Source organism: Dromaius novaehollandiae, chromosome 5 (assembly GCF_036370855.1).
Source record: "Dromaius novaehollandiae isolate bDroNov1 chromosome 5, bDroNov1.hap1, whole genome shotgun sequence".
NCBI classification, from domain to species: domain Eukaryota; kingdom Metazoa; phylum Chordata; class Aves; order Casuariiformes; family Dromaiidae; genus Dromaius; species Dromaius novaehollandiae.
In genome coordinates this window covers 25801015-25869992 of record NC_088102.1, presented here as the reverse complement: position 1 = coordinate 25869992, position 68978 = coordinate 25801015, and the positions used below count along the sequence as shown (strand labels likewise).

General features: G+C 53.0%; 2 protein-coding genes across 4 annotated transcripts; one reads left to right on the top strand and one right to left on the bottom strand.

Annotated features, from left to right (window-relative positions):
* The first annotated feature begins 9142 nt into the window (after positions 1 to 9142).
* On the top strand, positions 9143 to 52674 carry TMEM63C (transmembrane protein 63C). Of its 3 annotated transcripts, none has more exons than XM_026120392.2 (23): positions 9143 to 9411; positions 33527 to 33747; positions 34769 to 34848; positions 36487 to 36574; positions 39157 to 39194; positions 39697 to 39839; positions 40229 to 40280; positions 40711 to 40819; positions 41384 to 41457; positions 41759 to 41839; positions 42200 to 42320; positions 42908 to 43041; positions 43366 to 43488; positions 43980 to 44133; positions 44762 to 44868; positions 45781 to 45867; positions 46448 to 46513; positions 46669 to 46831; positions 47322 to 47427; positions 47652 to 47819; positions 48123 to 48238; positions 48807 to 48878; positions 49014 to 52674. In XM_026120392.2, the coding sequence occupies exons 2-23, from the start codon at positions 33550 to 33552 to the stop codon at positions 49224 to 49226; spliced, it is 2493 nt and encodes an 830-aa protein (XP_025976177.1). In that variant the 5' UTR covers positions 9143 to 9411; positions 33527 to 33549; the 3' UTR covers positions 49227 to 52674. The 3 variants fall into 3 exon arrangements, with proteins under 3 accessions (XP_025976177.1, XP_064368334.1, XP_025976178.1); XM_026120393.2 differs by lacking the exon at positions 9143 to 9411 and adding an exon at positions 18173 to 18190; XM_064512264.1 differs by lacking the exons at positions 45781 to 45867; positions 46448 to 46513.
* Positions 52675 to 55646: 2972 nt separating this feature from the next.
* Positions 55647 to 62675, bottom strand: NGB (neuroglobin). Its single transcript, XM_026120395.2, has 4 exons — positions 62322 to 62675; positions 60760 to 60871; positions 58871 to 58990; positions 55647 to 57559 (listed from the first exon to the last, which is right to left on the bottom strand). Exons 1-4 carry the CDS (start codon positions 62423 to 62425, stop codon positions 57413 to 57415), a joined length of 483 nt encoding a protein of 160 aa, XP_025976180.1. The 5' UTR covers positions 62426 to 62675; the 3' UTR covers positions 55647 to 57412.
* Positions 62676 to 68978: the final 6303 nt, after the last annotated feature.

The window sequence follows — 68978 nt, the reverse complement described above, 5'->3', positions numbered from 1 at the left end:
GCAGTGGGGCCTGGACAGCTGGAAGTGGGGGCCCATCTGCTGTGGGGCCTCTGAGGGAGACAGAGGTCATGGGGGCACAAGGGGTGGTCGTGGCAAACAGAAATCCTGGGGGATGGCTCGGGCAAGAAGGGCCTCGGCATGGTGTGGGTGGCAGGACTGAACAGAGTTGGGAAAGAGAAGTGGAAGAGATGGAGGTGCAGGGATAGATGGAATTCAGTGAGAGATGTGAGGGCTGGGAAAGAAAAAGGAAAGCTGGGGTCAGAAACGGCCAGCGAAGGGGTTGGGTGAGTTCCCAGATGAGAAAGGCTCTGTGCAGGAGGCAGTGGGTTCCCAGTACACCCCCAATCCCAGCTCTTCCAATTGGGACCTCATCAGAAGCCCAGCTCTTCCCCACGTTCGTTTTTTTCAGGGCTGCTGGCTGTCCCCACTCCAGCGTCTTTACTGCTGAGGAAGATAGCACAGATCCTAGTGTGATAAAAGAAACTGTAATTTCCTAAGGGGCTGTCCCCAGAGGAAGTAGGAGGCTAGTCTGGGACTATGGTGAATGAAGACCCTCCCTCACCTCTGTGTACTCCCACTCAGCTCTTTGGAGATCCCTGGAGAAGCCAATAGATGGTGCTGGGTGCCTGTCAGGAGAGAAGCTCATTCCTCCCATCAGGCATTTTCAGACTGAAAAGCTCCACTGAGCTGGTTTCAAAAGCAAGTTCTTGCCCACTGAACAGACAGGGCTATATGGCAGTACATCTACACAGCATCCAAAACTCCCAGGTGGGATCTGCACAGCATCAAAACACTCCTGCAGTGGACAGAGGCCAGGTTTTTAGCTTTTACCAGGTGACTGTCATTGGCAAATACAGAAGGGCCTTCTTCACAATGGGCTCAACATACACAGGTTTTTCTTAAGAGAAATGTAACAGCTTCCTACACTCTTATTAGAGAGGCATACAAAGGCAGTGGAGCCATAACCAAGGTGAAAGGAAGTAGCAGTCCCTCCTCCCCCACTTGCGTTAGAATGAAGTCACCTCCCCCCAAATCCCTCATCATTTCATAGATGGGGAAGAAGTAGCAAATGAAAGGGAAGTACATGCAGAAAAGTGGTGTGGAGCACTGAACTTTCCCCAGAACAAATGAGTTTTCCTACAATACCTGCCTGTGGGTTCACAGAAAGGAGACAGACAACCCCAAGGCTGGCTCCAACTTGCCCTTAAGGATGTGCTGCTGGGGAGCACCACATCTGTCTCTCAACAAAGTGCCATCTTGTCAGATGCTAATATAAGGCTGAGCAAAGTGCTAGGAACTGTATAGCAGAGAAAAAAACTAGCTGAGAAATGGATTTAGGTCAGCGGATACAAGAAACACCTGTGCTGCATGTGGAATGTGATGTTGTATTCTTGTCCTACTATACTGCAGAATTTAGGGAGCTTGCTTGGCTCACAACTCTTGTGCTCACCTCAGCAGATTTCTGAAATGCTGCCTGGTCTGGGATGGTTCAAAGGCACCAGCCAGTGATGACAGTGGAGTGTATATCCTGCGCAGGCAGCTGGATGGGCTGGGACACCAGCTCTTCTTGGCCACCAGTTGTGCTCTCAGCAGTCCGCCTGGTCCTAGAGGGCACAGCCAGCAGCCAAGAACAGCCCAGCTCTCATTTCCTTGTGGCACAACAAAAGGGAGTTGGAAGGCAGAGGATGTGGGGCAGAGAGAGTTTGGGGTGAAGGCTGAAGAGATGGCAGGGGATAGGAGACTGCAGCAGGACAGGAAGGCAAGCCTGAGGGCAGTGCAATGTGTAGGGCTACAGCAGGTAAAGGCTATGGGGCACAAGTGGCCAGGTTATCCATCCATCCCCCAGTATGCTGTGGTGTGTCATAACTGCTGCATGGGGCTGCTATCACTGTGATTTGGGGGGGCAAGTGGCTTCAGGAGGTTTGAGATGACAGGCAGGCACTGTTGCAGCTCTGAAGAGATCTCTCCCCTGCCCTCCACCCATCGCAGTCCCACTCTGGCTCTGCTGGGGAGCTCCCAGCCCCAGAGCTGGGAGGGCAGCACCTCTTCCCCTGGAGGACCCACCTGCAGAGCAGTCTTCCCCACTCAAACCTCCCTAACTGGCTGCTGATGAGGACTCCGCAGTCCTCACCGCAGGTGGATTAAAGCTCCCTGAAAGGAGGTTGTTTAAGTCCAAATTCAACTCTGCTGTATCAGATGTGAATCTTACCCTCTGCAGTGATTCACACTCTGTTTCAACATGGCTGAATGTGCCAAGTTTGACACTTCCCAAAGGGCTTGAGCTGATGGACCTCTCCCCGGGGCCCTTGGAGATCTGGTGAAGCAGTGGCAAAACTATTGTTTGTTGAGCTACCTGGAAGGGTGGATGAAGGTCCAGAACCGGGGCTGCGATCATCTACGATAATGTCTCAGGCATCTGCTTTTATCATGGGGTATTACTGGATATTAATAACATGTCATCTACCCACATTCCCCTTCTACTTTCAGCTCAATAGGGAGCTCTTCTTCCCTCCCTGATCCCAACTCTCTCCTCGTGCAACCGCAGCCTGATAAACACTGTATTTCCTCTGCTTGAATGATGGCTTTGTTTCAGTGCCTGTGGGAAGGAGGGGAGGGAGAAAGGAAGTGCAAAGATCATTATGAATGAAGTTTAATTATACACACAGTAAAACCAGAGGTAAAACCAGCAGTGTGAGTATGAAAATTAATAAATAATTATTAATTAATAAAAAGGGCTCAAACATTCATGGCATGTTCCAGGCTGAGAAGCAGGTGAAAGTATCTGGTGGCTGGGTCAGAGCAACCAAAAGAAGATACTTCAAACAACATGTAGCTTGCTTGGAGAACACCTTGCTGCAGGGTGTTGTGGATGCTCACATTTCATAGCGCTTCCAAACCTCTTTCAAGGGCTATGTATTTCCTGGACCATGAAGCCTGTGAGCCACAATGTGCTGGCAACTGGGAGAGGATGCTGCGGGAGTATTGTATTTCTGCTCTGTTCCTACATCCTTCTCAAGGCATTTGCTGTCAGCCGCTGCCAGAAAAAGAATGCTAGTCTACACAGATCCTTTTTCTGGTCAAGGATGTCCCCTTATATATGTATATATCCTTTTGTCCTTTGGTCCCTTTACCATTCTGGTGCTATTCTGTACCTAGAGGAAAGACAAGCAAGATAATTAGCAAAGACATTTCTGCCGAATATTTTGAATATGAAACTGAGTATTTTGTATATGAGACATCCCATTTAGAGTTAATGACTTTCATAAAGGACCATGCCACTAGCTCATGAGCTAGCTATGCTGCTAGCAACTTGTTTTAGCCCGGGAGAACATCAGTGCATGGAGTGTTTGCCACATGCTCCCGGGAAGGCCAGGCATGTGTGCTGAGACACATCCTGAATGCAGAGCTCTGCGTTTGGCCTGAATAGTAATGTGGTTCATTACATGATGTGCATCTTCCTCACTGGCTCTCCCTGCTCAGACTGTCAGCTCACATCTTTCCCCCATAATCTATTGACATTCTCATTAAAACTACCATCACTTTTCCCTGCTATCTTTGCAATCAATCTTTCACTGCTTGAAGCATCATCACAAATGCCATTTCCTGATTCAGAAGGTCAAGCGCTCAGCCTGGATCTTCTTCTTGTCTGTCAGGAATTACCAGTTGCACCTTCTGACACAGAAAGGTCATTTCCTTTAGATTTGCAGGAAAGATTTGACTCTAATCTATGTCCTCCATTTCAGGAAATGCTACTGACCTCTCTGCAAGCTCTGTATAGCCAAGCATATGATTTGTTTCTCTCACACACATGCATAGGAGAGGGAGATGTATTTTCTACAGAGTGAATAGACCATCTGCACACATCTCTGGGCCTGCAAACAAGGAGCTTGCTTGCCCTGGGCTTTCAGAGTGACCCTGGGCCAGCTTAGACATATGTCACTGAAAGGGTAGGTGGGCAGTGGGCCTGACCACCAGGAAAGCACTTACTAGCTACTTGCAGAGTTATGCAAGGATGTTTGGTGCACAAAAGCTGGCAGGGAGATATCAGGTGGAAGCCTCCAGGTCTAGATGAAGATCTCCAATGGGTTCTTCTTGGAGGGGGTTAGCCAAGTGCTCAGTTTGCAAAAGGCAGGATCTGGGGAGGGAAAAGTGGAGAAACATTTAGTTAATGGCAGGGCACAGGCTGGACACTGGGATGAAGTGGGGAGAGCCCTGAGCCAAAAGCTACAGCTACTTTCTTGCTGTGAGGCTGATGAAAGAGACTGTGGGAGCACCCACAGAGGGACCACTGGAGGCAGTAGCTCCTGAAAGCAGGGGTTGGTTTGGCTGATACACTTTGAGATGAGCAGTTGTGGTTAAACTGTCTCAGTGGCCTATACAATTTGAGCTATTTGTGCTGAGCCACAAGCAGGACCCAGCCATTGTGCGTTCTGGAGCAGGCTGATGGTAGCAGAACAGGACCTCAGGAATATCCTGCTTCCCTGGGCCAGCCAAAAAAATGAGATTTGCGACCGCAGAGAAATCCCATGCTTGTCAGCGCTGAGCCGCACTGTCCCGCCTGACTGGCAATTGTGAAGAGCCAATTAGCATACTTTAATATAACTGATTAGTGCCTGGTCATGCAGTCTGGGTGGTGGGTGATGTCTGAAGCAGATTTGAAATTACAAGCATGCACACACCAAACCATGAGGGATCTGGCAGGGGAAGAGATGATTTCCCAGCTTAGCAGCTGTGGCCTCTGTTTTCCTGCTATTACACAAGGAAAACTGCCTTGAAGACCCTTGCAAAGGTCCAAGGTGAGCACTTGAAAATTAAGAAATTAACTTTTGTAATTAGCAGAATTAAGGTGCCTGGTGTGATCTCAGCTCAGCCTCTGCTGCAGCTCTGGAATTCTTCCTTTTGCAAAGTGGGAGTCTTGTGGCCTGTCATGCGAAGGGGGTTATGTCTTGCCAGGGACCCCAGTGTCCCCATGCCAGGCCCAGCCAAGGCATGGGGCTGCTTTGGGTGCAGAGCCCCACTGAAGGGCTGGTGCCCCCAGAGCAGCTCAGCTCTGTGGCCTCTGCCTTCCTGTGGGGAATTTGGGTCTAGTATAGCTGGCTGGCAGGCCATGGTGCTCTTCTCCTGCATGGGCCAGGAGGGAGATTTCAGGGGGTATATGTGGGAGGTGCCATGCTGCATTGAGGCTGTGGGTACAGGCCTGGCTGGGGAAGCAGGAGGGGCTGTGTGTGCCTTAACACACCTGCCCCAGGGTGCACATCAGGATGGTGCTCCCCTCGGGCCCAGGATGGCACCCAGCATGGTGCGCCACAACTCCCTTGTGTCCTTCAGTCTGGATGCGCTCAGGGGACCCAGCAATGTTACACAATAAAAGAAGCTGCTGTCGACAAGAGCCTTGTTTCCTTAGTTACCGAAGTCAGGAGGTGTTTCGGGAATGAGGCAGGCAATTCTAGGAAGAGAAAGGAGTCTCAGGAGAAGGCAGCTGATGCTACCCTGGGGAGCAGCTTCTCTCCTGCCTCTGCCTCAGTCATTGCAGGAGGTGAGGTGTATCACCAAAACTTTTCTTATGTGGCTACTAAATTGCCTGGACTTCATTTTCTGGGTGTCCACTCAATACCCCGGAGTCCAATTTGAAGAAGTGCTGAGCCCTCATGGCTGTGACAAAAGTTAGCTGAAGCTGTGCACTGAGAGCTGCAGTGCTATATAGTGCCAGCCACACAGGAAAATCACTCAGCATCGCTGGGTAATTGCAAGTTTAATCTCTTCAGGTGTCAGCTTCCCATCTCTAAAGGGGGAGGTAATCCCCCACATTTCACAGGGATGCTATGAAAATAAATTCATTCCTGCTTTTGAAGCATGAACATAATGTAATGATGAGAAAAAATCCTCTGAGGAAACAAATAATTCTGTCCTCAAAGCAGTTTTCAGGTAAGAAAGCCTGGGGCCACATCCAGCCCTGAGCACAGACAGCAATACAGCACAGCTGCTTGTTAAGCCAGCACCAGGCATTTCGTGCAGCGGCTGAGGCAGAGCTGCCCTGTCTAACGCATCATGTGGTCAGGGACGGCGCGGGCTCGCACCGGCGCCCTGTGCGCTCTCAGGGCACTGGGTGAAGGTTGCACAGGTAACAGCCAGCTCTGCCTCCGTTGCCCCACTCCTTCCTTCCAGCTCAGGACTCCCAGCTCAGTCTTGTCTCCACATCCAAACTCGGTTTTCTCCCTTTCCACCCCCCGGCCCTCCCCAGCTCCAGCCCCACTGCAGCCGCCTCCTGCACTTCCCACACCCTGTCCCCTTGCCCAGCCTTGTCCCTTTCCAGCTGCCCCTGCCCAGGCCTGGGCTCTGGGGCTGTTCACGCCACTTTGCACCGCAAAGCCCTACGCTGGCTCCTGCCCCCGTGCTGCAGCGGTGACCGCTCTCCTCACCAGGCTGCCGGTGTGCAGGCCACGGCTGACCGGCGGGATTTGCCAGGTCCCACTCTCTGCTGGGTCGCTCCTGGTGGGAGCAGCTGGCGCGGGGACACCCTGGTTGCGCTGTGCGGCTTCGGGCCGGGCTGCTGTGAGGGCACACACGCAGGCTCCTCGGCTCTGGGAGCAGGGAGGGGGGAACCAGAGGGCCTTTTCCTTCCTGCACCCTTCAAGCCTGCTCTCGGCCTGGGCACACTAGTTTTTCAGAAACATATAATGGCTCCATAGGGGGATTTAAAGGCACCTCCTTGACTAACAGCCATACCTTTGCCAGTGTTTGGCTCCAAAGCTCAGAGACACTGGAGCTTTCCAAAGAAAAACTGTCCATGTTTTTTTAAACACAGGCAAAACGGTTTTTTTCCCCCAGCCCTCATTCTTAGCAACAGTTGCACCATCTTGGCTGAAATTTGTCTAGGCAAACTCAGCCAGGATCCCTGAGCCTGCCTGGAGAAGTCCAGCTCAAATAAAAAGTCATAAATGACTGAAAAGAGGAACTTACAATAGGGAGCAACAGGCAGACAGCAGAGTAGGCAGCACTACCAGCTCTGACTGTAAGTCAGCTCCCTGTGCCTCACCCTCGCAGCCGGTCTCTCTGGGCTGCAGATCCACAGCTCTCCCACACTGCTGCACAGCTATAAGCAGTGCAGAAGGGAGGTGGAGGGCTCCTCCGCTTATAGTGCTGGAGGCTGAGCCACACAGTACGTGTGCTTCCTGGGCTTCTGGAGAGACTTTAAAAATCATGGGATGGCCAAGCTCTCATGAGACCATATCTGTGATGTTCTTCTGGTGCCAAAGTCACAGCCCACTGAAGCTTTACACACAACAGAAAGTGAAGGAATTTTTTCTTGCTCGGACTCCTCTGTATTTTCATTTGGTTTATAGCTAGGCACAACATGGGCCAGAGTCAGGAAGGAACAATTATCTTGCATACTGAGGGAAGTGTTCACACACGGGATAGGTTTTTCCAGCTTTGTGTGATTGCAGCTGTCTTGGCTGGGCAAGGGAGGAGGACCTGGCATTTGTGCGTTTAGGCCTGGGGCAGCCCACCAGCAGCGAGTTTGCCAGCTCTGCTCGGGAGACAAGATTTCACACCATACCTGCCAGTTTAAGTGATGGTGCACACTGGTTTCCACTTCAGAGGGCAATGGCTCAGAGAAGCCGTGGCTTGTGTAAAATGCACCCCACACTTGCTGAAAATCATGGTATCTAATGTTGGGGACCAAAAAGCAAAGGCAACCCACAAACACAAGTCATTTTAGAAAACTGCCATACATTTGTTTCTCCTACAAACCCCTGTTGCTTGCCTCTTGCAGAACACATGTCATACTAAGCCAGCACAGCCCTCTCTGCTCTGTCCTGATCTAGATGATGTCATCTGCTGCAACACAGAGAAAGTCAAGGTCTCAAGGTCTTGGTGAGGCTGCGGGACTGATGCCGTCTCAATCGAAGTGAGCAGGCAAGCTGAGTGACTTCCCATGCATTGTACATATCACTGGAGCTGAAGGAAATGGCAGTGAGAGAGATTGGGAAACCCTTGTTTATTCTACTGTTCTCTAAAGTTTAGTCATGTGTCAGTTGGGCTATGGTAGCTCCTAGAAGTCATCAGTTGGAGATACAGGTCTCGTTTGCAGTAAAGTCTTGTCAAATGTGGCCCACCTGTGCTCTATGCCTTGTTTCAGCAGAACAGAAATCAGCTGAGCAGGGTTTCAGCCTTGGAGAGCTTGTAAAAGAGGGGAAGACACTGCTCAGGGTGTTGGAGGGGCTTTCCTGCAGTCTCATTCTGGTTGCTGTTCCCTGCTAGACTGGCTGTAAGAGGGCCTCTGATCATTAGATGGGAACAGTGGTGGCCAGATGAGGTGCTTAGTACTGCATTCCCAGTGTGCTGCTGCCTGCATCCTTGTGGCTTGGAGAGCTAGGGAGGGGGACAAACAGGCTCAGAGCCTCTTTGCATCTTGGTAGTGCAGGTCCATGTCCCAGCTGCTGACTTTACCTGATGGCAAGAAGGGGTGGCTGCTCTGCAGAAAAAAGGCCCTGAAGAAGTTTCTTAGGTGCCACACCTGCTATTCAACTGAGTGAGGCTGCATTGACAGAAGAGGTTTTGGAAATGCTGCCAAGGTCTTAAATGCACTCATCCACTTGAGCCCTGCTGCCCTTGTGAGGGGGGCAGCCCCCTATGTATTCCCACTCTGGTGGCTGATTGCTGCAGAGCACCATTCACCTCTTCACCCTATGGTACAAGGCCAGGCAGCCATCCCCAGGTGCCTGAACAGCGCAGAAGCTGCTTGGAGACCGTGATGAGCCTGGGCACAGCCTCAGACCCAGAAATAGCCTGAGATGCACAGACCCTGCATCAGTGCGCTCTGCTGGAAACTCCTTGGCTGTTCCTACTAACGCAAGGCAGAGCAGCCGGGGCTGTCAAGGAGCCACCGACCGCTCCGTCGCCTCCCTCTCCGCGCCTTGGCGCACGGATGCTGCAGGCTCGCCCGGCGGGGGACATCCGCCAGCCGCGCCGCCGGGAAGGGGCCGCTCGCGGGGTAGGTCCGGCTGCCGCGCCGGCTCCGGGGGGCCCGGCCGGCAGCTCCCCCGCGGGGCCTTGCAGCGCCGGCAGCCGCCAGGCCGCGGGGCCTTGCGCAGCGGCGCGGCCGCGCAGCCTGGGGCCGGAGCCTCTCCGCCGCATCGGGGCGGGCGGCGGCCGCGGCACCGCCTCCCGGCCGGGGCCGGGCCGGGCAGTGCGGGCAGCTCGCTCCCCCTCCGGCCGGAGCGGCGGGCGCGGCTCGGGGGGGGGGGCGGCGCGGCGCGGCGCGGCCGCGGGGAGGGAGGCGCCCGGGGCGCGGCGCGGAGCCTGCGGAGCCGGGTGCGGCGCGGAGCCCGCAGCGTGGAGCCCGGGCGGGCGGCGCCGGCGCTGGAGCGGGCGCGGGGCCCCCGCAGGCGGGACCGGGACCCCCGGCAGGTGAGTGCGGGGCGCGGAGGTGGGAGCGCGCGCGCAGGCGGAGACCCGCGGGACGGGCGCTGGTGCGGCTGCGGAGGGACCCGGCACCTCGCGGCGGGGGAGCTGCGGGGTGGCCGGGAGCGAAGGCTCGAGGGCTAAAATGGGCGAGAAGGTGCGTGTCGGGAGGGCCAGGGCTGGCTGGAGGAGCCTGGCGGCGGGACCGGCCTCAGGGGGCTCCTGGGGGCAGGGGAGGGTGAGGCATCCTGGTAGTGGGGTGGGCAAAGGGGAAATCCTGCCGAGCGTGGGGCTAGTCACAGCCCCGGTGGCTGCGTTTTCTAGCAGGGCTCATCTTTGGGACCTCACTGGGAGACGCTCACGGCGACTCGTGTGACTCACTGGGAATGCCGGTGTCGCACACGGGTACAGTTCATGAGAGGGGCTGTGTGGGTGTGGGCTGCAGAGTTGGGTTTGTTTTGTTGTAGGTGATTTCTGGATACGTATCTCCATTTAGAAAGAGTTCTTCTGGCCTCATTCTGGAGTGTGCACCAAAGAGGCTTTAAGTAATGTTTGTGTCCACCTGACTGATGGGCACACTGAGGCCCCGTGCGGCGCAGGGGCTCTCCTGAGCTTGTGCAGTAAGTTAGTGGCAGAAGCAGAGAGCAAGCCACAGCCTCCTGGTGATCTTCGCAAGGGCTCCTATGCTGCTGTCCTCTGATGCAAGATAAAATTTCATGCCACCGCTGTGTCATGCCATGGCTTGTGCTCAGTCCCCACAGCATCCTGGCCGCATAATCCTCCTTCCGGGAACCATGCCTGACAATGTTAGAAATGCTTCGCGCTAGCAGGGAAGAAGGTGGGAGAAATCTCTTCTCCCTCTCTCCCCCGTTCTCCTTCCAGTTTCTGAGAGATTGATGACTCCAGCTGAAAGGGTTATAGTGTCAGGATGATCTAATGCTCTGGCTGAGCTGCTCTCTCACAGTTTACAACTTCATCCAGATTTGTCCTGATCAAGGCCCTGCCTTCTCTGTTTCTTGCTTCTACATCCTCCGTAGCAGGCAGCCGTGCTGCACGGTGTGTCTGCGGTTCAGAAACCTCCCTAACAGAATGGGTGTTATCCAGGAGAAGAGAGACCTTTGTCTGGCTGAGGGATTTTTCTTCTGCATGAACATCTCTTTCCTTTTTACTGTTTGACCGCCATCTATGGGAATGATCTGCTCTCCCACCTTCTAGAGACTTCCAGTGGGGAGCGGACAGAGAGGCAGGAGGTGTGGGGAAAGCTGGGAGGGCAAGGAAGGTTCAGGAAGGCACCTTCCCTGGTGGCCCTGGCTGTGGAAATCCTGCCCTGCCGCATGCTGGGGTTTTATGGTGCTGCGTGACAGGCCAGGCTGCCTGCCTTGTCGAAGGCAACACGTACTGCTTGTGATAAAAGGTACTGTTGAAGTGGTTTGGAGTGTATTTGTTTAGAGGAGAGACAGGGAAAGAAGGTGGGAAGGCAGACCCTTAGGCAAGGCTGGTGCATGGAGGGGGAGGCATCTCCTCTGGCCTGCATCGCAGCTGATGGTGGCCTTGCTGTCCTTCCCTGCTTGCCTGGGGAGTGGTGGTCAGGGCTGGGCAGCAGATGGGAGATGGAGGCAGGGGCAGCTCTTTCGGGAAGGATTTGTCTTAAGTAGGCCTGGCAAACAGCCACTTGCAAATAAATAAGTAATAAATAAAATTATGGAAGCCTTTTGCACCCCTGCAGCCTCTTGGTCTCTAATGTATACAGGCTTTTCTGGCTTCCCTGTAAATTTAAACCTCTGCCTTCTTTCCAGAGCAGCATCTCAGTTTCTGTCTGCCTGCAACTGTGTCTGAATTCCTTTCAGCTCTTCGTTAGCATGATAACTTAAATCCCTCTGTGGCTGCTCTCCTCTTCAAAGCACTCCACAAGGATAACCAGTTCATTCCTGGTTCGGCTACTGCTGACAGCCGTAAGCATTGAGTGGTCCTGCAAATGGTAACAGAAACAGCACTGCTATCTGAGGGTGCTAGTGAGCACGGGCAGAGCACCAAAGGCGTGCGCAGTCCTTCACAGGTAAACGCAGTCTTTCTTCCGTGCAGACTTCTGGCCCAAGGTAGACTAAGCAGATGTCAATACAGCTCCAAAGCCTAAATCTGATTGTCACTACTTTAAAATATTGCTTGTAGGAAATATTCTCATCTTAACAGACTGTGATAGCTTTACCAAAGCAGCACTGAGAGGGAGAAATGTTTCCAACACCCACAAGTGAATTCAATTGATACTAAGCTAATCAGTCACCTAAACTCTTATGAAAACATCAGTATGCTTGCTATACAAATGCTGACTCCTCCATATGAGTCCTATAAACACTAGAGCCTTCTACAATCATCAGTTCTGGGTTGGTTAAACAGCTTTTCTTACCTAGTTTAATTGCTGTGAACATATTTAATGTATCTCAAGGTTAAATCTGAAGAAAATGTTGCATTGCTTATGTACTGTGCTCAGAGGAAAAGCAGTTTTGCTTTGAGATTGTTTCAGGAGAAGCAGTGGAGCAGATTTGTTCATTAGGGGTTGGTCTCCGTGCCGCAGATTGGAGCTCGAGCCTTGGTCTCCTTCAATTAAGGCATGTGAGGAAGCTGTTTTGGGACTGAATGCAGTAAAGGTCTGTGAGGTCTTTCAGTGATGAGGCGTCCCACAGTTTTTGAAGATCCTACCTGGAGTCAACCTGCTCTTTAAAATGCCTAAATATCTTTAAAAAAACTGGTTTGAAGGTATCGCTTCAAATGTAGCTCTGACTGGTAATTTGATTGTGATCTCATATTGTTACTAGGTGGCAACAGTAGTATTAGTTTGCTCATACCATTACAACAACAATGAGAAAGACCTGAGCCAGCTACCTGGGAACAGGCATTCGTGGTGCTATTGTTACTGGTTAACGGGTGAGACAGGGCAGGGCCCTTCCTTGCACCCCTCCGTGAGGGCGAGGGACCGGCCTTCCCTGCCAAGCGAGGCATGGCTTCCTGCACCCAGCCCTGTTCCCGCTTCACCTTCAGCGCCAGCCGCTCACTCTTGCACGCCCTCGCCAGGTTCAGGTTTTTTGACTCGTCTTGGTTACCCAAGATGCATTTGAGGTTGCCCAAGTCCCAGCGTTGTCCTGCTTTGCCCGTCCTGGTATAGCCCTCTCTCAGCAGAGTGCTCTGTCAGCCTAAGAACTGCATCCGCGCTAAGGGCTGCAGAGCAAACCTCTTTGGCTGAGAAATCGCATTCGTAATTGAAATTACTGTAATGCTGCAGAGCCTCTGGGGAGCTTAAACGCCACTGTACGGAAGCATTTCCACCTAAGGATCATTTGTACAGCTCCTAGCACAGTCCCCATGAGAGGCTGTGATACCATTTTGACCAAGCCGGCGTTTCAAGAGCTGCTGTAGTCTTTGCTACCCACAGATGGGTATGATCTGAGCCATTGGTGCTGGTGCCTGGTGGAAATACTTACTCAAAAAACTTTAGTCTTGGGTTATTTTTGTATGTTACTGGCTTTAGTGGGATTAGGGTGCTCCGAAGAGCTAGGATCAGAGGGACTACAGCTTCCTCTCCTCTGTAGTATATGCCCAGCAGTAACCACCAGATTATTTGTCATTATCTTCTGACAATTTCAGTCACTGTGGCATGATCCCCAAGGTACCAGTAGGAAGAATGACACAAGTTTGGTTGTTCAGCCAGTTCCCCCGAGCCTGCAAACAGCAGTCTGGAGGTCTCGTAAGTCAGTGGGAGGCTTCTGGGGCTCGCGGGTTCCAGGTTAGGAACGTAGGCAGTTCCCTGTGTATACGGGCTGCTTTTCTCAGTAAAAAGTCAGAGGTGCAGGACCGCATGGAAGGGAAATACAATGGCAAAAATGGAGGAAAAGCTAACCAAAGTTCTTAGGCTTTTCAGAACAAGTTTGGTCTGTGCCTTGGATGTCTCTTAACCTACTGCTGAATAGGATGGATGGATTAAAATTACAATTTAAATTAGTGATCAGAAAGCCATGATTGAAATAACTAGCTTCAACCTTGTTTCATGTTTGTATTTTTCTGTTGTTTTCCTAAGGACAAGTTGATTCTCATTGATCAGTATATTGTGGTATTTATTGCTAAGCAGAATGCTGCACCATGCTGGAGTGAGTTTGTAGTGTAATGTACATTTATTTAGATTCTTAATGTTTGTATTAATTAGAAAATGGTGACACACTTCTTTATTAGATATTTCTTCATTATTTATTATAATTTTAGCCAAGCTGTATTTCAGTGGAAAATGAAAATCAATTTAAAATGCAGAAAACAACCATTTAAAAATTTTTTCTAGTTGGCTAAATAGACTTAATACTTAATTAAATACTTAAAGTGTATGGATCCACACAAAAGAAGTTTATGAAAGCATTATTTGTATTTGCAATGAATTTGGAAAACAATTTTATTATAGGAAATGTGAAATATAACCAGTCATATGAACTGATTATTTCTGGCTTTTAAGAAATTAGAACTAGTAGAGATCATCCTCTCACACTTAATTTTTATCTGGATTGGAAAGGGAACCAGGCTCTCTTGCTTTAACTCTCAGTAATTTTCTGACCTTTGAATAAACTAATCACTAAATTAATTCCTCTGCTTTCAAAAAGGTACTGCGATCAGAGCTGCTTTAAAGTTCAGATTTTAGTTCTAGATGCTTAGCCAGTGAGCATATCTCTGGCAGCAAGGATATACCGCTTGAATTTCTACTTACTCATTTTTTACAGATTAGAGAGAGATAAAGTCTTAATGTGTAGATTATTAAATTGGTTATTTCTTAATTTTAAAAGTTTTTAGTTCAGACAAAATGTGATCACTTTTAAGTCAGGTGTATGTTCCAAAAAGTCATAATTCTTTATTTGTTTTGTTTCCAAGTGCTCTCTATTGCTTTTTCCTTTCATATTACACTGCTACTAATCTTCTGATCAGGCAGTTTCATTGGATTTTTCTTTTGGGAGGTTTTCATCCAAGTTCAATTTTTTTTCATCCATGTTTTTAATTTCTTGTGTTTTCTTCCATGTAATTTCATCAAATTCCATATTTGCAGGAAGAAAAACCCAACAAAGTGAATAAAAGCTCTATTGGTTGTGCTTCCTCTTGAGAATGTTGAGTTTTAAAGACTTGAAGTTAGTTCAAGGACTGCAGAAAAGTCAGGGGCTGGATTTTTTTCACCAACATACTCCTCAATGCTCTGTGTTGTTGCACACGGAGCTGTTCAAACCAAATAAGACAGAGCTCTACTAATTGGTCTTATAAAAAAATATTACCATGCCACAAGCCTTGCCTTGTGCTTTTATTTACAATATCACAGCTACAACATTACGTGCGTTCCGGGGTAATCACTAGGTTTCGGGACTAATTTGTCACTGCAGTGATGTCTGAGAAGAGTTGTCCTGACTTTGTTGGGTTTTTCTTCCTGAAAATATGTCTATATAGACAACCCCTACACAAAGTTAGATTTCGGAGGTTTCTTTCCATGCGAAAGGATGAGATGAGTTTCTGGTCCTAAGGAAAGAAGTGTGGCTGTTGGTTTCAGCAGAGACAGGATTTCACTGTGTACTTTTTTTTTGAGTTTGGTAATTTTTGTGGCAGGAATGCGGAGGGGCCCGGACTGTGAGCGAGCCAGCTAGCCTGCAGCCTGTGCGGCGTGGGCCACGTGCCTCTCCATGGGGATGGGACAGGGAAGGAGGGACATGGAGGAGAGCTAGAGAGGTGGACATGTCATGGAGGCACGGATCAGAGTATGTTTATGCCCGTAAGCTGCAGTCTTTAAAAGCTCCCCTGGCATCTGTGTTTGGGGATTTCCATCTGCCTTACTGGCTGTCCATGATGGTCTGTTACTTTGGTGATGTTATTTCAGTTATTTCCTCCTGCCCAATGCCTGAGGTGGAGGAGCCGGTGGTTTACAGAAGGAGAAGGAGTACACAGACGTGTGATGGGACCTGCCAGCGGAGCCACAAGCTTGGAAATACCTGGGTCCCAGACCCACGAGGGCGGCTCCTTCAGAAAAGAGAGCACAAGACACTTTTATTTTTAGCTTTGTGTTTATTTGGTTTAGGGTTCCCAGTAACTCCTTGAATTTATGCAGAGCCAACAAATTAAACATTTATTTTAAGAGACGGTAGTTGAAGATTGTTGCTCCCTTCTCTTGCCTGAGATCTGATATGATCTATGTCAATTTTGCTAAAATGTGGACTGTGTAAGCAAAGAAGCAATGGCAGCACAGCCTTTGTTCAGTGCTTGGGCTGCTGTTGTGCCTCTTGGACCTTTGGACTTTTTGCGGTGCTTGAGGGCAGTGGGAGTTGTATGTCAGATTTGGAGTTTGATCCTGCTCTTGTTGCTGCAGGGTCAGTGCGTACTCCTGCACAAGAGTCCAGTTGCATGGGAGAGCTTTTTCTGTTTGGTTTGTCTGATCTTGATCGAGAGATGGGATGCAGAGAGAACGGTTGTGTCAGCAAGATGGTATCTCATGCCCTCATTTAATAGAGGCAACCTGTGTAACTGGATTTTGTCAACATGTCCATGAGTGTGGTCAGCCTGCAGCCCGCTGGGCTCTGGTGGGTGCATGTGTGTTTACACGTCACTGACGGGGAGGTGCTCTGCCCACCCCCAGTGGCATCGCTGGAGACCAGTCTCAGGTTTGCTCTGTTACTTTAGCTCATCTAGTGCAGGACTTCTTGGTGCCCTGCAGGGGACCTTGCCAGTGCCCTACCCTAGGACCTCACTCTGGGTTATGGTCCTGGCCCTCAGGAAAGCCACAACATCTGCACAATGCTCAGCTCCCCGGTGGCAGAGCTGTGCTGCTGGGACGAAGCGTGAAAAGCCATGCAGTATTTGGAGACCTGTTTATCCTGTAGGTTGCTCTACTTCCAGGGAAGAGGCAAGAGCATGGGATTCAGCATCACCTAAATATTGATCCCTGCTGCTCTGGAGGGTTCTGGTACCTGCGCAGAGCTTTGCTTGCAGTCCCTGGGCTATGGTTAGTGTGGTATGTCCAGATGAGCTGTAGTCCCCAAAGCATGTGCTTTGTGTCTCTGATAGGTGTGAGTGCAGCCTTGGTGAAGCACAGGGGATATTTTGAGACAGGAAGTGCCCCCAGTGCACTGAAACTGGTGGGTTGCAGTGGGAGTGAAGTGCAAAAGGAGAACGGCATATCCAAAACCAGCTGGAAAGTAGGAACCTCAGCTGGGATTGGACCATGACACCCCAGCCACTGTTAAAACTGCTATGTGTCAGTGTCGCATCCCCAAGCATCCCTCCCAAAATGGAGACAGACCTGTCTGATCCCTGGTAACTGTGGCAGTGTCTCAGATAGCTGCTGGGTTGGGGAGCAGCTTGCAGTGACTGTTCGTGGCGCACTGTTCTCTGCCCAGGCCCCCAAGTCTCCTTGACTGGTCGTATTCGTGTCACAGGCACTGCTGCGGCGCTGAGCCGGGCTCAGGGCTGCTGAACCCCGCTGCGCCCAAAGCACGCTGGATGGACTGGATGGGGAAGCTCCTTTTGCAACCATCTGCTGCAGCATCTCATATATAATTTCATTTCCTTTTCTCTTCCACTTCAGCGGCAATGCTGTGGAGTGCAGGCGGGCGGCTACCCAGGGACGCGGCTCTGCCAGCTGGGCTGGCTGAGTAGGCATGAAGGGCTGGCTGGCCTTTCTGAGTGCCTGCCTGGCAATGCGGCCAGGCGTGCTGAGAGAGGCAGGCTTGTGCGGAGAGGCCGTGGGGGAATCTCTCCTTGCCCCTAAAACTTGCCATCCTGATCCTTTGCCCATTTTGCCCCTGGTCCCAGGTAGCCTTTTTCTACGGCTGACTTATCCATGGAGGACCTCTGATGCTGGCTGTTGAACTTGGCGTGTTTGAAAGGATGCAAACCCTCCCAAACCTGCCAGGCAAGGGTGGGCTGGCTTGACAGCTCCCACTGTGAGCCGTTACTTAGTGTTGTATCCCCTACCCTTGCAGGGGGATTAGCGTGCAGGTTGCTTTGCGGCTGCCCTGCTGCCGAATCTGCCATCTGTCTCACCACATCCTTTGCGACATGCTGTCTGTCCCAGCCCCCTGCTTTCTCTCCTCCTGATGCCTCATTCCATTCCCAGCCTGGCCTTTGTACATGCCCAGATTTGACACTTCCTTCTCTGCCTTAAGGGAAATAAACCATTTCTTGTGTGTTTCTCAGTCACGTCCATCACTTCTGATGGCTCTTCCAGTAGCTGTGAGCAGCTGCTAGTTGATGGGGATGGCAGAGGCAGAGCAGGAAGGAAGCGCAGGGTGGATGCGGGGGCAGTGCCAGCTCTGAGACAGCTGGCACAGAGCAGAAATGTGTGCTGCCTCTCTCTCTCTCTCTCTCTCTCTCTCTCTCTCTCTCTCTCTCTCTCTCTCACCTGCCTTATGCTTGGGCACCGCGCTGTGGTACGCGTGTGTCGGGGAGAGATCCCACACTCTGGACATTGCCGTGTGACTTGTCCACCCTCCCCTGGCTTCTGCTGCGTTGACGTTCCCATCCCAACAGCCTTGTGATACCCCTCTGCTCTCTGATGCTCCAGACCCTTTCGACTCTCCCCCCGAAGGGGATTTGGAGAAGAAAGCTGCCTGATCCATGTGAGGGGCTGTCTGCTTTGCTCTCCAGTGGGTACGCGGTTGACGATCTGCTCGGCTGTGTCATGGGCAAAGGAAATTCCCCTGGAGGCAGGCAGCAGCGATGGGGACAAGCTGTCTTCTCAGCACTTGCCGAGCGTTCAGCGTGCTGAGAAGAGGCTGGAACAGTAAGTGCTTTCCAGATCCACATAGCTGCAGCTTTGCATGTGCCTGTGAGAGCTGCCTCCCTCTGCAGCAGAAGCTTGCTTCTGATTTCCACCCTGAAGTCTGCATGTGTTGAAGAAGGTTGGTGGACATGTGACCTAGCAAGCAGGGGTAGACCCATTGCATGCTTCATCTACTGCTTTAGGAAAAAGCAGAATTGTGCTCTCCAAGCCAGCTGTGCTGTGGTGGCAGGGTTTGCTGGGAGGGCAGCCTGATGCCCCAGGTGAAGGCAGTGCAATTTGATGAGCCTCTGAGACTGGTTCAGTTTCTTCCTTCCTCCTATTCAAGCCAGATCAAATTTGCTTACATATCTTCCCCCAAAGCCAGAGGAGAGGTGGCTCCTTCTGAATGCTCAAATACCCCTCTGTGCAGTACAGGATCCCCTCACCCTGCAGGAGTGCTGTCAACTCGCTGCAGGCATGCAGGCTTTCTGACCTGGACGGCAGGGTACAGGGCACGCTGGGTGTCAGGCACAGCACAGCAAGCTCACGGTGTGCATCCAACCCGGGACACAGGTACAGCAGAGCTCCCACAGTGTGTGCCGGGTGGCAGAGTCCACGCCGATTTGGTGGGTCCCACACCCTTGCCTCTGGATGGGTACCCTGGGGACAGAGGTGGTGGAGACAGGCCTTTGGGAGCACATTTTTTTGTTGCCCTCCCTTTCCAGGCTGCTGCATTCACCATGAAAGGCTTTCCCTTCCCTTTGATGCTCTGTTAACTCAAACTGATAGACTGAGAGCTAATCCCTCCATCTCGGGGCGAGGAGGCTGAATGCGACTAGCACAGCAACCGCCAAGGCGATCTCTGGTTGTGTAACCTGTTGGTGCCGAAGTGTTAGCTGAACTGCCAGCTCCCACGCTCCCAGGGTGCTGTGATTCATCCTGGGCATCTGGTATTGCCCAAATCTGCTTGGAAGTTGTGCAGAGATGGGAGGAGAGCCTCCTCAGGGCTGGGTTTGGCAAGTGGTGTACCTGTGGGCTCCTGCTGCAGCCCAGACCTCACCCTTTGTTCCCGGTGCTTAGCTTGGGAGGCACCAAGTGCGTGTAATTAGGACAGTGTTCTAGCTCTGCAAACATTCCAAAATCATATTTTTTGTAAAAATAGATGTATATATAGTGTTATAATCCATTGCCTCCAAGAAGAAGTTTTTGTGCTTGAAAGGAGATGAGCTAAGAAGAGCAGAATTAACTGCAGGGAGCATTGTGAAGGTTTGAACCTCAGCAGAGAAGCTGGCAGAGCAGCTTGGGGGAGGAGGTCTCCCCAGAGAGCGGTGTGGAGGGAAATACGCAGGTGGCCCAAGGATAGGTGGGCAAAACGGGACAAGTGTGCTGTTACCCACTTTGTCCTGGCCCTTGGATGGGTGTGGATGAGGCTGCTCAGTGGCAGGATGCTCCCGGGCCTTTCTGGTGATGTCTGTTAAGTGAGGAGCAGGTCTGAAGCCAGTGTAAGCTTGCGCAGTACCAGAGGTGCTGTGACAGCCATGCCTGAGGCCAGAAAATCCCCCAGGACCGGGTGGGAAGCTCCTTGCTGCTGGCTCTGCTCAGCCACAGCATGCCTGCTAGTCAGGTGCATGGACATCTGTGCTGTGGTACCTGCGCTAGGTTAGGAGGAATCGAGCTCTGCACCCTGGGCTGAGAAATACCTCACAGCCCCCCTCTACCCTGGACATGAAGCGCTTGTAGGAGTGGTTGCTCTGCCTTCAGGACGTCTGCTGCCAGATGGGCCTCGGGCAGAGGCTGCCAGGCGGGGTCTGCTCTTGAGGTCGTGTGATTTTTGGGTTCCGATGTCCTGGCAAGCGTGGCAGCAGCATGGCTGGCTTTGAGAGTGTACTTAGATCTGTGGCTTGTCGATGTGATGGGGCAGAGAGGAGAGGGGAAGGAAGGGAAGGTGTCCTAGTGCATCGGGCAGTCTGGGCCACTGCAGCCATGCTGTGCGCTGGAGCGGAGTGGGACCAGCAGTGTGGTCTGCCTGACACGTGCCAGGGCTGCTGCATGCCCGTGCTTGCCCCCCATCACACCCCCCCATCACCCCTCAGCCAGGCACCCTGGTGGCAGGTGCGCTGCACATACGTGGCTGCGGGCGGGTTTGTGCCCTTCTGCCTCCCCCTCGAGTCCTGCCTGCCCAAGGGGACGCCAGTGTCCTGGCTGGCAGTTCCCGAGCAATCAGATCCCATGTGGGGCACTGACTGACAGACTGGGTGGTGAGCTTCAATAAGGAACTGGGGTTGGGAGACGGGCCTGTGGAGCCCAGTGCTGTCCTCCTTAATAGGACAAGGCCCGGCTCTCAAAGGCCTGTGTCTGGGCTCCTGGCCAGTTTCCCAGTGGAGTGGGCTGTGCTGTGGTAGGATTTGGGCATCGGGGGCTCAGCTGGCTCAGTGCCCTTTCTTGGCTGCGGTGTGCTCCTTGCCAGCCCTGCTCAGCAGGACACAGGGCACGAAGCTACTGGAGTAGCCCAGTTGAGCAGTGCAGTAGTGGGCTTTCCTCCTCATGCATGGGCTGAGTGTGTTTGTGTGCACACGTGCAAAGTGCTCCCCTCGTCTTGCCTCTGCCCTGGGGTAAGTTTTCCCCTGCTCTCCTGAGAACCAGCGATGCCCGCAGCTCTGCTGGAAAGGGCTGTGCTGGCAGTTCCCAGATGGATTGAAGTCTCTCTGCAGCAGGTGGTTTATAAAAGGCAGCACATAAAACTCCCACTCTCCTCTCCACCTCCCACAGCTCCCAGCTCCCCAAACAGCAAAAGGGGCTTGGAGAGCAAGGAGCTGCTCTTCTGTCTTTTCCCATATCTTCAGAGACCACAGTACTCCTGGTACCCTTTTGGCATTTGTGAAAAATATCTTGCCACCTGCAATGACAGCCACAGTCTGTCCCTGGACTATGACATGGCTGCTCTTGGTTTACATATGGTTTTCCATGACGGAGTGTTTTCCCCAGAGGAGATGGCCCTTTTATTCACACAGGCCTTAAAATCCTCATCTGTTTGAGCACATTTATTTCACTGGAGGAAGAAGCAATCTGCCTCTAAATGGCAGGTGTCCTACCACCCTCCCAGCCTTGCTGAGAGAGGCCTGCCTTGGCCTTTGATGCCAAACAAAAGCTGCTCTTGCTGGTTTGGGTCTGTTTGAACATTATATGCTATGGTGATAGAGTTGGTAGATGATAAGTAATTGAGAAGTTCTTCAAGGAGCAGTGGGGAAGCCCAAGCTGCCCCCTTCACTGGGGACAGCTGCCTTAATGGCCCTCAATCATATGTTTAGCAGGGGGTGGGAGCTCTCTTCAGCTGCACATATTACTAATTAATTGCAAGTATTGGGACTGCTCTGGGGGCCAAAAGCAGCCTTCAGCCTCCCAGCTGCAGAGTGGGGCCTAGTGATGGTGTTAGGTCTGTGGTGCTGGAGGGCAGGTGGAGCTCCCTGCCTCCCCCGTCCAGAACTGACCTGTGCTTGGAGGGACGTAGTCCAGAGGACCCAACCAGGAAAACAAACTCATGATGGTCATTTACTCAGAAATATGTTTTCCTGAATACATGTGTGTGTGTGTAGTAAGCAGATGAACATGCCTCTACATTGTTTGCAATTTGGATGCTATGTTTAAAATTGCACACTTTTCTAAAATTCACCTTCACCTACCAGTGCCTTTTTTGAGGGTTAGGAAGAGCTGAGCACCTTGGTGCTACTCCTGGCGGGGAGGAGGCACAGTGCAAAGCTGGGTAGTTGCTCCCTTTAGGCTGAGGAGAAGATGCTGTGATCCTAGTTCTGCTCTTGAGGTCCCAGGTGACCTGGACAATCTGTGGCATATGCCTATGCTTTTGGGAGACTGAGGAGGTGGTATTTATTGGGGAGCAAAGGGGATGCCACTCTCTTGCTTACTGCTGCACAGAGCAGAGCAGCCTGCCCAGTGGCATAGCTAAAAGGGGAGAGGAGGCAGTTTAGAAACCGCTTTGAGTAAGAAATCGAAGACTTCACTCTGTCTTTCTTCCCTCACTGTTACCCTGACCCCACGAGGTCCCTGAGCTAGTCTCTGCAACCTCAGTGACCCGGGGGTAACTCCCTGCCCCTTTGCCACGTGTGAGCTACCTGGGCCATCCATCCCCCTCAGTCAGCCCTAGGTCCTGGGTGTCTGTGCTGCCGACCCTGACCCAAATGCATCCCTACAGCTCTGCAGCCTGCGTCTCCCTGCCCTGTGGTTGTATCTGGGCTGTGCCCGACCCAGGTAATCCTTTGCGATGAACAGCGTTGATTTAAGCATTATCAAAGTACAAGGGTGAACAATGCAGAATGAGTGACGGGCCCCTGCCATAGGGAGCTTGCAGCCTAATTAGCTAATGTTTGCTCAGTGCTTTGCACATACAAAGTGCAGTGTAAGGGGCTAAGCATTATTACTGTGAAAGCACAATGTGTGCACAGCAGGATATTGAAATATAAAACAAACACAGGTTAAAGCCAGACTGCAGTGGCAGCTTAGTCAAATGTGGGGGAAAAGGGCTAGCATGAAAACGAATAAGCTCAGCTATGGTTATTCCTTCCTAATTGCTGTGTGCTCACTCCAGCATCTGCTTGCTCACATATGCATGGAGGAGGAGCTGGAGAATAGCTGCTCTGTGCACAGAATTTTCCCTGTGCTGGCCCAAACAGACCTCTCTGCCTGTAGATCCAATCATAAACAGTGTGTGTTCTCGGTTGCCTGTGGACCTCTAGGATTTGGCCGTATTCTCATGCAGAGAAGTGCTGCACAGAGCGAGTGCTGACCTGCCTGGTCCACAGCTTTCCTCCAGTAGACATTGATTTGTGCAGGCAGCTGCCAGATTGCAGAGGAAGCCCACAAATGTAGTCATGCTGAGGCCCCTGCTAGAAGGCTAGGTGCTGGGAACAGCTCTCGGATCTTGCTATCAAGATAACTCATACACGGAGCTTAGTCTGTCCTACTGCCGAAACCAGTCACATCTGGATCCGCATGGTGATGCTGAAAGAGGAGGGAAGGGCAGGGAGCTGGGAGCCATTTAGCAGCCACTGCTAGGGGGATGTGGCAAGGGAGGATTTTGCCCTGAAGTGCTGTGTTGGCTTAAAGTGAGTCTCAGGCCTCTTCTCCTGGGGCAGAGTGACCCTGCACAGGTTTTCCTAAATGTGGCAGCACCCTGCCACTCCTGAGAGCAGAAAAAAAATGCTTGGCTCCCCAAAACAGGGATGCAATCTCTCCCTCCTGATGGGTCAGGTAGTTTAGATGATTCATGTTGGCAGAGTGCATTGGGAGAGGGGGGTGAGGAGACAAGGGCAGGGAGGGAATGCAGTTTGTCCCAGAAACAGGCTCCTCCTGACCACGTCGGTTCCTCGCTGGGGCTCCTCAGTTCTGCTTTCCCCTTTTTTGGCAGAAAGGCCCTGGAGAGCTGGCGGGAGGACTTAGCAACTAGGGATGTGGAGTGGTGGTGCCGGAGGAGGGCTCGCCACTGAGGGGAGGGAGCTCACACGCGGTATTTCCGTCTGCAGGGTCTGTGCAGGCTCAGAGGGCCAACAGCTCCCATGCCTGCAATTGGCTGTCACCAGCAGTGAGCCTGGCAGACATTCATGCCCCTTGTAGGGAAATCAGTGTAGAAAAACTCACTATGAGATCTTATGGAAGGGGAAGGTGATGTTTATTTACAAAATCTTTAAGCAGGTTGATTTATCCATGCACGCTCTGACCCTTGTTCTCTCAGACATGCCGTTGGCTCCCACACTTGCAAGCATACCCTCATGCACACTTTGATGTGTGTGCCCACGCACTCCAGCCAGGATCACTTGTGGGAGATACAGAGGACAAGGGACGCCAACTGTCAAGTCTTTGTCACCTCTCTGGGATTTGCCTCTTGATTGGTGATACTGAATTCGTCTTTGAACATGTCTTTTGTACCCCTTTGGAGTCATCAGCTGCTGCGGGGTGTCCCTTGCCTCCAAATCTTGTCGACTTCAGCCACCATAGGCCAGGTTGTTGCCCATGGTGTGTTTTTCCGTGTTTGGATATATCTGTTTTGAGGTGGGCTAAGAGGGATAGGACTGGTATATGTGCTGTGTGAATCTGGTTGCTGTCCTGCTGGTGGTAGGATGCAGTCTTCTGCTGATGAGTTGTCTGTGCTATGAGCTTAGCAGAGTGCAGTGCTTTGAATCCTGGCATAAATAACATGTACCTCAATTTTACTGCTGGGGACAATGTCCCGGGAATGGTGTCTCTAATACAGATCATGCTTTTAACCCTTTATTGTACTTTCCTTATGGTGCTTCTCCTCACATTTCCATTCATGCACACCACATTCGTGCCAATGTTAATATTTCTGTTACAAATCTCTGCACATCCAGTGTGTCAGCTCCCCTTTGGTCTGGCTCAGCTCTCAGTGGGTCAATGGGGTCACAGCCACCAAAGACCTGGGAGCTGTTGCTCCAGGCTGATCTGCCTTTCCCAAGTGGATTGTATGACAGTACCAGTCTCTTAGCATCTTCAGGGAATGAGTTTGCCTAAAGCTGTTGGAAAGAGCCCTGCCCCAGGCAGTAATGCTGCCCAGTCCTGGCGGACTCCTGGCCTGGCCGCTTCCTCCTAGTGTCCCCCAAGGAAGCAGGGCCAGGCAGGGCACCCTCTCCTCCCCGCTCGCAGCCATCCCTGCAGCAGGAGCGACTGACCAGTGAGCCCTGAGCCACAGGAATTTGATGAATGACTGCAGTGATGACAGGGTGTGGAGGAAGTTTATCGGGACATGCTGGGGAACCTAGGGAGCCAGCAAGATCCTTTGCTCTCCAGGCCCGCACCTTTGCCCAGCCAAGCAGCAGCCTCTCCTCCTTCCCTTCCTGCGGCCTCTCCTGGGGAGAGCCCTGCAGCCAGCAAGACTCGGGAGGTAGACGGCCATTGCAGGAGGCATTTGCTGTTGCTGTGGCTTGTCATTGTAGGATGGCCCATTGTGGGCTTTTTCCCCTGTGCTAAAGTCAACTCCACAGTAGGATCCCTAGTCCAGGTCCTGGCCTGCCGCTTCAGAACAGAAAAATGTGGCTCTTTGTGCACCTATGCAAAGAGGGGGTGCGTGCCTGTGGTGGGAGTGTGGGGCTGGGAGCTCTGGGTGCTCAGACTGTGACTGCCTCCTCCTTGCTGGCTTGTGTCAGGCTGCATCCAGGGGGTCCAGATGAGGAGCTAGGAGCAGAGTCTGTGCTTGGCCTGGGACTATCAGCGTTGTGTGCTGTAAGGGTCCTGGCTGCCTTTCAGCTCAGGCTGTCAGTGCCGGGCTCCCCGGTCAGGAGAAAGGTAAGAGATGCCTCAGCCCCAGTCCTGCACCTCTGCACAGCTGTCAGCTGGCTGTCCCTCCTGGGCGGGCTGTGGGGGCTGGCCAGGATGCCTTGGCGATGGGCTTGGTGGGAAGACACTGCCTTCTGCAAGATGAGGAGCACCTGGATTTCCTCAGGGGCCTTGAGAATTTCTGAGTGCTTGTTTGTATCAGATGGGGTGTCAGGGAGGAGAGTGGCTGGTTTTGATACGTGCTGGTTTCAGTTTCTGATATGACACAAGCAGGTCTCATCTCCTGTTTTAAGCTGTGGCAGGTTAAAGTGCCAGCCCTGAGGCGGTGATGATGAGACAACTGAGGCTTATGCCCTTTTACTGTGCGCACTTCAGTCCTTCCCTTGCCAGCTTCAGAAACAAAATCTGAAGTGTCTGTGCCCCCAGGGCAGTCTCAGCCTGTCTGGGCAGCCCTGTGCTCACTGCCTTCTCTCTGCTCCTTTCCCTGGAGGGGCCCCTCTGTCTCAGCCTTGGTGAGAGCTGTCTGTGCAACTGTAGCTACTACTGCTGTTGGAGGAGAGCGGCATTTATGTCACCTCATTCCAGGTGACTTGTCCAACCCACTGGAAAAAAAGAAAAGCAACAAAGCAATCCCATATCCTTCTGTAGCACTGAGCTTCCTGAGTTGAGTGAATTACAGAAGTGAGAGAGACACTTTTAGTTTGTTCTCAGTAAAATTGCTGCTGAGTTTTGCCAGGTCTTCAGCAGCAAAGGAAATACTCCTTTCTTCTAGTCCTCCAGAATGATCATGGAGCCCTTTGCTACCCCTTTTCCCTGAGAAGAGGGAGAAGTGTGATCTTGTAGAGTGGTCTCTGTTGAAGTTGCTTGGCTAGACAGCAACTCTAGTATTTCCTTTTGCTTGCACTCAAAAGGAGCAACCATCTAGCTCAGAGAAGCTGGTCTGGTGAGGTTTCAGTCATCAGAAAAGGCTATTAGAGGAGAAGGTGGTCATGACATGTCATACATTCCTCTTGCATGCCTCATTAGATCAGTGAAGTAGCAGCAATAAAAAGAGAGACCTCTTCTCCCACCAAGAGTCCGTGGAAGTCCTCAAGTGACTCATAGGCATAATGGCTGGAATATGGCTGCAGGTATTGATATCCTCTTTTCTGAGGTCTCAGCCTGATGGAAGACTTGCACATGTTGGCACAATCAAGTACCAGGGTCAGGGAGGGGATGTGGAAGAGAAATATTAAATAGATTTATTTGAGTAAGGTGAGGCATTGACTTTGAGGTGGTTTTCCTGAACATCTTTGGGGCCTGATGTGGCTGGAGGCCGCTGCAACTGTTGGGAGGAGAGGAGAGAAGAGGAACGGATAATCTCTTAGCAGTTCCCAAAGAGATTCCACAAGGGACAACTGAGGTAGGGTGGGACCCTGGCTAATGGATATCTAGCTGCTGCCCACTTAAACAGATTTCTATAGGAACTGTGGGCTGTGGGAGCCTGGTGACAGGGCTTGACAAGGCAGTGCAGGAGGATACACAGGAAACTTCTCTGCATCAGTGAGTTAAAGCTTGTCAACCAAATGTTTCTGGGTAGAAGCTGTCCCTGGTGGGTTCCCCGCTGAGCAGTGCTGGGAATTAGGAAAAGTTTGTCCTGCAGGGATCTCTCTTGGTGCAGCCTGCTCTCTGGCCCATGTTCCCGGTGCTGGAGGGAAGGATCAGCTCGCAGCATGCCAGCTAATGCTACCCAAATTGATGTTACTTGTGGCAAAGAGGCAGTGGGCACCTGCGTAGCAGCCTGCTTTGGGAGGAGCATTGTCAAAGGGCTGGTGCCAGCCTGTGCCACCATGGCAGCTGTGCTCAGTGGGTTTCCGAAGGGAAGAGATGTGGCATGCTGAGGCAAGCTGTGGCCTGCCAGCAGCATCCTTGGCTCAGCAGAGTGAGACGAGCCACAGCCGGAGGCCTACCCTGCAGAACAGCTCTGCGGAGGAGCGGAGCGGGGCAGAGCAGCACGCTCAGAGGTACTCCCAAGAGAAATCAGTTTTCAAGCATGGTTCCTGACAGCCTCCAGGCAGAGATCAGCTTTTAAGATTGCCAGAAAAGATTGTGCAGAAATCGTAGGTCCCAGCAAATAGGAGTGATGGTTTCTGTCAGCCCCATGCTCCTGGCATGGATTTGTGCTGAGCAGGGGGCTGCCATGAGGCTGGGTGGTGTGAGGCTTGGAGATATCTGCATCAGTATACTACTTCTTGGGAAAAGCCAGTTTGAGTAGGAAACTGTGTGTGGTGGTGGTAGGAGGAGAGCGAGTTCCCACTAAGACCAGGAGAAAGGACCAAGGAAGCACCAGATGGTTCTGCTCCCACTGGAGGCAGAGGCATGGCCTGAGAGGAGGGTAACCAAGGATGGGGGAACACACAGGGCAAAGGTCCTATGATTTGGGCTGTATGGTGGAAATGTAGGGAGCAGAGCAGATCCAGGGTCTGCCCCCTCCCACACTCCCATACACATGTTGCAGGCAGGGTTGGACCAACAGGGTCATCCTACCCCACACAGTCTCTATGTCTTTTGGACCTAGAGGCCGTTACTCTAAGAGGGAAGGGCAAAGGGAGAGCTCGTGAGGAAGACCTTGGACACGCATGGGGTTTTGGAGGGCCATATTTGTGTTCCTGCCCCTCTGTGCTTATCCCTGTGGGAGCTGGCTGCAGCCTGTGGTAGGCCTGTTATCCCCATGCACGGAGCTACCGTGTCAGAGAGGTCACTGTGCCCTTTGGCGCCAAAACTGCCTCTGTCACGCTTTCGCTGAGCTCAGTGCAGGGTACTGATGTGCCTTTTCCCAGGCCAAGGTCATTACTGCCTTCTGGCTGTGGTGCTCTGTGGTGCTGAGTCAGTGACAGTGGCTCGGATTTCCTAACCTCCCCCACTGGTCACCACAGTCACCCAAGGTCGGATGCTGGAGAGTTGCCTCCTCATCACAGGCCTCAGCACATCAAGGTATTAACCTGATCTCCTCATTACATCTGTCCTCACTTTGCTCTCCTGCAGCCTGGGCATAGCTCACTTGAAAAGGAAGAAAGGTGGAGAAGGTTGTCAGGTAGCAGGGAGGCTTGGTTTCTAACAGACATTGGGAATCCGACACCAACTTTCTAACCCTGAATTTTCTTCTGGCTTTTCGTGACCATGGGCAGCTCCTTCAATAGACCCGTGTCTCAGCTGTCTGATCTGCAAACAGAAATGAGCAATCCTCATTCTGCCAGGGAGGGATGGCCAAGGCTGAGTGAGTACAGGCATGCAAGAAAGCCTGGGTTAGTCATCTGAGTACTCCCAAGACTTTGTTTTGGTGTTTTGCTACTCCAGCTTTCCGTGAATATCTTAGCAAATGAGTTTGCTGGCAGGGTGCTTAAGGGAAAGACAATTTTTAAAAATTGCATTCACATAAAAGAAATGTCTTATTTTTAATTGGAAATCTGATTCTCTGGATTAGTGCCCACCCAACCAGAGAGGAGAAGCATATGCTGGTATATAAACAAAACAAACAGGGCACTGAATATTGAAGACAAACCTGTCACACTGGAAATGGTTCATAGAAATTATCCAGCAAATCACTTTGAATGGCAAACCTCATAAATTCACTGTCCGTTCACAGCCGTTGCAAACAAGAGAAACAAAGATAGCCTTTCTCTATTACTCTGCACATTTCCTGATCCTAATTTAGCATCTTTCCTCTAAGACAGACCTTGACTGGGTAGGCCATATGTTGTGATTTCTGCCGGTACATTATTGTTTCATTTTCCTAGATGTAATCCTGCCCCTTCCTGTGTTTCTTCAGTTGACTGTCACTGCTATTACTTCAGGGCAGCATCTGGCACAAAAAGACTCCTATCTTTGATTGGCAGGTGGCAGTACCATCTCCTATACAACTAATGGGAAGTATTTGCAACATCTTCTGGATGAGAATGCACCCACCCAGCTCTGTTATTCACATCATTATTCCCTTTCCACTTCTTAAAGATAGGGAAAAGCACAATGAGGGGAAGGGTTTCACCCAAAATGACACCATCAGTGATGTAACACAAAATAGAAACTGGTCTAGGGTTTCTATCTTTTTCTTGCTTGGACCTTTAAGATATGGTTGCAGAGTGCTGTTACCAGAGTATTTCAAAATGCTGAATTACCTCATAAGCTTGATGTGAAAATTTAGCTTAAGGGTTTTAACAGTAACCTTGACTCTGACCTACAGTGTCCATGTGATTCTCTCACTATATGTATCACTACAAAGTGCTATTCTTTAATATATCTCCTCCAGTTGGAGGGAGATTGAACATGTCCTACAGGTCTGAGATCAAGCTGTTACTGGCGTGCATGAGCAGAAATTTCTTTTTGCCATTTTTGCTGCATGAGCTGTTCCTAGAACATTTACATGATTTACTTATTTGGTTGTTCCCAGTGGTTATTTTAATGGTAACACGGCAATTATGTAATTTGCATAAGCTTCTATATGATCAGCACCATAAAAGGTGAAATAGCACCATAAAAGGTGAAATTAGCTGCAACAAATGATCTAGAAAGGTGCTGCTTGGATATCTGGAGATGGGTATTCTATCCTATCACCCCGGGGTATCTGGAGGTGAAGGGACCTGGACAAAGGCAGGAAAATGAGCTTGAGGTCAGCTTCGGAGGAGCTGCGAATTGCTGCAGGGGCTGCGCTATGGGACTGAGCACTGCATAACAGCTCCTTTGGGCAGTGGTGTTGGAATTGCATGGGAGAGAGGGGAAGAAGATGGACCTGTGGCTTCAGGGCTCTTCTGCCCCTAAAATTTCTTTGTGCAGTGAGACTGTCATTGAAAAAGTGATGTTTGGTGTGGTGGGGAAGAGCCAGGAGCTGGCTGGACTGGGTGGGTAAAGGGTTTGCACTGGAGAGGAAACATTGGACAGGCTTGCATGTGGACAGGAGAGCGGGATGACTAGCAGTGTCTGCAGGAGGAACCCATTGCTTTTTGTCCACTGGGAGCAAAACACAATCTGCTACTGGGGAAAGCGGGCAGCAACAAGGACTTGACAGGAGAAAACAGCCTTTACTGATCCCCATGGTGCTCGCTCCTTGCCATGCTGTGTTGCTCCTCCTAGTAGCATGAACACTGTGCCTAGAAACAAGTTTCAGGATCTTAACCCTGGGCAATGGAGTGGTGGCAAAGAAGGGACTTAGAGGTTGCTAAGAGTCCCCTTGTTTATTTGCTAAAGGTCCAACAGCTCCCTTGGTCACAGACACACACTCCTTGTTAACAAAAAGGCGATTTATTATTTAGCAGCTGAAAATGCCAGATGGTGATGGCTCTGCTGTTTACATGAGGATGGGAGGGAGAAAGACGTGCACACGAGGAAGAACAGATTGAGAGCATCCCTATACGAGAGGGCTGCCCCCGGCCAGAGGCCCTCGAGATTTCACAGCGAGCGGGAGGCAGCTGGGCTGGGGGAGATGGCTGCAGCTTGTCACAGCGGTCCACTTATTTCCCACAGGACTCCCCTTGCTAGAGTTCCCTTTTCAGAGGTTGTTATCTCGTCCAGGCCACACTGGGCCTCAAAGCTTGGGATTTCCCTATATTGTTTGGGATGCAAGCTGTGACTAGTGGGCACTACAGGGAAGCTTTACCAGTCCATGCCTCACTTCACACATGACACCAGGGATAGTACTGCAACCTTGACCCTACTGACATGCCCTCCAGGAGCAGGTATCAGCCCATCCCAGAGAGTGACCTGGCAGTTCTCCCAGCTTGGGCTAGGATGTCTCCAGACCCCATAGACTGGTCAGATCAAGGTATACATGTCTGGAGAACTTCCAAGGAGAAGTGAAGATATTGCAGGGAGCAGCATGGGCAGATCTTGTAGCAGAGGCTGAATCCAGTGCCCTGGGTGACAACGTACCACATATACAGAAAGAGTGACTGCTATGGGTCTGTGTGTCCTAGGGATCCTGATGCCTGTAGTTCAGCAGCTTCTGACATCTCTTTGAGGCACCTGTGCAGGTAACCAGATATCAGCCTAACCCTGGAGTAGGGAGAGCCTCAGGCTTTGCTGAGCTATAGCCTTCGTCCAAGCTCCCCTGCCAACCCTGTGGCTTCCAGTGAAGATTTTGTCTAGGATGGAATTTAGGCTTCAGAAGAAACAGCAAGTCACTTTCTTTAATTTGGAAATAGCAGGCACCAAGACTAGTTCTTTAGCTCTTCAAGCCTAAACTGTCAAGATACCCTTGGGAATCCATGATGTCCCCATGACTGCGTTTGTCAGACAATCAAAGCCCATTTTTGTCAACCTTCTGTTTGAAAACCTCCCTCTTTCCTTCCCCTGTCTTTTCCCTCCCTATCTTTCCTTTCCCTGGATGTGGAGGGCAGAGACAGTCAGTGTTTCAGGCCTGAAATGTGTCTCACTTCTACCCCAGCACCTCCTTCCTACCTGCTCTGCTCAACAGTGGAGGGGCATGTCTGGTCTTCTCAAGAACTTTAGGTCAGCACGATAATCTCCTCAAGCAAGAGACTGCCTATTCAAAGAGAGAGAGCCTGAGGCTATAATAGTGCACATAAAACCACGTGCTAATGCAGTCTCTCATCTGTCACACTGACACAGCAGAAGTAAATGTTTTCCAACAAAAGCAAATCCATGTAGATCTGAAGAAGATCCCCTTTCTAAGCTGAGATGTTTTGTGTGCATTCTTTCTGTGTTCCCCAAGGGCCCCTCAGTCAGGTTTCCTTTGGTGTTAAAGCAGAATTGATCCAGTTTGGTCTTGATGGGGAAAAACACCATGTATGCTTGGCATGTTCAGGCCACTGAGGTCTTTGCATCCTCCTTCCCTGCTGAATAAGGCTGTGGCTCCTGTTTCTCTTTGCCTGTCCTGTCTGTGTGGACTATGAGCATCCTGCAACAGGGATCAACTTTTGCTGGGTGACTGCAGGGGTCACAGTGGGGTCCTGATTGTGCCTGGAATATAGATAAAAAGGAGGGAGATGAATGAATGCCCAGTGGCTGGAATACAACACTCACAGGAGTCATTGTTAATGGACACAGATGTTTCATGTGGTTCTTGCACAGGCTGTGGTCACAATAGCATGTCTGCGGTGCATGGCACTTGTGTAAGAGGCTTTAGACAAGGTCTCAAAACAGCAGGGGTGTCTAGTGCATGAGGGAGAATTGAAAATACTTATTTTGTGTCAGTGTGGAAAGCTGCCACCTTGAGGGGAGTCACAGCAGCAAGGTAGAAACCCCAGGGCAAAAAGGGAAGCATTCAAGGGCACCATGGAGAAAGGGATGAAATTATAGAAAGTGAAAAGCAGAAAAGCATTTCCTTTCAATGAGAACTGTAGCCCACACTGTCAGCGCTCAGGCAAAGTGGGGGAAACCTTGACATTTAGGATGTTGAGAAGCTGATTTTTCTAAAGACTTCAACGTGCCCTGGAAGTAGCGGTCCTGTTCTGTCAGGAAGATAGAAGGGAGGTCCCCTGACTCTCCAGTCACACCAGCCGTGGTGCTAGAGGATAAGAGAGAGGGCTGGGGGAAGGCCCACAAACAGCAGTTTTCTGGATGCAGGGAGCAAAGCAAGTGCAGCCCCAGCAGCCCACCTGCTAATGTCATTGTTGCTCTTATTAACAGAAGTTCAAGCAAATATTCCTTGCTCATGTCTGCTGACTATGCCAGGGTGGCTGTGATTCAACCGAGCTTCCGGGAATGGGAGGGAGAGGTGGTGAGGGACCTGTCTCAGGTATGATGGAAACAACCAAATAGTGTGGGGTTTAAGGGAGTGGGGAAAGCGAATGAGGTAGCTGTGAAATTTCTTCAGCACACCCTCCTGCTCTGTGTCCCACAGCCCTTCCCTGGGAGAAGGGGAACTGGAGAACATGAGAGTATGGGGTGTGCTCAGTCAGTTCTGTTCTGATTGCTCTAGCGTTTCTGCTCCAAGGCCACAAGCCAGCTCCATCCCTCCTTACCCTTAGTGAGCTCCTCAGACCTCTGTGGGGGACCTGGAGGAACCACAGCCCCTTTTCCAGCAAAAGCTCTCCCATCCTCACCCCAGTCTCTGTGTTGCAGGGTGAGGCCCCATTGCAGCACCGATGGACAGTGCGTACTCAGTGGAGCCAGTGCCGCATGGTGCCGGCCCCACCTCGCTGGATGTGCTCAGCTTCCTGGACACCCTGGCAAACAGCACAGAGGAGCAATGCTTCAGTGCCCGCTCCCGCAGCACTGTCCTGCAAGGCCTGCCTTTCGGTGGCGTGCCCACTGTGCTCGCCATCAACTTCATCCTCTGGCTGGTGAGTGGGGCTGGAAGGGCACCATGTCTGTGGGCACCACTCCCCCATGCCCACGGAGTTCCTAGGGGAAAATGAAGCACCAGGGCTGGAAATGGCCTCCTTGGCCAGCAAGCTCACTCCCCATATCCCAAACTCTAAGAGGAGGCATCCCTGAGAAACCAGTAGTGGCTGTGTCCTGAATGAAACCCTCTTGGCACTTCTCTTCCATGCGTTAATTGGAGAGTGCTACAGGAAGAAGGTGGGCCAAAAGGTGTTGTGGTCCCTTTATATCCTGCTACCAAGTTCTGTGTGCTCTGAGTAGCCTTCTAGCCCTGTCCTCTGAATCTGTAGGACAGCCCTTGCTATGGTGGGATTTGGTAGCTACAATTACGCCAGAGTCTGGTAAATCCCTCTCACTAGTGCTGTGGGATGGTGCAGTGGAGCAACGCTGTAGGTTGCCTGCTCAGGACACTGTGACATGGTGCAGTGGGAAAGGGGCTGAGCCACCCGTGCACATGGGAGCGTCTGCTACTCATCCCACCAGCAATGCTTGACCAGGAGGGGAAGAGTGGACCTAGTTTGGGGGCTGTAAGTAAGGTTGTGTGTGGACGTAGAGTCCCCAAGGAGAGGATGTCTGTGAGCATTCGTGCCGTGTGTGTGTCAGTGTGGCCATTGTTTGGGACAGTGTGGGTGAGTCGTACAGCATGGGGGGAGCAAGAGCTTTGCCCACACTGTGGTAGGCGGTAGGTGACCACTTGGGCTGCCACAGAAGTGGTGGTTGCTGTAACCTCAGGGATAGCTGCCTCCCACTTGCAGGGGTCTGTCATGGTACAGGTGCATTTGAGATGTGTGGGGTCACCTGCGCTGTGTCAGTGTCTGTGTTTCCATCTTCCAGCACCTGTGGTGAGATCGTGGAGCAGGAGGAGGTTGGCTTGAGAGGCAAATTTTGCGTGCACTTGGGCCCATCAGCAGGAAAACAAAAAAGAGGGATACGAGACCCCGCAGCAAGACCCTTCACCTTTCCTCTTCCCTCTTGTTGCAGCTTCTCCTTCTGGTCTTCTCCTGCCTTCGGAAAGCAGCTTGGGACTATGGGCGCCTGGCGCTGCTGATGGACAATGATAGGTGAGAAGGTCATAAGGCCACTTGTGAGTGACAGGCCCCAGCCAGGCAGGTGTCTCCCACCTCAGGAGCAGGCCAGCCCCACAGCCCTCAGCTCCAGCCTCTTGGCTGAGAGGAGGCAGCAGAGGGGCTGGGACTGCAGCATGACCCACATAGGAGCTGAGCAGGTGCTTCTGGTCCTCCTTTCCTCTGGGAATAGCCTGGCTGTCCTTGCACCATTGGGGCCAGCTCTCCTGGCTGGGAACAGACGAGCATGGTCCACTGCAGGGAGAGGGAAAGCCCCGGCAAGCTTTGATTCCTTCTTGCAGGTTCAGAGCTGAGGCTTTGCTTGGGGGCAGCATGTTATGGGAAATGAAAAGGCAGTAGAGACCATTACCCAAACAGGTTAAACAACGTGTCCCTCGGCAAGGACTGAGTGGTGGTCTGCCGGGGTGGCAGCACTTCTGATAGTCGCCTTTTCCTCTCCACACCAAAAACAGCTGAATCTCTCCAAGCACGTGGAGCTCCTATGAGTAACAGCACTGGGCATCTGGTGATGGTGCTCTTGATAACAGGGAGTACACCATCCTGGGAAAGAAGGAGGCCCAAGAGCTGCTTTCTGGTGAGGACTGAGCCACCTTTCACTCCTTGCTGCGCTCTGAGGACTGAACAAGGCTGGCCAGAGAGGGAGATGGGGGGAGATAGACAGCAGTAACACTTTTGTTCACGTCACCAAGGCAGGCTAGGGGCCCGCCTTCCCTTTCCTACCCTCTCTGCAGGGCTAAGCACAGACTGCCACAAAAAATGTCACTGTCACAGTTAAAGCAGAGCCTTGGCCAGAGCTGGGCCAGATTTCCTGACAGGTTGCACTGCCCACAGCTGCCAGCAGCTGCTTGCACCCAGAGTGCTGCTTGCCCCAGGCCAGCCACGACGCATCTTTCTTTCTACAGGCTGGTACATGCAGGAGGGGTCTCTGCAAGGCCTGGGCTGCCCACAAGAACAAACTTTCTAAAAGCCTATTTCCCATCTTTTCTCCTCTCTGGATTCTCCTGGACTTGGGCTCTGGATCTAAGCCTGGAAATGGATGGGCAATGTTTTCTTTCACTGGAAAGATCAAAGGGGCAGTGAAGATTTAAAATGCAAGATCTGGTTAAGAGTCATTTATTGTAATGTCATTTAAGAGGGCTGAAACCAGTGGAATATAAAAATCCAGTTCACCAGGCCCTTGTCCTCGAACTAAGGCAATTCTCCACAAGCAGCCGCACTGTGGGCCCCGGCTGTATGGCAGCCTGGGGTGGCCTCCCTCCAGGCACTGTGCACATCCAGGCTCCAACGCAGGACATGTGTGGGGAAGGGCAGGCATTTCCCAGAGGGCCTGGGGGGCTCAGAGTACTGCTCTTGTATGCTCCAAACAGTCCTGCCTCCCAAGGGCTCCCTTCTGAGCAGCCTGTGTATTCACTCGTCCAACCTGATAATTTCAAACCCAAACGTGTCTTCCACCCACTGAGCCTGGTGTGCACGAACCCTGTATCAGCCTGGCTGATTTCCCAGGAAAAGCTCAAGGAGGGCAGGGTGCAAGTCACTTTTCCAAGGGTGCTCTTTCTCTCCTTTCCATTTCTTCTCTCATGCCTCACCCCTTCCTTTCTCCCTCTCCCTTCAAAGTTTGACGTCGCTTTTCTATGGCGAGCAGAGTGAGAAAGAGAAGTCCCCGTCCGAGACCAGCCCCCTGGACGTGGACAACAAAGACGTGGTGAGTACCCGCAGGATGTGGTGAGGCAGCCAGCTCTATCCTGTCCAAGGGGACACTGTTGTTCAGAGGAACCTCAGGTCAGAAGTTAACAGCGAGAGGTTAAACTCTCAAATGTAGTGTTTCCTGTTTAACACCCATTAACAGCAGGCCTGGGAGCTGCTTTTTGTGTGCCAGGAAAAGCTGAAGGGTTTCCTTGACCTGGTTTTCTTGGTTCTCCGGGCACTTACCATGAGGGGTGGCTCGGAGGGGACGCACCCCGCCGGGGTCTCCATCCCTAGCTGCGCTGCTGTTGGTGCTGGCTGCAGGGACCCAGTTGGAGCACGCTGCCTTCGTGCGCCCGCCAGGACCCTCGCTCTGTGCTCCTGCAGGGACGTTTCTTCCCCTGGTGGGACGGTCCTCCCCAGGATCGCATAGCCTTGTTGCAGGGCACAGGCCACTTGTACTTGCTTTAAGAGAGCTGCCCCACAGCCCTGCCCTTGGGGAAAGGGAGTTTCTCTCTATGGCTCCTGAAAGGCACCCTGCTCCCCCCGTGGCATAGGGGACACGAAGCAGTCAAGCTCTTCTCCAGAGGAGGAGCGGCAAGGCCAGGCGAGTCCCTTGGCCTGTAGTTTTCCCTCCTTGCCTCCCTTGCCAGCCCCTGGGAGCACTGCTAGCTCCCTTGGCCCGCATGCCCACCTCTGGGGTATTGGTGGGCTGCAAGTGCATGCTTTTGAAGTTGTCTTTTTTTTCCTATGTGGCATCAGACACAAAACAGGCTTCGCTAGCAACAAACACAGACTGACATGTTTCACTGTCTGTTTCTCTTCCTTTTCTGGCAATAAAAGCTGAAAAGTCAGTCAATGCTGTATAAAAAAAAGTATATTAAAAAAATACAACTAGGCAGAAAAGCTAAAGAAGTAAAAATTTTGCAGCTGGCAGGAGGACTATTTAAAGATGCTGTACTGGATGCTCTGGGCAAGTGTATACTACTCATCAAAAGTAATTGAGAAAGACCAAAAGGAAAGCCAGCATGGCTTAAACAGCAGGTTAAGAGAGATTACTAGATATAAGAAGACAGTCTTTAAAAAGTTAAGCTGTTTCAAAATGAGGAAAATCTAAACTCTGCCAGGTTAGATGTAAAATACAGTAAGACAGGAGGGGGAAGAAGGGATTTTGAGGAGAAATTTGTAGAAGATATAAAAACAAATACTATTTTTTTCTTCAAACACATCAGAAACAGAAAACCTGCAAGGGAGTTGGTAGGATCAATACATGTTCAAGATAGAAAATGGTTGCTTGAGAAGGTAAGACTATAGCAGGAAATCTAAACTAAGTTTGTGTCTGTATTCAGTGTAGAAGGGATTGAAGAAATTCCCACATGGGAACCCTTCTCTGTTTGTGCGGATGTACTGGAGGATCTGTCTGAAAGTGGGGTTGGAGGATAAGGTTGTAGAAAAAACAATCTACTGAATTATTATTATTGTTACAAATTCCCAAGAGCAGTATTCACCCAAGGGTTCTTACTGACCTCTGAGGTGAATAGCTGAATTATTAACTGCATAATCTCTCTCTTGAAACTGGAAGTTCTAGAGAGCTGGAAATTGGCTAATGCAGTGCTGGTTTTTTCAAGAAGGTTTCTGGTAAAATTCAGGAAATTACAGACTAGTGAGCTTGGCATCCGTATGGACAAATTCTTAGAAACTGTTTTGCAGGGAACTACTGAGTGTGACATATGAGGAGAGTCAGCCTGGCTTCTTGACAGGCAGTCGGGCCTCTGAGCTACAGGGAGTCCTTGGAGCCAGCCAGGCACATGGGACAGGGGGAGATTTGGTGGAGTCTGCTTGGGTTTCCAAATCCTCCCACTGCAGTTGTTCAAAGCTCAGCTGTGGGGTAGGAGAGGTCATGGCATGGATAAAGCCAGGGAATGGAGAGGAGGAATAAGCCATTGGCTTTCACATGGGAAATGGGTAAAGGCAATCTCCCAGGGATCTGCCTGGGGCCTTCCTTTTCAGAGTCTGCATAAACTGGCTGGAAAGGGGGCAGAGTGGTGGACAGAGTGTACTGATATACAGCTGTGATGGGTAGGACTGCAGAAGGACCTTGAACTCAAATGAGATTTAGTGTAGGTAAATGTGAAATAATGTATATGGGAGAAAAATCCGAAATATTACATGCAGTGACAGGTTCCGAGCTGTTACTAGTAGAGAACAAGATCTTGGCGTTGTCCTGTATTGTTCTATGGCAGTGCTGGTTCAGTGGTCAGCCATGGTCAAAAAAACATGTTGCATGTTTGGCACTATGAGCAAAGGTACGGAGGATTTATGGAAACCAGGAGACTCTTTGACAGAAATATCACTGTGTTTCCTGCTCTTTTCTAGCATCTGCTTTTGGCCACTATTGCAGCTGAGGCCCTGGGCTAGGTGTACCTGCAGACAGCCCTGTGCTCTCTCTCTGCTTGCTTGGCCAAGAGCAGAGCATGGCTCAGCCCCTGGGGGCCTGCATCACCTCTGCAGCGTCTCACATGAGCCATGCCCCAAGCCCAGTGCCACGTGGGGAGGTTGGGGTGGTCGCCCCCAGCTCATCCTGACTCTCTTCCTTTCCAGGGATTCTGCTCATGGCTCATTTCTATCTACCAAATGAAGTAAGTGCATGCCTCTGGCGTTGCCTTCGCTGGCAGCCCCCTGCCACTGCCCAGCTCCAGGGAGCTGGTGCCCTCAGGTGGTCACTAGCTCTGGAGCCACCCAACAGTCAGCACCGCCAAGTGAGCTCCCACGGGGACCAGAGGTGGAGGAGAGTGGAGGGAGCCCTGCTAAAACACCCCGCCAGCGAGAAGGAGTAGAAGACTTCTCTCTGCATACCCTCCGTGGCTCTGCTGTGCCCAGGCTCGTGTCCCAGAAGAAAGGGCTTTAAGCTCTTCTAGTAGGAGCAAGTCCCATGATGGGCTGGCAGCCTGAAGGCTCTTTGCTTCCCCTATTTCTTCTGTGCCTGAATCCCCTGTGCCACAGGCAGGACACCATGAGTTTCCTGTGGGTTTTGTGAAGCTGGAGCAGCCAGTGTCCCTGGAGTGGGGAGGGGGTGGGGGTGCTGGCAGAGGAGGGGAGGCAGCATCACTAGCACTAACCTGCACCACCTCTCTTCCTCAGGGATGAGGAGATTCAGAGTAAATGTGGGATCGATGCCACCACATACCTCTCCTTCCAGCGGCATCTCCTGGTCCTGCTCATGCTGGTCTGTGTGCTCTCTGTGGCTGTCATCCTGCCTGTCAACTTCTCGGGGGACCTCCTGGGTAGGTGCTTCCCCCAGTTTGGGGGTGATTCATGAGTGTGGCACAAGCGACCCCAGCCATAGGGTGAGCAGCATGCACTGTGCTGCAGGGACGGAGGGCAGGACCACACTGTCATGAGCCAACACTTGAGCAGAATTAAGCTATCTGGAGGGCTGATCCTGCATAGCGGGACTATGCCAGGAGCTGGCCCCATAGACAGAGATTGGGCTCAGTTGTGGGAGAGAAGAAATGAAAGATGCTGAGGAACTTCAGGGGTGGCAGGGGCTTGGCAGAGAGCTGGGAGATGAGTGGAGACGAGGGAGCAAAGATGGGCCACCACAGCAGTTACCCTGGGAGCACACACTACATGGGATTCCTGTAACCTCCTTGCTTCTCCTCTTCTCTTGCAGGAAACAATCCCACCCACTTTGGGCGGACAACCATCGCCAACATCCCAACACAGTACGTGGCTTGCATGTCTTGGGGGACTGTGTGTGCTGCTGCTGTGTTTAGCACTGCTGGGAGCGCCAAGGCATAGCCCCTTGACCGTGCCAGGGACTGGTCCATGTGAGCAGCACGCTACTGGCAATTGTCCATGTGTCTGTTTGCACTGCACGCAAGCACAGTCGTGACAACCAGCACGCTTGCACTGCTTGCTACACCCCTGCTACCAGCAAAGGTTGTATCAGGAGTAGCCTGGGCAGCCTCATTTCTACAATATTTCAGCTAACACCCTGGAAGCAGCCCTTTCTGTTCCCTGAGGAATGGGTCTTGCAGTCCTTGTAAGGACTGGGAGGGCCGGGCAGCGATGTGTATGGTGCTGAGCACTGAGCTGGTCTGCGTGACACATGGCCACTGCATGGGTAGCTGATCCAGCCTTTGTCTCCTCTAGGGACCGTCTCCTGTGGCTGCACAGTATCTTCGCCCTCATCTATTTCATCCTCACCATCCTCTGCATGGCTCATCACTCTGTCCATCTTGAATACAGGGAGAACGAGAAGGTGAGCAACTTCCCCACTCTGCCAACCATCATCTTTGCCTTTCTCGGCACAAATGGACAACTGTGTGTGGTTTACAGAAAGGATGATTCCATTGTATAAAGAGAGCTTTACAGTCTGGCACTGGGCAGGCAGGGAAAGATAAGGTGGATTTCCTCAAGCTTCTGGAAGAAGCCTGGTAGCCCAGAGGCAAAACTGTCTCTTATTGCTGACTTGTTGCTGAGATTAAAACTTTGCTGTGTCCAGCTCTCTGTGAGGTTGTAATGTCCAGCTGTGCTTCTGGAGTCTGGGAGCAGGCTTTGAGGAGGTCTGCATTGACTCAGACTCCATGGCTGGCAGCCAGCACTCCTGGTAGGTGCGGGGATGAGGGATCATTCTCCTATCTCCATCACCATGTGAGAGCAGGATTGTGCTGAGTCTCATCCCTTCCCTTTGTGCACATTCCTTCCTCATCCATATGGTGGAAGCAGTGACCCTGGCCACAACATGCAGGCAAGCAGGACGGCAGTGAGATGTCCCGCAGACCTTCTACCCCCATCTGTCACCTCTCCCCTTCTCCTCCCCCAGGTTGCCCGGACACTGATGGTCACCCGGATTCCCAAGGAGATAACAGATCCTTCCCTGATCATCAAGCATTTCCAGTGAGTAGCACCATATGACACTCTCACCTCAATAGCGCAGCTGATGCACACCATGTGCTGAAGGCAGGCAACGTGCCACAGCCCTTGCAGGCAGGACGGCTCCACGCTGGTGCAGAGAAGGCAGCTGGCCTCTTCTCATGCAGCCTGGTCAGGGGTCTTACCAGGGTTGGTGGACCTTGCCGGTCTGGCTCGCCCTGTAGGGAGAGAGCTAGGGAGCTGGCAGTGAGCTCCCCTGCTCTGGGGAGGGGAGGCTGTCCCTGTCCCCCCAGCTCCCAGTGTCACTGTGTCTCCATGCCCACAGCGAGGCCTACCCCAGTTGCACCGTCACCAACGTCCAGTTCTGCTTCGATGTGCGCAAGCTGATGAAGCTGGATGCGGAGAGGTGAGTGTGTGCTGGGGCCCCTGGCCCACAGCTCTGCCCTTCTGTGCACTGGTATGGCCCAGATGTGCATGCCCTGCTAAGCCTTGGTGTTTGCACCTGGTGGGCAGGTTTCCCACACCTTTGCTGGCTATGCTCAGGTGAACTGCAGGATTCAGCAAAGCAGCGCCCCTGTGCCAGATGGAGCCTGCCTGGCAAGGGGGGACAGCTGGCTCAGACCACAATGGTCCCAAGCTGGCAACATGGCTGTGGAAGTCTGAAATGGCTCCTGCCCAACAACTTCAGAGAGCTTGTCTCTCTTCCTTGAGGGGGATGGAAAGGAACTCCCCGAAAAACCATCATCTCTGGCTCTGTTCCTGGCAGGCGCAAGGCAATGAAGGGGCGACTTTACTTCACCACCAAGGCACAGAAAGAGGGGAAGATCATGATCAAAGCCCACCCTTGTGCCCGCATCTTCTGCTGTCGCATCTGTGGCTTTGAGGAGGTAGGAGGGGAGCAGGCAGGGCTGGAGACAGTATGTCCCCCAGCAGAGAGGCCGGGGCTGCCTCGTGGCAGGAAAGCCTCTCCGAGAGCCTTCCTTTCACCCGCCACACCAATTTCTGATGGGCTGCTTAGAAATCTCCCTCTTGCCATAAACATCAAGGTTGAGGAGCCCCCAGAGCCCCTTGCGGGCATCAGGACACCCAGGAGTATCTTCTCCCCAGCACTGTCCTTTGAGGCCTTGACAGGCACCGAGGTACTGAAAGGCAGTCAGCTTCCCATTGCAGTCCAGACTGCTGCCTCCACAGCACAGCTTCTGCCACTCTTTTGCAAGCAGTGTCTGCTAGAGAGGCTGGTGTGATGCGCAGTGACTTGCACGCATTGCCCACGATGGCTGATGCACTCCCTGAAATGGGATTTGGCAGCTCTTGAATCTGAGATTACAATCCTTCTCCAGCGTGGCAGATGCTCCTCTCCCTCCTGCATGCTCAGAGGGCCCTGGTCCTGGACAGGTGCTTGTGAGCCTGCCCCCCGTCTGCTCTCTCCCTTGCCCTCAGCAAGGAGAACCCTGCAAAGCCACCTTGCCCACAGGTGGATGCCGAGCAGTACTATGGGGAGCTGGAGGAGAAACTCACGGACGAGTTCAATGCCGAGCGCAATCGCATCACGCTCAAGCGGCTCGACATGGCCTTCGTCACCTTCCAGGATGAGAGGATGACGGCTGTGTGAGTGTTTGTCTCTGAGGGGGAGGCTGTGACCCTGTGGTCCAAGCATATACACCGCACTGCTGCCAGGCTGGGAGTGAGGTGGGGTTGGGGCCACTGCCTCTGGGGACAGCAAGGGGATCTCAGGGCACCGCCCTAGCTCTTCCAGCCAAAGCCAATGATAGATTTGTCCCAGCTGTGTCTCCCGGCTGAAAACAGGATTGCTCTGCAAGAAGACCACAGCCTGGGATTGTGGGAAATGTGTTACAAGAAGTGGGCGAGGGAAGCAGGGGCAGACCTGTCCCCTTGGCTCAGACCTGTCCCCTTGGCTTTCTTCTTCTGCAGGATTTTGAAGGACTACAGTCACATCAGCTGTCGTAAGCACCCCCAGCAATCCTCTGTGACTACAGTGGTCAAGTCACACCACTGGGGTGTTTGCTATGCTCCTGCGCCCAGTGATATAATCTGGTAAATTCTGTTGCGGGCCGGGGCAGGAGGGAGAACAGCCACGCAAAGGGGGAATCTGTGGCCGTAGGTACAGGGCATCTTCCCAGGGTGTGCAGGGGCTGAAGATCCCTCTCTGTGGCCTTAGCAGAAATCACTAGTGGTGACTGGGGTGATCATCATAAGGGTGACAGGACTTGGCCCGGCAAGGCTTGAGGGTGATTGCCAGTCTCTGATTTCTCTGGCCTGCCTCCAGAGTCTCTCTGGTGGCACGGAGCTGCTCCTGCTGTGATACTCAAGTCCCGGGGGCTCTGCCAGCAGCTATGCAGTGGTTCTGGGAGCAGGGAGAGGAGCAGGGAGAGGGTGGGCTCAGAGCAAGGACTGCCAAGAAGGTCAGTGCGTACAGCAGGGACTGGGAAGCAGTGTGGTAGCACATTTTGGAGGGCACACTCGGAGGCCCAAGGATGCATGGCTTGTCCTCTGCCCCATGTCCAAGACGTACTTTTCTCTCATAGGGAGAATTTATCGGTCCGTGGCACATCGTGGTGGGTGCGATTTATCCTCCTTAATATCTGCCTCTTCATTCTCCTCTTCTTCCTTACCACACCGGCCATCATCGTCAACACCATGGACATGTTCAATGTCACACGGCCTGTGGAGAGCCTCAAGGTAGTTGATAGGGCCCAGTGCCAGCCTCCTCAAAGAGTCCCACAGGCTTGTCTATGTTGGGAGAGGGTCCTGGCTTTGTGCTGGCCCGAGGACATGAGCCATCACTGGGACAATTGTTGATGAGAGGCAAGGAGAGCTTGTGCCACTGTTTGCCATCTCCCTCTTCTCATATGTGTTTTTGATGGCAGTCCTGGGGCCTCCATGCATACCTGAGTCTGGGTGTCTGTGCCTCAGGCTTGCTGTGTTCACACGGAAGGACAGCTTGGTGTCTGTGCAGGAGGAAAGGGGTGGGAACAACTCCAGGGTGTTAGAAGCTGCCAGCAATGCATCACCCTCCTGCTCACTGACCTGCTAGCTGGTGTGAGAGTGTTGGGTCTTTGCGCATGTCCATTGTGCCTTTTGCTGTCCTCACGCTCTTCCCTTCTGGAACAAATAGTCCTACAGTGCTCCCAGAGGGGATGCACCAGCCAGCCCAATTGCACACACCATCCTCAGGTGCACGTGTGCCAGGAGGCCTGAGGAGCTGTCTCCATCATGGCTGAGCAGTGTTGGTATGGGCAGGCACAGCTCATTCCTCCCTGAAGCCAGCAGGCTCCTAAACAGGTGTCTGACATCTCTTCTCTTGCAGAATCCCATCATCACCCAGTTCTTCCCTACGCTGCTGCTCTGGGCCTTCTCCGTCTTCCTACCCTTCATTGTCTACTACTCTGCATTCTTCGAGTCACACTGGACGAGGTAACAGGGCCCAGCTGCAATGCACCCCCCAAGGTTACTCAGGGCTGCGTTAGATGGGAGGAACCTCAGTAGGACTCATTGGACCCAACCTGCAGGGAGACGGGCAGTAGGTTCAAAGAGTGGCAGATCCCCACACCACCATGCCTGTTGTCCAAGAAAGGGCCCCAGCTCATGCCCAAAGGAGCCATTTCCTTGCCATGGCCCTGAACACATTCAGGATGCCAAGAAGTGCAAACAGAGCTGGTTTTATGAGGGTCTGAAGACGTTAGCAAAATGGATGGTGAATGAGGGACTTGCAATGGCAGGGCCATGGCTCTGATTTGGGAGGCACAGCCCAGCTGTGCTTGCAGACCTCCAAGGTGAAGGTGCAGATTGAAGATGCTCAAAGCCTCCTAACAGAGAAAGTGCTGCTACTGCTCAGCTTCTACAATTTGCTCCCTCTGTCTTGACTCTCTGTCAGTCCCAGCCCCTGCATGTGGTCTACTGAGTCCCCTCCTTGCAGGAGCCTGGCCCTCTTGCCTGCGCCCATCCTTCCTTCTTCCTCCCAAGGGCAGGAAAAGTGTCTCTGGCTCCTGCATCTAGGGTAGAGATCCAGCTCTCTCTTGCTGGGCCAGCCCATGCACAAGGTGCATGACCAGCAGATACTGTATTAGGAGGAGGCAGGGATGAAGGCTGTGAGAGGCTAAGAGAGCAAGAGCTTTCCTGACAGTATATTTCCTAATGGTGATTTCTCCACAGCCTGGGGAAAGGTTTTCCAAGGCCCCATTGTACAGCTCAAATGTATATTGCTTCCTCTGGCTGGTAGCAGTGCCTTGGTAAAGAGCTAGACCCCAGCTCAACCTTCTCTCACCCTGATCTCCTGATCTGCCTCTGGAAAGTGCAAAATTCTTCTCTTTTTTCTCCTCTCTCCAGGTCAAGTGAAAATCAACTCACAATGCACAAGTGTTTCTTTTTCCTGGTGTTCATGGTCATCATCCTGCCTTCACTGGGGCTGACTAGGTACTGGCCAACCTGCCATGCTGCTTTCTTTGCTCACCTGCAGGCAAGGGATCACTCACAGACTCCTTCCCTCCCTGCAAATGAGCCTAAAAAGGTTAAGGGGTAGGAATCGCTTCAGCTGCTGTTAAAAAGCAGCAGTGTCTGGGGAGGATCATGCTTGCTCTTCAGCAGTGCCCAGCCACTCCCAGCACCATCACAGACAGAAAAGTCCACTGCAGAGAGTGGGACAGCTGTGGAGCCTGCCAGACTGCCATGGCTAGCTCCAGGGCAATGTGCTGTTGTTTATTTATCTCTAACAGCCCCATGTGAGCCAGGGTGTCAGTGGCAGAGCCTCTCTGTACCACAGGGGCCATGCGGGTGGGCATGGGACAACACTCTGCTAGAGCCTTTGCATAGCCACAGCTGTGCCAGGCCCTGCCGGCCTGTGAAACCTGCCTGTTGATGGTTCCTGAAATAACAGCATTTGAGCTGCCTTTGAGCAAACTGGCTCTGTGCACGTGGAAAGCACACGCTTGCTGGATGTTCCCCTCATATTTCTCTGTGCTTTCTTTCTAAGCTGCTCCTCTTCTCCTCCCTTTAGTTTGGATCTTTTCTTCCGATGGCTCTTTGACATGCACTTTCTGGATGAGGCCGATATCAAGTTCCAGTGAGTGCTGGGGAGCTCCCTGACTTGCGCTGGTCCACACAGCGCTCTGGGCAAGTGGGGAGAGCCTGACCCTATCCCCAACCGCCTCCTGCCCCAGTGGCTCTCCCGGCTGCCTGCGTGGCCTCACTCTCTTCCCTCATTGTCTCTGGGAGCAGGTGCGTTTTCCTCCCTGATAATGGCGCTTTCTTTGTCAACTACGTCGTCACCTCCAGCCTGATTGGGACGGCCATGGAGCTGTTGCGCATCCCTGGCCTCCTTGTCTACACCACCCGGCTCTGCTTCGCCAAGTCTGAGCCCGAACGGCTCCACATCAAGCGGGTACGTGGCTCTGGCTGTGTCTGCACACACACAGCCCCCGTGGCATGCCAGAGACATGTTCAGTTGCCAGAGGCTGGCTGGAAATTCAGGCTTTCCTGGTCCTATGGGGAGGCATGTGAGGACAGGCCATCACGTAAAGAGTGCTGCTAGACCTTGGCCCTGTCCCCGTGGGGTGAGGTGTGCAGAGGCAATCGTGGGTTTGGGGACTGGCTGGGATGCAAAAGCGCCCCGTTGTGTGAGGAGGTGGGGGGTGGGGCTGAGCTCTGCAGGGCTGGTGAAGGAGAGGCTCCTCACCAGGGGTCCTAGGAGGCCAAGACCAGCTGCTGGCTCCTGTGTGGTCCCTGCAGAACCCACCGTCTCTCGGTCTGCTGTCCCTCCAGCTTGTCAGTGTCCTAGGGGAGGGACCAAAGGGCCCATCTCCAGCACCTTGGGTGCTCCAATTACGTAAGGTAGGAGCAGGAAAGTAACAGCGCTGTTGGTTGTGCCTCAGAGTCAAGCCTACCAGTTCCAGTTTGGGCTGGAGTACGCCTGGACCTGCTGCATCTTCTCAGTTGTCATGACTTACAGCATCACTTGCCCCATCATTGTCCCCTTTGGTAAGTACCAGCCTCCCGTGCTCCCAGCCCCACTGCCCCCATGTGTGAGAGAACACGTCTGTGAGAACAGCCTGCTTCAGTCACTAGGAGTGGTGGGGGAGCACAAGCTTCCTCAACGTCCAAGGGTGCCCTCCTATGCTGTCTCTTAGACCTGCTCCGCTCTCCCTGCACCCTGGCTCTCTGCACCATGCTCCGTCTGAATGTCTCCTGTTCCTCCTTGCCAGGTTTGCTCTACATGCTGCTGAAGCACATGGTTGACCGGTACAACATCTACTATGTGTACATCCCCACCAAGCTGAACCAGCGCCTCCATGTCGCTGCCATTAGCCAGGTCGTGGTGGCCCCCATCCTCTGCATGTTCTGGCTGCTCTTCTTCTCCGTCCTGCGCCTCGGTAGGGAGAGTTTGTGGCTGGCTCACCCCACCATTTCTGGGTGTTACAGATCTCGAGCTCTATGGGACAAGCAGCCAGCATCACCCCTGAGTTAGGCACAGCCTAAAGGGGGAGGGAAGGGGGAAGGAGTGGGAGTGATGGAGGCCCAGCAGATGCAGGGGCAGGTATCAGCTAGTGTTTGGGAGGTGAGTGAGAGCTCACAACACCCAAAGCAGACACCAGCATGGGGCTCAGCCAGACGTGCAGTAAGTTCCAAGCAGCACTTGGAGGCTCACGTGCTGCCCTGCTGTCTCTTTGCTGTAGGTCCCACCCGCCCTGTTACCCTCTTCACTTTTGTGGTCCTTCTGTCTTGCATCATCTTCTCCTTCTTTGGCCTCTGCCTGAAGAAGCTGCAGCCACGGAAACCTTCCAGCTACCAGGTGAGCGCGGGCAGCTGCCTGTCTGGTTCCTAGGACCAGGCACAACTCCTTCCCACATCCAGCACTTTGTCCCTTTCCCACGCCTCTGGGTAAGTTTTCACAGAGGATCCTGAGGATTTGGTTGTGTCCAGACCAGAGCAAGGGCACAGATCAATCCTGCCTCCAGGTTGCTTCCTACCCACTTGGCTTGGCATCTCCCTGCTACCCATGTTTTGGTACTCACTTGGTCGCTCCCCATCCCTAGAGACCCCAGCACAGAGTCAGCCGTCACCAAACTTCCCAGTATCACAGTTGCAGGCTCACTAGGTCTGGTGGCCAGTCCCTGTCCAGGCTGCTGCCCCAGCTCTAGTTTGTAGGTGGCCAGCCTTTGCCACCCGTGGGGCACGGGGCACGTGGCCTGCTCGACTGGATGCCAGGTTTGGCTGGGGGCCAGCCCTGCGGACGGGGCCTCCTACCCTGCTCTGGCTGCAGAGGGGAGGCTGCACAGCGTGGTGCCAGGCTGGCATCACCCTGGGAGTTACCCCCTGCCTCTGTGCCATTGGTTTCCTCACTGCTTCCCTCTCCCCAGATGTCCGACCAGTCTGACAGCACCTTCAACGACACGGAGCGGAGCAGCGTCTCCTCCACCCCCAACTCCAATGTGAGTATGTCTCCCCAGGGCCCCGGGCCGTGCACCCTCCCCGCTCACCCTCCAAGCCCTACAGGGACGGCTGCGACCCGGCCCCAGCCCGACCCGTGCCCCTTGGCCCTGACCTCGCTCTGTCTCCTACCACAGCTCTTCGTGGCTGCGGTCCTGCAGGAGCCCGAGCTGAGCCTGACGCCGGCGGCCTCCCCGGCGCACCAGTCCTACGGGACCATGGGCAACCACCTGGAGCCGGCGGAGGATGGGGAAGAGGGCGGCCTGCAAAGCTTCGAGACAGAGCTGGAGGCGGTGGAGGGCGAGTACAGGACGGGGCCGGTGATGGAGAGCCAGGCCCGCTACCAGTGAGCGTCCCCCCCACCGTGGTGAGGACCGGTGATGGCTGAGAGCGGAGGATGTACGAGGGGGCAGGAAGGAGCCTCCCCCGCCAGCCCAGGCTCCTGCACCACCACGCCGACCCTGCTGCCGCCTCGTGGGCACCAGCACCCATGGGGCCAGCGCCTGCCTGCCTGCCCCAGCTCGCCAATGGGCCCGCGCATGGGTGGTACTGGGGGCCTAGGGCCGAAGGGCAGCAGGACTGATGTGCGGGAGAGCGCCCTGTCTCACCCCATCCCAGGTGTCCACGCACCCCTGCTCTGCAGCCCACCTCCACAGCTCCTTGCCTCCACCGGGGACCAGGTTTGGCTGCCCCATGCCCTGCCTTGCCCCTTCCTCCCTTCCTCCAGCCCACGCGGGGCAGAGGGGTGCAGCAGTGTGTGGAGAGGGTCTCTCTTAAAGGCCACGCTTCAAGGGGAGGAGGTTGGCTGCGTCCCTCACCAGCGGGGAGGGGGGGTGGCCCAGACAGCTCAAGTGAATGTGTTGGATGGAGAATCACAGCCCCACAGGTCCCTGGTGCCGCCGGAGCCGTCCGCACTCAGGTGCAGCTGCCAAACCTTCGCTTCCCACTGTGCCCACCTGCTGCTGCCGCTGCCCTCGGTGACTCTTTGCTGCCCCTTGGCGCCCAGTGCGGCTGGGTGCCTGCCTGCCCACGCGCTGCCTCAGGAGTGCATCCCCTGTGCTGCCCCTGAGCTGCACAAAGGCTTTGCCAATTAAAGTGGGGGCTTCTGAGACAGTTGTGCTTTTGACTGGATGAGCGCACGGGGTTGAGCCCCGGGCCCACAGAGGGCTGGGTGAGCTCTGGCCTGGTCTTCCTGAGTGCCAGTGTCCCTTCCTCAAGTCAGGTATGAAAACACAATCTCGGCTCTTCAAAGGCAAAGAGACCCCACGCTGCTGCAGCAGCAAGGCACTAATGATGGCTGCAGTCTTGTCCACAGTGGGCAACCTGCTTATCCTGCCATCCCATCCCATCCCATCGCATCCCTCTGCAGCTGGAATGTGCTTGTGCTCTTGAGCCAAGTGTTTGGAGAGAGGGGTAAGGTCAAGGGAAGTGTATGTTTAATTGCCTTGACAGCATTTCCTCCTTAGCACCCATCATCCCACTGCCCCTGGCAGCAGCCTCCTGCGTGGTGGTGCTCTCCCCAGGAAGGCTGCAGGGCTCCCTGCGGCTCCATCGCACTGCCAGAGAAATGGGGGCTGGTGGGACCACCACATCCAGGTCGTGGGTCCTGTCACAGCACCGCATCCTGCCCTCGCTCCTGGCTGTGCCCTGGGAGGCTCTTCCACAAGCATCACCTCCTCTCGAGTGTGAACCCCGCCGGGGTCAGCATGCACGCGCGTGCTCTGGCCTGCCCTGTGTCCCTGAGGAGTTCTGGCTCTCCCTCAGCGGCCCCTAGGATGTGAGGGATGGAGAGCCTTGTCCTCCTCAGCCTCTCTTCTGCAAGGTTAACCAACCTGAGTGCTCCTGGTTCCTTGCTTAGCCTTTTTGTGGCCTCGGGTTGTTTCTTCTGCTCTTTTCTGATGCAGAGCTGCATCAGGGCAGTTTGTGAGCAGAGCCATGCTGGGGGGGAGGGAGGGGTCTGTCATGTTGGCTGCTGAAATCGTGAGCTGATGCTCCAGCTGCGTGAGGTGAGTTTGGCTCCTCGTGAGCTGGATGGCTGGCACAGCTGGACCCTGGGCTCCCAGGGTTTCCCTTTCCTCTTAGCCCAGACGTGTGCAGCTGCGCCTGCGATGCTCCGTGTCCCCTGCGTCACTGCCCAGTGGATGAGCTGAAAGGGAGTGTCTTGCATTGCATAACTGTTTCTGCCCCTTCTGGCTGGGCGTATTCTCTCCTGAGAAGAGACTTGTGCTCGGCACCTTCCAGCCTGCCCAGTCTCTCCCATGCAGCCCAGTACCTGGCGAGCAAAGGCACCCCAAGGTCTTACGCCCCCAAATGCTGCTAACTGGCCTCTCCACCTTACAACGTGATCTCCTAACAGCAGCGAGAAATTGCATTGGCTGGCAAGGACTGTCTCAGCTCCCCTGCTGACTTCAAAGCAATTCCAGCCTCCATCACTGTCCTCCCTGAGCCATGCAGAGAGGGAAGGGATGCTCCCGCAGCCCTCCTCACGCTGAGGCAGCCAGTGCAGGAACCGCTGCAGTGCAAAGGCAGTGACTCCACCATTGCAGCTTGCTTAAAATTGGGGCTGGGAGGAGCCACTTCTGCCTGTGCAAGCAGGCAGGCTCAGCAGGTTTGTGGCCCAGTAACTGGGAGGATGCCAGCAAGAGGGACCGTGAAGACACTACAGTGTCTGCGCTGTGCTAGGGGAGATGCTGCCACTTCCAAGAAGCTCAGGCCCCTCTGTGAGGACCTCCTCACGGCCACCGGTAGGAAATGCAGAAGGAAGCGCTGGAAATCACGTTCTTTTCTTTTCTGAGAGCTGGACACCTTCCCCCGGCTGCATCACCCTCTGCCTGGGAGCAGGGCGATGCTCGCGCTCTTTCTCCCACATCCACTGCAGTGACCTGGTGAGATGCAGCAGCATCAGGCAAGGCTGAGAGCAGAGCTGGTGCCTGTCCCATCAGGCCAGATGTCCCATTACCTTGCCCAGGATGTGGGTGAGCTAGACTTGCCCTTTCTTCTGCCCAGAAGACTTTGTGTTCAATTTACATGGATGGGAGAGCATCTTGCCCCCTGCCCCCCCCTCCAGCCACCTGGACCCTGGGCACCATGGGAAGGGGTGGCACAGGGTGTCCAACCCCTGGTTGGGCTTTGAGGGGGACAGAGGCACAGGACCGCCCTGCACTGCTCACCCTGCTCAGTGCTACTGGGGCTGTTGGGAATGGGAAGCATGGTGCACAAGTCCTGAGGCATTAAAAGGCAGCCCAGGTTTCTGCAGGACTCAAGAAGACCCTGACGCCATCCCTGCGGGGGCAGGGGGTCCCAGCTCTCCAAGCTGGCATCCCTCCCCGCTGCACTTGGACCCGCGCGCCGCATGCCCAGGCCGGCACCTCTGACATGCTGGACGCTGCGTGGCTGCCTTGGCAGGGCCCTGAGCCCAGCCAGCCCCTCCTGCCGGCACAGCCCCCGAAAGCACCCTCAGGCTGTGCCCCTCGACGGGGCTCACAACTCCCTGCTCAGGCACCCGCGTGGCCGCTCGTCCCTGGCACAGATGCCCAGGGCTCAGCCGCTGTCCTTGCTGTCTGCGCCTGGGGCAGGTGCCCTTGGCCAGGGCCAGCGGGATGCTCCTGGCCCCGCCAGAAATGCTGTGGGCTCTCTCCAGCGTGGAAGCAAGTGCCTGCAAGCAGCACCGCGTCCTCGGGTGTGCTGGGTCCTGGCCTGACTTGCCCTTGGCTGCCACACTATAGGAATGTGCCAGAGGTCTGTACCTTCTCGTTATTTATTGCTATGACCGTGCCTTGAATAAAATGACTTCACCCAGCCACTGGCCTGGAGTTGTCACGCCCCCCCCCCCCCCCCCCCCCCCCCCCACCCTGTGTGTCCCGCACAGTGTCAGGCAGCAGAGACTGCCGGGGGGGGGGGGGGGGGGGGTATGGCTGGCTACTGACTGGCTACTGCTTGCAGGACCAGCAGGCTGCCGGCCAGCTGCCCTGCAGTGGAGGGGACCCCCTATGACAGCTCCCCCCCCCCCAAACAGGCCCCTTCCCATGGCCCTGCCGCCACTGCGATCCCCACGAAAGCAAGCCCTGGAGGTGGGTTTTTTTGGTGTTTGTTTGTTTTGTTTTGTTTTTTTGTTCTTCTAAGAGAGCAGGGAGTCCAAGCCAGCACCTGCAGCCAGTACCACAGCTGGGCACGGCTGCTGCTCCCTGGGCTGATGGGCAAAACCTCCGTCGCCCTCTGCCCAGCCAGAGAGGGGCCCTCGGCAGGGCTGCAGCGAGGGGTGCATGTGCTGCATGCGCCCGGAGCGCTCACCCAGCACAGCCGCCCAGCCCAACCAGCCAGCACCCTCGGCCCCTACCCGCCTGGCAGCCGCAGGGAAAAGCTGCAGTGCTGGAGGGCAAAAGCAGCCCTGTCACCCTGCTGTGTGGGGCACACACGTGCCTCCTCTGCCAGGAGCCGGGGGGGAGGGGGGGACGGGGGACACAGCAGGGCCACTGCAGGGCCCCCTCCTGGCTCACAGCCCCCTGCCAGGAGCCCCGGAGAGCAGCTCCCCGCCACCCCTGTGAGCCGGGAGCCAAGCTGCCTGCAGCCAGCCTCTGCCCACAGGGCTCGCCTGCCCCTGGCAGCTCCCACCTCTCCTGGGATCACTGTTTTAACAAGAAGGTGGGGGGGGGGGCGTGTTGCACTGACCTCAGGGAATGGCAGGGGCCCAGCCTTGCCCCTGGACACAGGCGGCAGGGGTGTCCTCAGCTCCCTGGGCTGGGGCAGGTGGCCCAGGACACCAGCACAGGGGCACATGTAGCCGGGGGGGGGGGGGGGGCAGGAGGGTGGCCAGCAGCTCTCAGGGCTCCCTTTTGGCAAGGAAAGAGTCCTGAGGCTGAAGTGCCTGCCAGCAAGCCCAGGGAGGCGACACAGGTGACTTGCTGGCTGCATCTTCCCTCTCAGGGAGCCTTTATGAGGAGCAGATGCCATTTTGGGTGCCTCTTTCTAGGCATTTGAGCAGACAGCATGCTTTTGCTCCTCCCTCCCTTTCCCCAAAACACACACTTTATACCCAAATTCCTGCATTTCACCAGCGCAGGGCTGAACGCAGTGAGGCCCTCCTTCCCAGCCCCATGAAGCTCCCACGGACGGGGTCAGCACTGCTCCCACCAGCCTCGCGCATCGCCGAAGGAGGGGGCTTGAGTTTGGGTGCAAAATTTAAAAGCCCCACACACGCTCACTCACTTTTTGTAATTAGAGGTAGTCCAGCTACATTTGAGGCTTGGCTGATGCCTGGGAGCAGAAGGAGGGGGGCCTTGCTGCAAGTCAGGCTTCTGATTGCCTCCCCCCCTGCCCAGCTCATGGTTCTCACAGCCCTCGCTCTGCGAGAAGCTCGTCACAGCGTAATGAGGTTGTGTAAGCACCATTACTCAGTGCATTTGGGCACTGAGGCCCTCAGAAACCCACTCACCTGATTACAGCCTTTGCATGCGAAAGTGTCTCACAGCTGGGGCCGAGGAATCACATCACCTCTCGCACTGTGCCGCGCCGCTGCGCGAGCCGCCTGGGGCCAGCAGCGCGGGGAGTATCCCCGCCAGGCAGCAGCGCAGAGCCTTGCTGCGACACAGGAATCGTTTCTGGGAGCCATAGCAAACCTCCAGGCTGGTGCTGGGAGCCAGCGACGGCAAATCAGGGTGCACCTGGGGACTGTCGCTCTGACCCTTCCAGCAGTGCTGGGGTTGCAGATCCCACTGACAGCCCTGAGTTTGCACCCTGTAGACTGGACCAGGAAGACCTACTAAGTTTTTTTTTTAGCAATGAACCATGGAGAGGATTTTGTGTGTGTGTGTGTGCATGTGCGTGTGCGTGCGTGTGTGCGTGCGCGTGCATGTGTGCGTGCGTGCACGCGCTTAGGCCTCCATTGCTTTGCTTGCCCTTTGCAGCCCATCACACATTACCCTGCAAGCCTCCATGGGGCAGAACACCCCCTGCACCCCCCCCCCCCCCGCCTTGCAAACAATGTCTAAATGGGACCAAGGCAGAGCAAAGCAGCTTTCCCAGGACACTCACCATGCTTTTCCATGGCAGGGCTGGGCTTTCCAGCTCTCAGGAGGTATCAGAAACCCAGCACTGGCTCCCCTTCTAGGGACCTTCACTCTCCAGTGCCAAGTGCCTTGGCTCTCCTAGTGCTGGAGGACACAGTGGCAAAGCTAGACCATCCCTTGGGAAGGGGGTAGCAGCTGCCCTGGGGCCAGGCAGGACCTAGCCGTACCACCGCCCTTGGACAGGCATCCGGGGCGGACACCGCTGGGGCCTGCTCTGCAGCCTGGTTCGCAGAGGGGCCACTGTGCCGAGCTGGGACAGGACTTCACTGCAGTGCTCTGCTCCACTGCTGCAGGCCACACCTGGGCTCCGGGTGGCCTGGAAATGAGTGAGCCAATGCTATCTCATGAAACAAAAAGAGCAGCTGAACAACTGAGAAGGGATGGGGGTTTTTTAGGCTGATTGCTTAAAACTCTAATCCCATTAGAGTCTATTAAACTCAAAGGGTAATAAGCGATTAGTAAAAGGCACCTTTGTTAACCACACAGCAGCTCACCCATTCAATTAATGCACATGAAAGCTCCCAACAGACATTTGATGCTGAATGCCTTCTTACGGTACAGTCAAGTAAGACTACACAAACACTCCCAGTGCCCGATACCTCCAAGGTTAGTGCTGTCATAAAACTGGTAAACCCCCCTCTGTCATCCCTTCTGTAGCTTGCTCCAGCCTTTTGTATTAAAATAAACATAAAGCTGCAGACAGGGCACAGCCTCAATGCTGTTCTTTATTAAATAGTATAGATGGGTGTAAGAGGCACACAGACTAGTTTGTTTCTCTTAGGAATTACACAGAACATGGCACAGAAGAGAGGAAGTCAAGGAGCTGGGAAAGCTGGAGGAAGAGGGGTTCATTTGGTGCAGTAATACACACACACGCACACGATCCATGACATATCTGTCTACTTGTCACACACAACCGAAAGGTCTCCCGCTGTGATGCTAAGGGCTGATGCCTCCAGAACAGGGCTCCAGATGGGACAGTCCCATTCCTGAACCTCTGACAGTGCCGCAGCCAGCACCTCCACCCAGCGACACTCCCTGTATCCCTGACTGGTCTGGAGCAAAACCGAGAAAACGCCAGTGTGCAGTCAGTCCCGCTGATGGAGACAGCACTGGGTGAGGAAGCCCTCACCCAAAGTGGAGCCCAGCACCGCTGAGTGGGTAGGAGAGGAGAGTTGCCGTGGTGAGCATCGTAGGCTGCGATGAGCATCGCACACGTTGGGTAAGCAGGCTCTGCCATGGCCCTCTGCCTTGGATTTCATCTGGCAGACAGTGTTTCTTTACTCCTGGTCTAAAACAGCATTGCTGCACACTGCTAATCAGGTGCCTTGCTCCCCTCCAAAGTGGGCATGTCTCAGGGATGGCTGAGAGTTATTACTTAAGGGTAAGGAAGCTCTGCAAATGCACATTATGTGCAGCTGGGGCACACTCCAACTCCTGTAAACATCAGCAGAGAAATTCCAGCTATGCTTCTTCTGAGCAAGACCTGCAATGGTTGCACCTTCGTTTTTATTCTAGGACAGCTTTTCTTGTAGCTACCTCACTCTCTTCTCCTTTACACACAGCATTTTAAATAGGTGCCACTGCTGCTTCATTTCAGCTGGCTCTCAGGTTAAAATAAATGGCCAAGCCAACACAAATCCTGCCAGCCAGCATCCCAGGCCTGTTAAAAGCAGGCTTACCTTGGGATTAACATATTCCCACTGTTTGAAACACCCCTAGGAAAAACACTGAGTTGTGACCAACCTTACGCAAGCAAAAGCCTTGGATCCCATCTAGGAGAGAGGCAGGGCAGAAGAGATCACCAGGATTAATCGTCCAGGAGTGATGCTGTGAGAATGCTTGGGTGAAAAGAATGGGGGGCGGGGGGGAGGCACATTGCAAGTTTAGGGGAGGACAGCTGCACTACGTGGCCAGTTCCCACCATACCTGCTGGCCAAAACGCCTGCAGCCCAGCTGTCCCTACTTCTGCAGGGAGCCAAATTAGCCATCGCCTACACAGCAAAACCAGGCACAACAGCACCTGAGGAGTGAACTGTGACAGATGTGGCACATCTCGAACATGGCAAATAAGAGCCCTGCAGCTGGGCACACTCCAGTGTGGAGAAGCCCAAGAGGCCTACGCTACTGAGCTATGGTGGGTACCAAAAACAGGGAAGCCAGCTGAAAACCAGAATATAGACACTGGTGATGATGCTCCAGCTAGCCCAAGGGAACTTGGAGCAGGTTGACATATCTGTGCTGCGTCACTCCTACGCTTTGCTGCAGAGAAATACCCTGTCAGCCATTAGCAAAGACAGAGATGTGGTCATGTCAAACCGAGGCAAATTACTGAGAGAGCCTTGAAGCGCGCATGACTAGAAGAGACAGAGATAGGCTGGTGCACAGAGAAAAGCAGAGAGAGAGAGGCAGAGAGAGCTTCCCTTGTGCAGGGTTGCTGGGAGATTAGGGATGGGAAAGACTTGCAGGATCTAGTCCCCTTCCGGGAGAGCATCCCAGCCACGTTGCATGGCTTTCACCACGGCATCATAGAGTTTGGTCCAAGCCTCCTGCACATCTGGGCAGAAGGCAGTGCCAAGGCAGTTCTCCAGCATGTACAGCAAGGACTCACCAACAGTCTGCAAACCAAACAGGGGGGCATCAGGCTCAGCGTCAGGGGCCAATATTCAGCCCATTCTCTTGCTTCACCACTTTTTTGGACTTCTCCCATTGTGGGGCAGCTGCTTCCCCCCGCCCCCAGCCAGCAGAGCCAGGCCGCCCCCTTCTCTGGCTGTTCGGAAGAGCCCCAGAGCAAGGCTGGCCCCTGTTCAGGAGCTGGCCCACACCATCCCCTTCCCCCGCCCTGTGCTGGCTCTTGCCCCAGGTCAGTGGGGAGCACAGGCTGGCTGGGAGCAAGGGTTGACACAGCAGAGAAGCAAGGATGTACGCATGTAATGCCAGGGGAGAGGTACGTATCCATCCCCCACAGCTCCCAGATGAAGGCAGTCAGAACAGTCCCTTAGCACAGCAGTGGATCAGCAGAAGCGAATGATGCCCTCATGTCAGGAGACTGGATCAGACCCCAGCCTTGAGGCTCAGAGCCTGCCTCACCTCCTCTCGGGTCTCCCCACAGGGTGCTCCTCCTCCTGGCCCTCATGGAGCAGAAAACCCCACTGGGCCTGCCTGGAGGGGTCCTCCCTCACCTACATGGCTGAGCGCAGGGTTGAGGGGAAATCACCATCCTAAAGTGGACACTGCTCACCCTTAAGAGGACTAGTGGAATCAGGAAGGAGCTGTGAGTTGGTTAGAAACCTTTCCTTTAACCTGTCCTACCCCACTGCATTAGCCAGCATTTCTGCCCCTGCTGGGTGGCAGGAGAGGAGTAAGCAAGGGTTTGAGATGAAGGCTACTTCTGCCTTACTGCTACAGAGGAAGCAGGGGATGAGTGTGGAGCACTGGATTATGTTTAGGAACATGCAGGGACTGAGGTTCAGACACCCCACACCAATGCAGGTACAGAAACAGATATTCCCATTCCCAGGAACTGTGAGGTTTGCCCAAAATGTTTGATGATCTAGTACCCACAGCAAAACCTGAGGCTGCAACCCTATGTTGCAGGAGGGACCGCAATGTACTGAATGGTTGTCCTCCTCAAACAGGGGAAATGTCTCAATCCCCTCTGTCCTCTTTCCCTGGCCTTGCTGAGGGATGGCAGGCAGTGAAATGAGCTTGAGGGTTTCCCCAGTCAAGCCAATGTCACCACACAGGTATAGGCAGCTTGGGGGCTGTGCTGGGTCACCAGCTTTCTCACCAACCAGCTGAAGCCAGCCAGTAAATATGGGGGAGTCGCAGCAGCCACAGGCACTCCCCTGGTGGCAGGGCAGGACGGTGCTGCAGACAGGGCTGCACAAACAGCCACCGAGGCAGCAGGGCGAAGGAGGATGCCTCACCGAGAAAGACTCAACCTTCACACCAACAGCCTGATGCTTCTTGCCAAGGTTGCAGAGATATTCTTCCAGGCACGGTAAGTTCTCCAAGTGGTTCACAGCGGCATCAATCACCAACATCACCTGTGGGAGCACAGCCAGGCAGAATGGCATTAATGGCAAGGCTCTGCTGCCCACCCAGAGGAACAGGCTGACCCTGCTGCTTCACCCTTCTCAGCCTCACAGTCACTATCACCTCCGAGCACTGCAAATGCCTTTGCTTTCTTCTGCTCTGTTACGATCTGCTGGACAGAATACCAGCACATCCAGTGGGAAACTGTCCTCATGCAAGGCAGTATGTCTCATAATTTCCCCCTTGCTAGGACCATCCCCTCCTCCTTCCAGAAAAGGCACGCCAAGGGGGCCCATGCTCCCCCTCCCGATTCTGCTAACCCTTCAGCTCTCAGAGCTGGGCCCAACCTGGGGCACGCTGCCTGCAGCACACCCCACAGCCTCCCAAGGTTAGAGGTGCTGCAGCAAACAGCTCTGGTGATTCACCGGGGCCCTCATTGTCCCAAAGGAGGGTAAACCACCTCCTTGGTAGAGTAGCTAATTGGCTAAGACTTAACACTGGTGGAGTCATTACAGTTTTTACGACCCCAGAACAACTGCTGGGCAGTCCAGGACAGATTCCTCTTGAAAGATGGAGAGAGGATGCTGGGAACACTGGTCAGTCATAGGGCAACTAGAAGTTACCAGGATAGTGCAATTGTGAATAAGACAACTGCAATTCTAAGACAACCGAGGCATTTTGTGAAGACGGGCTGGGTAGTACAGCCAAGAGACCTTGTCTGGCAAAGCAGGTAACATTGTGGTCTCCCAGGAGCATGCAGAGTCAAATGCGAACAGGGCCAAGAGGGGTTAATGGGGGTTGAAGGGAAAAGAGAGGACCTGTTTAGGAGAAGAGATTAAAGCCAGTGGCATGGCTAGCTTGGCAAAGCCAAGGGGTGAGAGAATTGTGCTCTGTAATTTCAAGAGGGAAATTACCTCTAACAGGAGCAAAGAGCAATTCAGCTCAAGGCAATAATGGCAGAAATAAAAATGGACCTAACTTGGCTGACAAACAGAGGCTGGAAAATAGTAAAGAGCTTGTAGCTATCAGAGGAGAACAGCCAGAAATAGCCTCTTACAAGGAATAAAGACAGGCAAAACACTGAACTGGCTTAAAGATGAAGCTTGACAATGTATGGAGTCATTTCCACACCAAGGCCTTGCTCTGCCCCACATGGCTGCATTTCAGGGTTCAGGAAAGGGGTTCTGCTGCATTGGGTATAATTGTTTCTGTGTACGAGCTCCTGCAAGATCAGCATCAATCCTCTCTCCCTGTTCCAGGGAGGGCAAATGCATATCACAGCACTGCCCAAGAGGCTAAACAAGAGGTGCTGTGGGCACTCTGCCTTTGCAGCTGCACCAAGAGCCCCTCCAGAAAAGCGGCTCCACAGGAGCCTTGCCCATTGCCCAGCTCTGCATCACCTCCTGCTCAGCATGCGGCCAAACAGAGGACTTCAATCCTCCTCTTTGCAGAAATAAGCTCACACACAAACACGTGGTAAAAGAAGAAAGTAGCTTCCAACATTCACAAGAGGGAATTCACCCTGAGGTGAGGGCACGGGGGTCAGCGCGGCACTCTTATCCAGCACAACCCACATCCTCGTTCTCTCCCCGCTGTTTTCAGGCACTCTGTCCTGGCACTACCTCCTGCTACTGCGAGAAATTTCTTGCAGTTGCCGTGGCAGGAGGAGACTTCCCATGCGTTCCCCAGAGGCAGATATCCAACGGCCCAGAGTCACTGCCTGAATGGCTTCCTCCTCCCAGGGGTCTGTGCTCCAGCCATGCTGCGGCCCCTCTCTCACCTTCCTAATGTGATCCAGGAACTCGGGGGCAGAGAGGCACTCCTGAGGGCTGGCAAACTGCTTGCAGTTGTACTGGAAAAGGGGCAACAGGTCAGGGTCCAGCTCAAACAACCTGCAACAGCAAGAGAGAAACCTCCATCTTCTCACTTCCTCAACTTTCTCTTCAGAGTCCCCCTCACTCCAGGGAATAACCTTCTCACCAACATGCTCACAGACCCCCTCTGCCTTCCTTTCCATTAGCTGATCTCTCCCCACCTGGAAAGGACACAGTAGTTCTGAAAAGTCTTAGTTTGGGGCAATCTAGGTTAACAACAGTCAAAAAAGTCTCCATTTCGAGCAGGGGGTCCTGAGATCCCAGGTCTCCAATGTGTTTATGGCACCTGAGGAGCAGTCCCAGACCACTGGACTTCTTCCCAGCCTGGTCCTGCTCCCCAAAATCCTGTTTGTCACCTTGACTCTTCCTATTCACACTTCATGATCCTTTTGAGTCCCAAGGCTGTTCAGTCTGGGGAAGGTCTGCAAGCTTTCCAATTTCAGCAAGGTGGGGTGTGCTAACACCCCACTCTCCCACACCATTACTAGCTCCCAGTTTATTTCCTCTCAATCTGCCCTGCCAGCATATGCTATGCACATTTGGGTCTCAATAGGAGCTGCTCAGGCAGATCTAATGGGCTGGTGTCATCTTTGCAGGCCATGGGGAATTCAAGCAAGACAACTGGTCTCTTCTCACCCTCATGTTCTGCACATTGAACTACCATGTCCCTTGCCTCTTTGCTAAAACTTTCAAGCATTGCTCTCACCAGTCACAGTTTTGCTGTGCAAGGTTTGGCTCATGTCAGCAACGGCCCTTTCCAGGAGCTGGTCATCAGCTCTTAGACTGTGCTTTTTAAATGACTTCTCATGGATTTTTTCCTTTTTCTCTTCCCATAATTGAAACACTAATCTGCTTAGGGGAGACAAGGAGTTGGGTTTCAGATATTACCCCTGTCACACCATATGCTTTGCTCTGGGACTGAATTTCTCCCCAGTGGCCAGGTCTTTGCCTGGATCTGGAGATTGCCATGTCACAGGCAATTAGGAAGTCAGTTTGATACACTCCGCAGAGTTGAGCAGACATGCAGCTCTTCAAGCAACAGAAATACTTCCCTGGTGACAACAAGCAGGATCAATGTGTAGAAAGGCACAAAACATGCCTGCTGCCTATTTCCTTCACTCTTTGTCTTCTCCATCTCCCTGTAACAAAGTTCTGAAGCGCACAGGGCGGAGAGCAAGGGGCCGAGAAGCGCCGCGAAGCAGAGGACCTTCCCCACATCTCCACCCCACGGCAGCTGCAGCTAAATGTTAGAGGGGCTTCATCACCACGCTTCTCCCTCCTGACTGCAAACCCCAACCAGAGGGACAGAGGCCCGGTAACAGAGCCAGTAAGGAGCCATCGCCAAGCAAAGGAAAATGTTTCTCCCCGAGAAACAGAGCCCACCCGCCGGGCCGCTGCAGGAGGGCAGCCCGCGGCCGGCGCCCCGCGCTGCCCGGGCCGCCTGTTGCTGCGGCCGCCCGTCGCTCACCTGCCGAAGAGGACCGCGCCGTGCTGCACGGGGTCGCCCCTCACTCGCTGCCAGCTCTCTCGGATCAGCGCTCGCTGCGCGCGCGACAGCGCTCCGCTCTCCATGGCCGGGGAGGGACCTTCCCGCTCCCGCCCGAGGTCCCCGCAGCGCCGCCGCGGCCAGCCCGGCGCCGGGACCCGCGCGCCCCCTCGCTCCGCCGCCCCGTCACATGCCCGGCGGGCGCCGCTCGCACCGGGGCGCCGCTCGCACCTGGGCGCCCCGGCCGCGCAGCACCGAGCCGCGGGCTGCGGAGCGGCGGCTCCCGCGTGCCGCTCGCCGGAGCCAGCGCCGCGGCGCCGCCCCCCTGCCCGCGCCGTCGGGCGGCCCAGCCCCGCGGAGGGCGGCCCGGGGCCGCGGCAGCGGGCGGCCCCCGGGCGCTTCTCTCCTCCTCCGCGCAGGGCTTTAAAACCGCCTCCCGGAGCTCGCTTTACGTCTCCCATAGAGAGGGAAAGAAAAAAATAATAATGAAGAAAAAATCCCCTGACGCCAACCCCAGGACTTTCAGCCACAAGGCAGAGTAGAAAGTTTGGCTTTTTCATGGTTGACATTTTCTGATCGACCCAATTTTACAAATGAAAGAGCACAGCAAAGCAATGCTAGCGAGCAGACAGGGACCCAGCACGATCACTAACTCTTAAGCACAGCTCTCTCCCCGAGTAACTTTGCTTTAGAGGTCTTCAGCGACATGCTAGAGCTACAGCATCCTCTTGCTCTCTGCTGCTTCCACTGAGCCACCTGCTATCTCCGTAGGCAGGTGCAGTCTAGACATTGCACCATCCATGTATAATTTAAGGGGATTTAAGGCAGCTGAACAAGGCAAATGTCAGAAGACATTTCATGTGTGTCAAACATGTTCAGGATGCCAACATCTCTTTATTGTTCAGATGAAGGGAAACACTGCTTTTAGTTTGGTCCAGGGATTTATGTAGCAAGGAGGAAACCTAGAGAGGGAGCAACCAAGGTCTCAAGCAGCACAGCAGAAACCCAGGGGGCCAGAAGCAGTCATGCAAGCTGAAGTTTTCAGAAGCATGCAAGCAACACAAAAGCACAAATGTTTCTGAAACAACACTGGTGCTGATCTTACTGCAAGTTTTGGTACTATACACAAGACTCATTTCTTGTAATTAGGAGAGAAGATGGAAAACTGGGAACCAAACTAGGAGCACATCTGTAGTGAGAACACCTGCAGAAGATCTGGAGAGGAGTCTGACTGGCAGAGAAGGTGGCAGCAGACCCAGCAGGTGAAACTACTCTCTGACCAAGTTCCCATCAGGGCCAGGCATGCGTATTCCATTTTGTCTACAACATCTAGCTGATCCCAGGCAGTAGCTACTCAAGGTTAGCACAGCTGGGATAAGGAAGCAGTTCAAGTAGATTTAATAATTTAATAACAATGAGTTGGGTCCCACCCATGCATCTGACCTGTGCATCCTGACTGTGTGTCTGTCCCGTACCTCCAGCAGCCTCCCACCAGCAACCCCTCCTCAGGGTTCCCAGGGCTCCCCATGCAATCTGTAGTGTAAGTAAGTTCTTCATTAAATCTATCCTGTTTAACCCTTTATGAACCGTGAGTCTCTCTCTGCTGGTATCTGACCCTCTCTTGCCCGCCTCATGGTCATGACATTGATTCAGTGTAGGCAGGAATGAGACTCTTCTCCTTGGAGCACTGAAGTTTATCCCTGAAAGTAGGCAAGTTCAATTGCATGATGCTACATTATCATCCCCAGCCCTATCTCATTGCCCATGGGCCTTCCTCCTGAAGGGCCAGTTCTCCACCAATCTAATCTAACTTCACCACCTGCAGTGACAGCGGTAGACTGGACCTTTGAGGCCACTACTGTGTCCTGTAAATTCCCATGCTCAATACCATCATCCTTCAGATCATGGCAGGCATGTCCAGGAAACATTTTCACTGTTGGTCAGTGATGACTGCATCAGGTATGATGGATGAGACAGTGCATTGCATCAGAGCTGCTCAAATCAAACCTGCAGATAGGACAGTGGGAGAAGGAAAGTAACATGGGTGTAGACAATCATAGCTCTCTTCTGAGCTTGTCTGTCCCTTTGCTGCCACTCTGAGCATCACTACAGTTTCAGGAGAACAACTCTGCTCCAGCCATGCTGTCTCTGGGCACAGGACACCTTCCCTGGTGTGTGCAGCACAAGACACACAACGCCCAGCTCCTGTTCAGCCCAGCAGGATCCAGGTCCTGGTCTCACACCAGCTCATTGCTATACCAGTGGCTTTCTTTTTGCTCCAGCACAATGGGATGTAGGACAACCAGCAGAACTAACTGTACTGAAGGATGAAGGTATGTGGGGAACAGGCTGAACATCAAAGATCAGATCAGTGCATCTGTTGAAAGAAGAAGAAAGTCAGTGTGCCCCATTGCCAGCAATTTTCTCATCAGTTCTTCCTAATCTGGTGTCATCTCTCTACTCAGCCCCCACTGGGAAAAATAGCACCCATGGTCCTCACCACAGGTGGTAACTGGTAAGGCTCAGGCCTCCCACAGAGCCTGTGCTCAATGCTAAGCATCCTGCTGAGATCAGGCCCAGCATTTTCAGCTGAGAACACGAAATCAGAACACTTTTCCAGGTAACGCAAGATGGTCAGAATCACTGATCACTGTTAAAAATATAGCATTTTAGCTCTCATGATAACTAAGAAAAGCCTGAAAAAAATATGATCTCTACACATGTAAATTCTTGGAAAATAGAGGATAAGTAACAAGCATTCAACATTAAAGAAAAGTCATGAACTGCAAGGCAATATTATTTTGGAAGCTTGGCTGGGGTTTGGAACATGTAAGTTGACAACACTCAGTGCTTCCTGCTGTTGGCCACCATCTCCTGATCCACAACAAGCTCACATTAAAATCAGTCTCTGGGCTGTATGGTTGCAAAGAAAACATTCACAACAGGAACCAAAGGTGAATCAGTGCAGAGATACCCGCTGAAGCTGCAGGGAGTCTGAAAGGGCAGCTAGGAGAGAAGTGGGAAATACCAGGTTAACCTAAGTAGGCAGACTAATACAAGTCCAGCAATGACAAAGCAAACATTAACCTTTAGCTATCTAGTGGCTGATCAAGCACACAAGTAAAAAACAAAGTGCCATCCTATTTGCATCTGCACAAACTACTCTGAATGACATTTCAGCTTGTTGTCACAATCACATAGCTGTGATGCTTTACCAGAGCCTGGCTGAACATTTCATCCTGACCCCACTAATAAGAAACGAGAGCAGATCAGGAAGGCAGCACTGTGCTAACAGAATACTGTAAAGGGAAGTGCAGAGCCTTAACTAGATGCAGGATACCAAGAAACAGATTCAAAGGATATACATGCAATCAGAGCAGCAACCTGGGCTGAATATTTGCTTAGCAACATTTTGGACATATTCAGAGCTGGATGAAAGGAGAGGAAGAGAAGCACAACAGAAGTGGGTTATTGTAGTAAGAGTGATCAGATCCTGAATACAAGCAAGATGGATACAGAAAGTACACACACACCATAGAGATGCAAGAGATGAAGACAGGTGAAACTGGGAGACAGTTTGGTGATTCTTCCTAAGGCTTAGTTGGGATCTGGGATGCCTTCCTTTGGGTCCATGCAGGTATTGTACCAGATATCTTAAGGCCAACAACCAAATGCAGATTTCACTGTTGCTCCTGATGGAAAGGGTATCTCAGATAATAGCAATGAAGCCATTGGGTATGGGAAATGATGGCTTTTGTCCAAAGTTTTGCCACCCCCCACCCACACTTTTCCTCCATGCTGCAGATGGTGGCTGCATGCTGCGTGCTTGCACATGCAGACAAGACACAAATGCCAGAACAGAGCAGCTGCTAATGGCTTCAACGAAACCACTGAGCATGACCTGCCTTCTTCTTCCATGGATTGTATCAGTGACATAAGGGGCAATGGGCTGGTGATACCCCTGCCTGCCTCTTGGCACCTACCCCCCATGCTAGTGTTAAGCTCAGTGGAGGCTGAGAGCTGAAGAGAATTAATTCCTTCCCTACCCCTCAGCACCAGGGGCTGGGCCTCCAGACAAGTTAGGGGCACATTTAGGGGCAGTTTCCTTGCCCCTCTGCATGGGTAATCCATTCTTTCATTGCCTTCTGTCATTGCTACTTGTTCTTTCCATCTTAATAGGAAAAAAAAAAAAAAAAAAAAAAAAAGGAGCACAGTTTTATTTTTCTGTGACAGAACAGGTCTCCTAAGTAAAGGAGGAGGGAGCTGTAAGGAGGGATTTGAGGTAGGAGATAGGAAGAGCTCTGGGTAAGAAACATCTGAAAACCATTCATGTGATTTAAAAGAGCAAGGACTCAGGAGATGCAGTGCTTTTCCCTGCATGCAAAACAGCTTCTCCCTTGCAACTATGTCTCTTGTCAGATGAGTTCTTCCTGCTGCTATGGCACTGAGGTGTAGTCCAGAGAGGGTATGAAGTACAAGGAAAAACCAGCAAGCAAACCTCCCTTCTTGTTAAAGTGTTTAGCAAGCCTTCAGATGTGAAGAAGCACCCAGGATGCATCAAGAAGCTGGGCACTGTGAAAGCTTCCACAGTCTGTGGGTTTCCCTCAGTGGCCCCAACTCCCTTGGCTCCATGTATCTAGCTTGGCAGCTTAGCTTTTCCAAAATGTTCTTGGATTTCTGCAAGACTTTCCCTGGAGCTGTCATGAGTGAAGAAGAACCAGGTCACCAGCACAGACTGTTCCAAAATCGCCTTTAGGCCATTTTGGGAAAGGGGAGGCAGATTGCCAGTGAAGCTCAATGACCAGTAAAGAAAGAAAGATAATAAAGCTTTAAAAGAAAACAAATTTATAATGTTAATTGGCAGAAGGTCTCATTATTCTAATCTACAGCCTCTTCAAATTACAATATCAACACTCAGCTACCCTTGCTACGAGTTTGCTTTGCTTATTCAACACCTCAGTTAACCCACTGGGAAATAAATTTGTTCAGTCTCACAATACAGTGTGACAGAATTGGGAATAACCCCACAAACACCATTCCCCAACCCTGCACACAGGTTCAGGGCACCCGGAGTACATACTTCCCTCCCCATGGACATCACATCAGCCTGGCCTAGGGATGACTATGCATGCTGCTAAGACACTGTCAGTTTTCATCTCACCTGCTGTACCAACAAAAACTAATCTCCCTTTGGATTCCTGTTCATTTCCAATTCTACTTCTGCAAGTCCCCATGAATAATACCACTCTGATCTAGCTACTTCATGCTCCCTGCTTACCTTGGGGCCAGCTTCCTGGGCTTGGCTTGTCCCCTTTCTCCCCTTTGCCCCCAGTCTCTGTTTGTTAGAAACTGCAGACCATGACGTCTCCTCTTCTCCCCGCACTCCCCTGTCCCCATCCCCAGGTGAGAACAGAACTCATGCAACATTCCCACCAGTTTTCTAAGCTACCCCTTCACGATGCAACGCAGCACAGCTCAGTAGCAAAGCAAATCACAAAATGCAGTTGCGTAACACGAAGCATAAAATGGTTAAGGCAACAGCTGCAGAGCTCACTGACTGCCACTGTGCCTGTGGGGAGAGCAGGGCAGCACTACGGACCTCGAAGATTTGGGCTACAGGGAGAGGGATAAGCAGAGGGAGGAGGAACAATGTGTGGGAGAGAATTCAAAAGCAGAACAAAAAAAGGATAACATGTCTTTTGACTTCTTTGTGCCACTAAACACCCCCAAGTTCTTCTTAGATCTCCCATGGCCTGGCTGGGGAAAAAAGTGTGTACAGACAGATGAAAACAACCCAAAGCATGACAGTGCATGAACCAGCTGGAGAATCCAAAGTGGACCACACAGAGAGCTGACAGGCTGAGTATTTTTGACATGAGGAGGGCAGCTGTTGGACCAGGTCTGGCACTGACAGATGCACAGACCTTACTTAGGTTGTTATTCACCTCATGCTCCCTTTAGCACAGCAACAATCAACCAGTTGCTACCCCCACTCCAACCAGACTGCAATCTTTCAGGAAGCAACCTCTGCCATCCCCTTTTTAAAGTCATTCTACCCATATGACTTAAAAAGTCACTTTTCCACAAATAGTCTCAACATACAAGCTGAATTTGATCATAAGACACAACTACAGAGGTGGGCATAGATGGACCTGCACTCCAAGCTGGTGGGATGCAAGGCAGCTGCAGTCCCAAAGCTCTCCAGCTTCATTAGCTCAATGCTGTGCTCCAGCTAATAGGGCCTTGCAACCTGGTGCACACTGTCAGCACAGTAACCCCACTTCTGTCCTACCTAGGGATGGTTCACATGGACTTGGATCAGCCTCTGGCTATTCTTATACTTCCGTATTAGATCATTCTTCAGCTGCTAAAACATCACAGCAAAAGCTTAAAGAAAGGATGCTTTACTTCCTGAGGAGCTTCCTCCATTGTTTCCCCACTAGCTTTGTCTCATTTCAGAAGCGCTGTCAGTGCTCCTCTCCTCTCTGAAGTGCTCACTGATTGTTTTTGCTCTGCTTTTTCCTTCCTTCTTGCAACTGGAATTGATACTATTGCCCAGAGTGACTCCTACAATCACTTGACCTACAGCAGTTGCCTCTGAGGATAATGTCTTTGCTGTGATCTACTGAAACAAACATT

Excerpts from the sequence above, each read along its gene's own strand:
- TMEM63C (XM_026120392.2), top strand. The coding sequence starts at position 33,550 with ATGGACAGTGCGTACTCAGTGGAGCCAGTGCCGCATGGTGCCGGCCCC. Across the intron at positions 40,281-40,710 it reads ATCGCCAACATCCCAACACA|GGACCGTCTCCTGTGGCTGC; the intron begins GTACGTGGCTTG and ends TGTCTCCTCTAG. Across the intron at positions 41,458-41,758 it reads CTGATCATCAAGCATTTCCA|CGAGGCCTACCCCAGTTGCA; the intron begins GTGAGTAGCACC and ends CCATGCCCACAG.
- NGB (XM_026120395.2), bottom strand. The coding sequence starts at position 62,425 with ATGGAGAGCGGAGCGCTGTCGCGCGCGCAGCGAGCGCTGATCCGAGAG. Across the intron at positions 60,872-62,321 it reads GGCGCGGTCCTCTTCGGCAG|GTTGTTTGAGCTGGACCCTG; the intron begins GTGAGCGACGGG and ends TTGCTGTTGCAG. Across the intron at positions 58,991-60,759 it reads TCCTGGATCACATTAGGAAG|GTGATGTTGGTGATTGATGC; the intron begins GTGAGAGAGGGG and ends GTGCTCCCACAG.